Below are 72089 nucleotides of genomic sequence, written 5' to 3'. Positions count from 1 at the left end.
TTGGATTAAGGCAGGTTGTGCCCCAAGAGAGACAGATCATGTTTGGATCTATAGAGATGGTAGACCAGTCATGCCCAATTCCATGCTGTCGACAATGGCAAGAATGTATCATGGCCAGGGACATCTGGGGAGGGACGCAATGATTAGGTCATTCAAGCAAACCTGGTACAATGCAAAGTTCAGGTTAATTGCAGAGAGCATCTGTCAGAGATGTTTGATTTGTCAGCAGTTCAATACTGGAAAAAAGACAGTGGTGAGCCTGGGAACAATAGGCAGAGAAGGAGGTCCTTTTACCAGAATGCAAATAGATTTCATTGAAATGCCTCAGGTGAACAGATTGAGGTATGTTCTAGTGGTAGTCTGTTTGTTCTCAAGATGGGTGGAGGCCTATCCGACTAGGAGAAATGATGGAATAACAGTTGCAAAGTTACTGTTAAGAGAGTTGATTCCTAGGTACGGGTTTCCAGTGACAATTGAGTCTGATAGAGGTGGACACTTCTACAATGAGCTTATGGGTTTAATTTGTGAAGCATTGAGCATACAGCAGAAGCTACATTGTGCATACAGACCAGAGGCTTCTGGAGTTGTTGAACAGATGAATGGCACAATCAAAAACCGAATTGGTAAGATGTGTTTAGCCACTGGAATGAAATGGCCTGATGTCTTGCCTCTAGTGCTGATGACTATTAGGTCTACTCCAGATAGAACCACAGGTTTGAGTCCGCACGAAATATTAATGGGACGTGCGATGAGACATGCATTTGTGCCTGTCAACAAGTTGATGACAATTACTGATGACATGATTTTGGATTACTGTAAAGGCCTGGCTGAGGCAGTTCATTCTGTGTTTCACCAGGTTGGAGAAGACGCTACTACACTTGAGAAGAAGCAAGCCCATGATCTGAGGCCAGGGGACTGAGTGAGGATTAAAGTACACAGAAGAAGAAATTGCTTGGTTCCAAGGTGGGGAAGGCCAAGACAAGTCATTCTGACTACGACAACTGCAGTAAAGTGTGCCGGTGTGAAAAACTGGGTGCATGCGAGTCATACTCTGGGAGTTCCAAATCCGAAGGATGGGACTGGTAAAGAGTATTTTGAAGAGTCGGATTCCAGTGATGATGCAGAAACTGAACCAGTGAGAAAGAGAAAGAATCCTGAAAGGGCTGAAGGAGAAAGAGAGTCAGGTGATTCTTTTTTCTTTCCAAGAGAGGCTTCAAGAGAAACATTGAGTGTCTCAGAGGAGAGATCAGATTCTGTAAGGGTGCCTGAAGTTCCAACAAGCAGTGGAGAAGAAAGAAGAGAAAAGAGCAATTTCACAGAGACTACACCTGAATCAGATGAGGAGGTTGAAGATCCACTTGAGATTATACCTGAAGAAGCAGGGTCAGTAGAAGATAGAGAGGGACAGATTGCGGAAGACCCCCGAGGAGGTGTAGGGAACATTCCTGATAAGCTAGGTGAAGGGGCAAGTAGACAGCAAGAAGATTGCGTGTCGGAGACCCGAGGAGGGACAGAAATAGGGAAATCTCAATCAGTGGTGGAAAAGACTGTGGAGCGAAAGAAAACTGTTGAAGAACAAGAGGCAAATGAGACAGAATCAGATGGGAGTGAGAATGAGAAATCAGAGGGTCGAGTTCTGAGAAAGAGAACTTGGATTGGAGAAAGAAATATTAAAGAAGTGAGACCAAAGAGGGTTGTAAGAGGAGATATTTGGCCTAACAGGATAAAGAGACTGAGGTACAGACTGACACGAGCAAATTCATCGAAAGCTGAACAGGTGAACGAGGTGTCGAGTCAGAATCAAGCAAAGGGTGAGAAACAAAAGGTCTCAAAAGAACCAGAGGAAATCAAGAGAATCAGAAAACCTAACCAGAAGTATAGGTCACCGGAATGGACGTACAGGCGCCGTCTGAAGGTGAAGAGGCAGAAAGTCAAGGAAATCCAGAGGGGACCGTACGAGAAGTGGTTGAAGAGAAAACAGTTGGAATCCTGAAAGTTATCTTGACTGATATTGGAGAAGAGTCGGATGCTCAGGATGTTGTTGAAGATCTGATACAATTTGATGTTGCTGAAGAAGACGTGAAAAGTGATGAAAATCCAAATTGAGTGACCTGAAGGAGTCACTTGGAGAGGAGTGAAAAGAAGAAAATCTAAAATTAGCTGCTTGAAATAATCTAGATTTCTAGAAATTCCGTAGTAGAGTAGAAGAGGCTAAGCCAAAAGACACTGCCAAAGTAGTAAAATGGCTAACACAGAGAATAATCAAAGTGGATGTGCCTTCTTGAAAAGATGGTGTAGAATGTGCTGCTGCTGTACTGGATTATTAATGCTATTATGGGGTGTACTAGCTTTATTAGTTACTCTTAGAGTTACAATAGACACTTTTGGAATACATACTGAGAATGTGACTAATATAGAGAAGAGTTCACAGAAAGTAGTTCCAACTAGAAATAGTAATATTTATGTACATAAAGATAGGTCAATTAATGATTTTTCTAGCAATGTTTTTTCAAAGTTGTTGTACGAATATGTAAAGACAATGGAAGTTAGGGATTGCTACGTCTGCATGCAATTACCTGCATCCGTTTCTGAAGGTGTTACTTATCACCATTTACCAGCTACGTATGGAATTTCATGTAGTGTGTTAAGTAGTGTTTTTTATTTGTTAGGGAAGATAGATTATGAGATGTCTAACAAAGATAACATTTTTGGGCAATTGCCTATGAATAAAAGGCTGAATCCAGCTAAAGAAGCTAACATTTTTGGTGAGATTTTTATTGAGAAAGAAGAATTAACATTAGATTACATATTTAGAAACAATTTAACTTGTAGTTTGAAAGAAGAAGAGAAGGCTTTCCTAGACATGGTAGAGGAAAGGAGAGTGAGCATGCATGAAAAGGCAGGGAAATATAAAGTGAGTGAGACAATATGGGATATTGAGATGGGAAAGGAATTGAAGAATGGAGCTAGTCCAACTTTGGCTTTAGATGCACCACAGAAGGGTAAATTATGCATTACCAGAAAGAAATCCCAATATGATAGGTATTTTGTTGGGACTAGTGAGTGTCATGATACATACTTCATTGCAACAGGATGGGGTTTTAAAGGTGGAGAAGATCCAGTTTTCCCAGGAGTGTATTATGTTTGTGGGAACAAGGCTTATTACAAGTTGCCTGACCATTGGTATGGCACGTGTTATGTGGGCCTGGTCTTTCCAAAGATTTTCCATATAGATAGGATAGAAGATGTAGATCACATTAATTTACTAACACGTTTTAAGAGAGAAACTTGGTCAGAAATCGTGGGTGATATTTTTGGAGCTTTAATTCCAGCAGTGGGAATTTCTTTAAATGCATATGGGATTCGGAAACTGTCAACAGTGGTGGATCGCTTATCGACAAGTACCGCTGGAGGGTTTCTTTTGGTAAATACGGAGATGATTGCCGTACGTGCCATGTCTATGCAAAATCGACTTGCCCTTGATATTCTATTGGCCAAGGAGGGTGGAGTCTGTGGAATGCTGAAAGTCCAACATTGTTGCACTTACATTCCTGATGAAAGCAGAGACCTGAAGGTTTATATCAAAAATATTACTGATTTGCATGAAGAATTAGTACCACTGGAAGCTGAAAGTATCTGGACTAAAATAGCTAATAAGATAGTTGCTGTTAAGAGTTTTATTGCTAAGATAGGTAGTACCATTATTGGAAGAATATTATTTCCTTTGACATGTGTAATTGTTGCTTTATTGTTGCTTAGATTGGGGTGTTTGTGTTGTAAAAACAGGGGAGGGAAAAGAGAATAATTAGAGGAAATACTGAAAAGAAACAAAAGAGGTCAAGGAGAGACCCACAAGAAATAGAATTAGAAGAATTGAGGGAGTGTGTTTACTTGGAGTCAAAGAGGGATGATGTGAGAGAGTCTGGTGTTTAATGTTGTGTCATAAAAGACATTTTCAATTTCTCCTAAAATTGGGACTACATTTTTTTTTGGGTTGGTTTTTGTGGTGATAAGATATCACCAAAGGGGGGATTGCTGGAGCAGAGTTTTCTGTTGAAAATGTATTGAGTTTTAAGCTCCAGTTTTGTCTATATGTTATGATTAAAATTACTAATTTGAAATCATTAATTAATAGTTTGTCTTGTTAAAAGTCCAAATTAATCAACATTACTAATGAGAGAAACTACATGTGGGATGAATATATGTTGCTTAATAATAATTTGCGGTTTTATTAAATAAGTATCGCAAAAGTGTTATTTGTTTCGAGTTTGCGCTTTTAAAATAACGTGTGCTAATGCTTTATTGCGTTGCAGAAGGCTAGATAATTACATACACATAAGGGTATTAGTGGGGATTAACACTGTATAATCATTATGATGTGGTAACGTTGTTTTGTGTTTCTTTTAATTAAGATGGTCCGTTTTGGCCTAAACAAAGATGGCTGCTATTTACAGCCTGCGCTCGAGTGATTGAATTTTTTACGAGAGGCCTTGCTGAACATGGTTGAAAGTCACCTGACCACAGCCTCTGCCTGAATTAAAAGTTTCCATGAGGACAGCAGCTCTGGGCATGATTCCAATTGTCCTTGGAGAAGGATAAAGCCACAATGAACAATGATAGATCTGCGGTGGTTCTGCTATGGTACCAAGGAAGAGCATTCATGAAAGTAACACTTGCAAACTCGAGTTTCCTTCTTCCGTGTTTTTATTTTTGTGATTTTTTCTGAGCGGAGGTTTTCTAAATGTACAAAGTAAAAGTGACATCCTTTCCTGCTCGCTCTGCTCAGCGGCTCAACGGATATTCAACGTTTGTTTGTAACTTTTATTTTGTTATTTTTATTATAAATATGCTAGACTAGAGAGGGTCTGTGTTCATTGCGTTCATTGCATTCATCGTGTTCTTTGCGGTCATTGCGTTTGGACTTCTTCCTGAACCTATGCTGAGGACGGCAGCTCGAGAGACTTTACTGAGAGACCTGTCCTGACCCATTTAGCTAGAATAGGTAACTATGAGAATAATGATTTTGCTATTGATTGACTTTCATTTGAACTAATTTTAGATAAACAATCATTTGTTTGAATTCCAGTGTCGGGTGGTTATTTCTTTGTCATTTATTGAATTTCTAATGTTTACCTATGTTTAAAATCATGACTCAGGAAAATGTCTTTTTGGTCGCATTGACCTCGTTTAGATGTAGATCGGTTTAGGGTTTTCTCTCCTATAATCAGTGTGGATAGAGTAATAGTGTGAATTTAGTGTGATGGGCCCTAGCGTATGATGAGTGTATGTATGTGCGACTGTAGGTTTACTCTGTCCGTGGAAGTAGGGAGAATTTATATGCGCCGATCTGCAGCACCCCCACCACCAACAAAATTGCCACAGTGTTTCTGCCCCCCTTGGGAGCATATTGGGGCAACCCCACCACCCGATATCCCCCCCAGGGCGGCAGAAAGCTGACTAGGCACGGATTTGTTTTTAACAATATGCCTACCTGTCGATTTTGGGACCTAGCGCAGCCGGCACATAGGGAAACCTAGCCAACCTCTAAATTTTTACAAACTAGACACCCAGGGGAATCCAGGATGGGGTAACTTGACTGGTTCTGTTACCCAGAATCTTTCACTGAAAAAACCACAGGAGTCAGGGACGTTATAGTTAGTTGCACATTTCACTCGTAAAAAAAACAGAGAAATTCGTCCGTTATAGTTAGTTCAGCTAACTATAACTCGCACCCCCGCATTGCACTGCCAATGCAGCCTGAATTTAGTGTCCCAATGCCATGTTGCTTTGGCATTTAAAACCCCCTTTCCAAACCCTAAACTCCCTTTTTATTACATAGAAGTCATCCCTAAGTTAGGCCCTAGGTAGCCCAAAGGGCAGGGTGCTATATAATTAAAAGGCTGGGCATGTACTTTTAAGGTGTTCATGTCTGGTATTGATACACTCCCAAATTAATATTTCACTACTTTGAGGCCTACCCCTCTCATTGGATAACATTGGGGAATCCTTTTTACATTTAATAAACTATAATTCCTAATTGAGAGAAGGTGGATATGTCATGTTTGGTACCTATGGAATTGTAATGATGAACCCTATTTTATGGTAAAGTCGGATTTTTCATAGCAGTTTTGAAAATGTCACTTTTAGAAAGTTGCCATTTAGCCCTTTGTGCATTCAGCCTGTCTTGGGTCACATGATTGGGTGTAGCTGACAGTTAGACTTTGTGAATTCCTCTCATACAGTTACACACTAGTGGGATTAGCTGTGCCTGAATGGAGCATCACTGAAACAATGGGGGCAGAGCTGAGCACAGCCCCACTTGTGGCTGAATATGTTGTGCCCTATCTCCTCACAATAGACAGAACAACCCTGTATTGTCACTGCAGCCACCTTTGAGCCAGGTCAGGGGAGCCAGGGAATTCTAAGAACTTCAACAATCCTTTCCAGAAACCTCTTCCACCTTCCAGGAGAAGGGCACAAGGGTTATAAAAATCAAACTTACAGACTCACTCTTCATTTCATTACTGGACCTGTGGAAGGACTCTCGGAGGACTGCCTGCTGCTGTGACCTGCTGTGTACTCTGCCAGACTGCTGCTGTACCAGGAAGGCCTGCTTTGCTGCCTGAAGCCTGCCTTGAACCCTAAAAGGCGAGCCCTGTATCTTTACCTACATCCATGACTATCAGATGTGACTCCAAGGGCTAGTTTGCTGTCCTCCTGTTCAGAGTCACAGGCACATAATGCACCTGACTTGTATCGACACAACCCAGACTAAGGTACTTTTCTTCTGCGGGCCAAGCTGGGTCTCTGTAGCCGGCCTGCGATCCGTCGAGATTGGCCTGAATTTTGACTTTGTCCCGATACTCCACGAGTAGATGTCCCTTGTTGGGGAATTGTACTTTTTGTGCTATTTTTACTTAAAACTTTAAAAATAAATGTCTCCGGTTTTACTCATTGGATTTTTATTGTTTGGTGTCAAATAATGTATTAAAAGAAAAATTGCTTTGTCTAAATTGGTTTGGGATTTCTCTTGTGTTGTGGTTTCACTCTATTGCTGTTTGTGTGCTGCAAACATATTTTACACATTGCCTCAAAGTTAAACCTGACTGCTTGTGTGCCTAGCTACCCATGGTTAAGCAAAGGGTAATTTAGTGACTTTTTGTAGTTCACCTTGCCAGGGATTGTGGCTGTTGTTTGATAAGGGCTCACACCTCAGTCAACCAACAACCCAATTTCTCACATTGGTGTTCAGAGATGTGGGTCAGGACTTGTATTTGAGCAGTACTAAATAATGATTTGTGTTACACAAAAATCCAAGATATATAATCTGACATCAATGAGACCCCTTTTTACATTGTTCTTTAGTTTTATCAAATGGCTGTTCTTCCCCTTCTTCTAAAGTTGAGTGCCCTAACTTACTTTTCGTACCATGGGAATGGATGCCTGCAAATTTGACACGCTTAGCAAGCCTAAGCTTGTGAAACTCTGCAAACAAAAGGGACTAAAAGCAGACAATAAGACGACTAAACTGGATCTCCAGGTAGTCTTCAGGAAGTGCATAGGTGGCAGGCCACTTCAGAGAAGGATGAGGGGGAAGACAATGAGGAAGGGGAGGAACCACAATCAGAAGAAGAAGAGAGATAGGACCCCGACCACGGCCCTGAGCACCGAAGACATCCCAACTCAACTTGAGAGCAGATGACATGAATGCCCAGGATGGAGTAGGGAGTAGTGTGTCTGCCAGAGGCCCATCCCCGTAGGAGCTGGAGGACAGGAGGAAGAAGAGGAAACTCAAGCAGGAGCTAGAGCTGGCCAAGCTAAGAATGGAGGAGAAAAGGAAGGCACATGAACTCAAACTCAAAGAGCTGGACATCAAAACCAAACAGGTGAATTCTAGCAGTAATGAAGGCAGCATAACTACAGTGCCCAATGGAGCATGAAGGGTCCGGACACCCAAGGTTTTGGTGCCCAACAAAGTGATGGGAGATGATATTGGCAAGTAGTTCTCAACATATGAAGTGGCTCTAAGGGTGCACAAGGTTCCTGAGGCATACTTGAGGGGTAGCTTGTGGAAGTACATGCCCATGGTTGGGGGGGGCACACAGCTAACACTAGAGGTAGAGGACCAGACACAATATACTCTGATGAAGGCCATACTTGTCCCTAAATTTGGGTTGACACCTGAGCGATACAGGCAGAAGTTTAGGGGTAGCCACAAGCTTCCCAACCATTCCTGGGTGGACTTTCTAGATTATTACAGAAAGGCACTGAAGGGCTGGGTGAGGGGCAGTGAGGCAGAGGATTATACCAGGCTGAATAGCCTAATTTTGGGGATGCACATGCTTGATATTTGCTTTACAGAGCTGCACCAACACCTGGCTGATAGCAAGCTGACTGATCCCTGGTTGCTTGCTGAGGATGCAGACCTCTCAGTCAGCACTAGTGTGTCCGGGAAGTAATCTGGGAGGGAATCCCAAAAGGGTGGTCAGGGTTCCCACACCGAAGAAGGATGGAGAGATAGTTCAGTTCAATTTGCGTTTATTTAGACCATTGGTCCTCAAACCTTACATATATGATTAAAATGCATCTAAAATTGCATAACCTTAAATACACTAAACACATCTTAAAACACATACAATTAATACACCCTCCATTAAATAATTACGTCTGGGTGGCTTAAAAAACTCAATTAAATCCAATAAGAAGAAGTGCCTTCACTCTTTGCATGAACTTCCCAATAGCAACAGCAATGTCTAAGTGGCTCATTTCAGTCACCAAAATTACAGCCTGAGCCCTAGATTTTATCTCATATTTCCTAAAAATCGGTCTTAAAAACATAATTCGAATATCAAGAAACTTCTGGCAATCTATTAAGATATGTAACAAGTCACATGAAGTGTCCAAAGTGCAAATACATCTTCCCATCTTATCAATCGTTGAGCTTTTTACCACATTATTTACATAACACGGGTTTACCCCAATTCTTACCCTTAAAACGGCAATCGGGTAACCTGTCAATGTAGGAAAAGCATTGTGGTGGCTTGAGGGACACTGAAGCCAGTATAACTATGGCAAGTAGTCATCTGGCAGCCCCAGAGCAGATCATACAATACATTCCGCCAGGAAGTACTAGCAGACAACCAGGAGGGTCACTACCCTGTGGTTCTTGTTCCATTTAAGTGGGGTCTCAGGTCTTTTGAAAGTTGCTGCAAGCATTGCCATGCCTGTGGATTGTTTGCTAGGGAATGATCTTCAGCACAATACCTGGAAGGAAAGGGAGATCAGGTCATACCTGGAAATGTTAGGGTTGCCTGAGTGAATTTGTGCAGCCACCAGGTTCATGGCTGCCCAAGAAGGGAGGCAATAAAGTCTGGAGTCTAGAAAAATGCCCATACAGCTGCTAAAAGGGGAAAGAGCAAGGGCATAGGAACCCAGCTCCTGAATGTCTCCCAGATGAGGTGCATGGGGCACCGGAGGAGGTCATCCCGGAGACCACCGGAGAAGACATTTCCTCCCTTGCTGATCTACCTGAAGTTGCTGGATGGCAAGCAGAAGGAGGACCTACCAGGGAGAAGTTCTCTAAGGCACAAACAGAGTGCCCAACCCTAGAGGGAATGAGGGAACAGACTAAAGCCCAGGCAGCTGGTGATGCCTCTGGTAATCATTGTATCTATTCCGAGGGAAACCTCCAGGATAGTGTGCCTAAGGCACCTGTGAATGTAGCAGCAAGGGCACTGGTGGTTCCCTGGTGCTACAGGCACTTCTTACTGGAGCTGGCTCATGAAATCCCCCTGGCGGGACAAGACCTTTGCCAGGCTTGTCCCCCACTTTTACTGGCCCCAGATGAGGATTTCCTCGGATACTCTAAGTGGGACTTTCTTGACCTGCAAGACCAGAGGGAAGACAGGGCAGAAGCTGAAAGCTCCCCTGAATCCTTGCTTATCATTGGCACTCCCTTTAAAAGGGTGGGCATCAACATTATGGGGCCCATTGAACCCCAGACATCCTCTGGCAACAGGTTTATCCTGATCTTGGTGAACCATGCCACAAGATACCCAGAGGCCATACCTCTGAGCACGTAAACTGCACCTGCAGTGGCTAGGGTCCTGATGGGGATTTTTACATGAGTGGGTTTCCCCAAAGGAAGTGGCATCTGAGAGGACCACCAGCCTCTTGTCTGCATATGCTGTCAATGTGCAAGGAGTGTGGAGTTACTTACACATTTTTCACACCCTACTATCCGCAAATCAATGGGCTTGTTGAGAGATTCAACAAGACCCTAAATGGCATGATCAATAGTCTGCCTGAACTCATGAGGCATCAGTGGGATGTCCTCTTACCATGCCTAATCTTTGCTTCCCGAAGGTGCCACAGAAGGGGGTTGGAATTAGCCCCCTTGAGCTTCTGTATCTACACGATGTAAGGGGACATCTTAACGTGGTTATGGAGGGTTGGGAGCAAGCTCCCAAAAAGACTCCCTAGATGTGGTTAGGCACATACTAGCCTTCTGGAGCCAGATGGAAAAGGTTTCTGAAAACCTAGAGGTCAGTCAGGAGGTAACAAAGAAGTGGTATGACCAGACAGATACCCCTGTCGAATTCCATCCTGGACAAAACGTGTTGGTGGTGGAGCCCAGTGACCTCCAACACCGTTGGACTAGACCTTATGAAATTGTTGGGAGGAAGCGTGAGGTCACCTACTTGGTGGACCTCAAGACCTCCAAATACCCCTTAAGGGTTTTCCACATCAACTGTCTCAAACCACACGTTGAGAGGTCTCAGGTCACCATGTTGTTGGTGGCAGATGGTGGGGAGGAACCAGAGAGTGAACCTCTCCCTGACCTCCTAGCATTAAAAGAGAAGGATGGGTCAGTGGATAGTGTAAACATCTCCCTTATGCTGACTTCAGAGCAGCTGAAAGACTGTCACCACTTGGTGGTCCAGCTCTCCTTTCTGTTTTCCCTCACTACTGGTATTATACATTTGTGCACCCATGATGTTGACAGAGGAGTCAAAACAAAATATGCCAGCTGTCTGACAAAGTGAGGGAAAACATCAAGGAGAAAATCTCCAAGATGTTCAAGTTGGGGGTGATTAAGCCCTCCAGTAGCCCCAGGTCTAGCCCTATGGTTCTGGTACCAAAAGCTGCCCTGCAGGGCACCAACCAAGAACTTTGGTTCTGTGTTGATAATAGGGGGCTCAACTCAGTCACCAAGACTGATGCTCGCCTCTTTCCCCTGGCTGATAAGCTCATTGATATGTTAGGGGTTGTGCAGTTCCTGAGCACCTTTGATCTGACTCCAGGGTACTGGCAGATTGACCTAATTGCATTAGCCAAGGAGAGGTCAACATTTGCCTCTCCAGAGGGTCACTATCAATTAATAGTGATGCCCTTTGGATTAAATACTGCCACCTTCCATAGGCTGGTAAACCAGCTTTTGGCTGGTATGGAGGCCTTCAGTGCTTCTTACCTGGATGCAATAGCTGTCTTCAGTAGCAGCAGGAAGGACAACCTTTTTCACCAGCAGGGAGTGCTTCAGGCTCTGCAAAATGCAGACCTGACTATCAAGACCAGTAGGTGCAAGAAAGGGCAGGGTTCTTGTACGATAAATTAACCTGTGTTTTGACCCACCGCGCTAGCTTGCGGCGTAAGCACCGACAGAGGTGATTTTTATCACTATATTTATTAGTTAAGCACTTGTTAACAGTACCATCTATAGATCCATGAAATAGGTCACTTACGAATATATCTGTCACAAAGATTGCATAGCATACATACATCACGTCTGAAAACTGACAAGTACCCGAAACTGATCAACTATCGACTAACTACCAAGATAGTAATCACACTCCAGACGGAATCAGTGAGAACCTATTGATAGTCATACTCACAACTAATACGCTACAATACGTATTCCCTCACCTAGTCGCCCTGTTTTTTCGCCGTTTTTTCCATTTGTTCACTTTTAACCTCACTTTTCCTATTTAACGAAAGTAGCTCCTTTGACAAATCCATGAGACAGTATTTCATGATTACACATCACAAAACATTTTTTGAATATCACTGTTTTCTCTATCCAATTAGGTACAGATACTTTTGATCTGACCCCATTAACAGAAATAGTGGAGGAATTCTTCACATTAAGGAGCCTTAATGCGCCTCCTTTCAGAAACGGTCCTGATGAAAGCCTTTGGACTATTACACAAGGCTGAAACATGTTGACCCTTACATCTTGAAAAGTACGGTAGACCAGTAACTCGGTCTCACCCCGCACTTGAACTTTTTTATCACTCTCTGATCAAGATTCTCAGAATAAAGTCACAAATGAAACATTGATTAAGAGGCTTTTAACTCACCTGATACGAACCTTCTCACACCTTCCTCATCCTTCATGTCTGGACGCTACTGTCTAACCAGAAGGTCTTCCTCCGGGTGGAGGTCAGCATACATCCAAAAAAAGACCCAATGATGATGCTGCACTATTACACATGAGTGGTAACCCAGTTCATGCCGCCATCGTACCTGTGTATAGTTATGAGGGTTCTTTTAGGAAGGAACCAACTAATGAAAAGACCCTGGCTACACAGGACAAGTGGTCCACTCTCTCTTGATTCTTTTGCAGGGTTCTGTGGTGTACATAGGTTACCTGGTAGGTGGGGGTAAGGTGCAGCCCCCCAGGCCATGATAAAGACCATCATGGCCTGAGAGCCCATAAAAACTCAAACTGAGGTGAGAGCCTTCCTGAACCTCACATGTTACTACAGAAGGTTTGTCAAGGGACATGGCACCATTGTTGCTCCCTTGACTGAACTGACTTCCAAGAACCAGTCCAGAAAGGTGATATGGACAGAGGCTTGCCAGAAAGGCAGGCCATGTGCACAGCCCCTGTGCTCAAGACCCCTGACGTTTCCAGGAACTTTATTGTACAAACAGATGACTCAGAACATGGAACAGGGGCAGTTCTTTCACAGCTTAATGGTGAAGGACTAGACCAACCTGTAGCTTTCATCTCTAGGAGGTTACTACCCAGGGAACAGAGGTGGAGTGGTATTGAAAGGAAAGCCTTTGCTGTGGTCTGGGCACTGAAAAAGCTGAGACCTTACTTGTTTTGGACTCACATGAAGATTCGAGCAGACCGCAGGCCCCTCAGCTAGCTAATGCAAGTGAGGCTTGAGAATCCAAAATTGTTGAGGTGGTCCATCTCCCTACAGGTAATGGAACACAGACCTGGATCAGACTATGCAAATGCTTATGGTCTCTCCAGGCTTTTCCACCTTAGGGGGATGTACTCCCCACTTTCAACTAGAGGGACACACGTGTTAAACCTGTCAGCCTGATGGTGGTATTCCCCCAAACATTTTGCCTGCTTGCCTCCAATTTTGCTGAAGTCGTTTTTGTTGGCCATAGGACTCTGTGAACTTTATCACTGCAAACCACTGCAAACCAGTGCTAAAGTGCTTTTGCTCACTCCCCTAAACATGGTTTGATTGGCATATACTTAATTGGCATAATTAATTTACTTATAAGTCCAATGTAAAGTAGGCCTGGGCGGTAAATTCCGTTCCGTTCGCGGAATTTGCGGAATTTGGGTAATTTCGCGTTCTGCGGAGAACGCGAAATTGCCCAAAATTCCGCTTTCCGCGACTTCGCGAAATTTTTGCTTGTTCGCGTTCTCAAAATGCGTGTTCGCGAGATATTTCTCCCCGAGCACGCAAACAGCGATTGTGAACAGGAAAAAAGCATCGCGAACATGCAATTCCGCGTGTTCGCGAAATTTCCGCGTGTTCGCGGAGATTTTTTACCGTTTCGCGGAGATTTGCGTAACGCGATTACGCAGATTCCGCCCACCCCTAATGTAAAGTTGTATACCATATACCAAGGGCCTGTAAATGAAATGGTACTTTGGACCTGCAACTCCTATTGTGCCAGCCACCTAATTAGCAGTCTAAAACTTGTCCCAGGCCTGCAATTGCAGCCTGAAGGCAGTGTCTCACTGGCAAGTTGACTTGGCATGTGAGACCCCTTGCCAAACCATATAGTCTCCTTTTATTACATATAAGTCATCGCTAAGGTAGGCCCTTGGTAGCCCATAGGGCAGGATGCTGTGTAAGTAAGAGGCTGGACTTGTACTTATACGTTTTACATGTCCTGGTAGTGAAAAACTGCCAAATCTGTTTTTCGCTAATGAGAGGCCTACCCCTTTTATTGGATAACATTGGGGGTTCCTTATTAAATTCAATAAGCTGTAATTCCTAACTGAGAGGTGGTGGATCTATCATGTTTGGTACCTATGGAATTGCACTGATAAATCATCCTTAATGGCAAAGGAAGATTTTCCATTACAATTTTTAAAATTCCACTTTTAGAAAGTTGGCTTTTTTCTGCTCTTAGCCCTATATGCCTGCATTCTGTATCTGATACACATCTGGGGAGGTTGACAGTTGGGATTTTTGTATTCCCCAAGACAGCCAAACACAATGGGAGCTTAGGTGTGACCTGATGGGCCATCCTGACAGGAAGAAACATCTGAGCACAGCCTCACAGTTATACCTGAATAGGTGTGTCCTGTACCCACACAAGGGGCTGCTTACCCCCCTTTAGTGAGTGTGTGACCAGGGCGGGAAGAGAGGACCTCTGTGCACTTCATAAGCCCTTCTTTAATGTCTCCCCCACTTCAAAGGTACCACTGGATATAAGTACTGGATGTGTGACGCCCCCAACTCAGTACTCATCTAGACCTGTGGATTCTCTGCCAGGAAAAGGACTACTGTGCTGCTGAAGGTCTTCTACTCTGCTGGACTGCTACTGTTGAAGAACTGCTGCCTTGTTGTGATGACCTGCTGCATGCTGCCCTCCTTGTCTGGGTGTGAAGGACTGGACCTACAAAACATGAAACCAGAACCCAGAGTGACTCCAAAAGCAGGATGGTTAGCCTCTTGATATGAATTCTCAAGGACATAAAAGTCTTCCAACCATCTTGCTTCTGCACCTGGACTTTGCCAACTGTGAGTCTGCCCTGTCAAGTGGTGCCACCCTAGTCCAGGACCCTTGGAAGTGGGCCTAAGGTGCTCACTCCAGCAGAACCAACGCATAACCGCCACTGCAGAGATCAAAACTGGCACACCGTCATTGATGCGTGGGTCTGCACTGACGCTTCGCGCCGCTGCGGAAATCAGAACAGATGCATCACCACCACAGTGTGGGACAGCACCGATGCAATGCCTCCACTGGGCGGATCTGTACAAATGCGTTTCCCTGTTGGGTGGATCAGTACCGGCACTTTACTGATATTGCATGGCTCAGAGCAGTGCATCATCATGTGGATTGACACAGGCTCATTGTCCTATCTACACTCCGCATCCTTGCCATCAACAGAATCCTCAAAGTTGATGCAACCCAGACTAATGTACTTTTGCCCCTTGGGTCAAATCTGGTCCATGTAGCTGGCCCACTCTCCATCACAGTCTGCCACAATTTTTCCAGATATCCCTTGTTAGCAGTTTGTGCTTTTTGGCAATATTTTCACTTAAAACTTTAAAAATCAATATGTCCCGTTATACTCATCGGATTTTTGTAATTTTGGTGTCAACTAATTTATTAAAATAAAATCGTTGTTTTCTAAATTGGTTTGGGATTTTCCTTGTGTTGTGGTGTTACTTTATTACTATTTGTGTGCTGCATAAATACTTTAGACATTGACTCTAAGTTAAGCCTGACTGCTTGTGTGCAAAGTTCCATAGGGTTAAGCACAGATTAATTGTGTGACTTTTTGTGGTTTACCCTGCTAGACTTTGTGGCTGTTGCTTGTCCAGGGCTCACACCACAGTCAACCAACTACCCAACTTTCCACAAACATTGAGATGCATTATCCTGTGAGTTCATCTTAATCCTATCAAACACTGACCAGCAGCATGGTTGCCTACTTAGGTGTGGTAGAGACAACTTCAGTGTCTAATATTATGAAATAAATGCATATTACTACATTGAGAGAGAGAGAGAATCAATACAGTACGTAAGTCACTGCTTTCTGCAAATTCCCTTCATAATTTGAATCCACCCAAATTATTTGTATTGGGTTTTGGAATTGCCAGTCCTGGCATATAGAGAATTCCTTCTTTGCTGGGACAGAGCTGGGTGTGTGATCTGCACTAGGTGATTATTAAAGCAGTTCATATTAAGAAAAACACATGATTTTGTATTGATAGTGAAAGTTCTGCATCTATTCTGGGATGCAGCGGAAATCTCCAATCTGTGTGCCTCCGCTCGGCTCGAGTAGGAAGTGTGCCTGGGCACTCCGCTCGAGGAGGGGGTGTGGGCTTATTGCTGCGCACAATCCAAGGATCTGTCACCCAATTACCGACTATGGTTAATTCACTTTAAATTTCTGCATCAGTTATATAGAACCCCGGTTTGGCTGCACAGGGCGGGTTTGGGTGCGGATGCACGGTGTGTGAGGTGGGAATGTCTCGTCATTCTACTCTTCATCCCTCCCTCTGTGCCCACTCTTCCCCCTCTCATCTTCTTCCCTTCTCTTTTCTAGCTGAATGACGGCTGCTGCCCTCTGGGCCGACACCCCAGGCAACTAGGAACAAGGACTTTTATGGACTTCCTAATCCTTGGTTGAATTCCCGGGTTTGCAGTCTGCCGCTGCTGTCATTGCCCGTTGTTGATTGGGGCTTTGTCCCTACAGTGATTCTTTGATGTCCCCCCCACGGGGCAGTATGTCACAGTTTTGTATGTACCCAAAATCACAAATAAAGTTGAAAAAAAAAAAACGTTTCTAACGCTTTATCTATTTGCCATTGAAAAAGCTCCCCAAGCCTTTTGACTGGTATGGTAACATTGGAAGAGCTGCACAAGATGGAAGTACTTGGCACTCAGGTGCCTGCTACTATGAGATGCATAAAGGCCCCAACTTTCTTATGACTGCAATATTTTGCTTAGCCTTCTTCAGCCATTCTGTGCCATTTATTTCCATGTTGCTGCAATCAGCTCTACTGTCAGGTCAGTATTGGCCATTTATTCCATCAGGCATTTCCACAGGGTGCTGGAGCTAGAGGAGGACAGTTTTTGAAAACAGGGGGCTGCGGCCTGTGTCTTCAGCTCCCCAACTTAATGACATTTGGCAAAAAAGAGAGAGATAGAGATAGAGCAAGATTGGAAAGATAGAGAGGAAAAGAGCAGTGGCTGGTTTCAGTTTTTTTGCCAGGGCTGTTTTGGGGTCTCAGTCCACCCACACCTGCAGGATCAGCAGGTCACATTTTTAACTTTAAGGCTGAATGACTAAGCCAGCTTCTCTTCTTATGCTCAAAGCATGCACTTCAGGGATCACCTGAACCTCCAAGGGATGGAGCACAGATCACTCGTAGGATTCACATGAGTCTACTGTGCTGGCACCTGAGAGGTCACACACTGGATGGTCATGTCACCCGAGCTGTGCATCCAGCCTCCTTCCCACATATCAGAACTTAGTTGGTGACGTATAGGCAGGAAATACTGCTGTTAAAACGTTTTGAGTCTGCACGCAATGTCTTCTGCCCCCCGATGTACATTGAAATGGGGCCTAGGGTTTTCATGGAAGGAACAATGTCATGCAGATAGAGAATTGTGGATCAAACCTTGCGGATTTCCTACACCCAGAAGTAGACTTTGCTCTTTTCTTAGGAAAAGACAACAGAAAGCTGACTTTAACCCCTCCCTCTGCATTATACACAGACCAAGCAAGGGTGCTAGGATTCAGAGGAACCAGTCATGAGTGATGTCGAAACCTGTCACATGTCCTCCACTACATCAAAGTAGAACTGTGATGCATGGTTAGAAATATGAAAATGTTCACTCCTTCAATCATTACATGTCAAAGACCCACTAAAGGCACTTATGTCCATCATTCATTCGATTGTATATTAGCTGCATAATATTACACAGTTATTTTTGGAGACAATGGCTGAGTTTTGCTTCATTGCAATCATGCATATTTTAAACAATACCTACTTGCAGATCATCATTATTATTGTGCACTTTGGCATCACAAGCCAACAAGCAATGGCAAAGCCAATATCTCTGTTTTAAGTGAAAGTGCTTCTTCGTGAGATGCTCAAGCTTCTTTGGGTAACTATGAGAATGAATCAGTTATAGAACGGACCTATGATTGAGTAATAAGTATGTGTACAGCTGAATGTATCGATGGATGAATAGGTTAGCAAGTGCCTAAGCAGATGGTTACATAGATAAACAAAGGTGAGCCAAAACATTCCTTCACTAACCCATTCTCTCAAGCACAAATGCTTGTTTCAATATATTTGGATTCAATGTTCCTTGCAGTCTAGGCTAGTGGCACTTCTAGAGACTGTGATACTATTACTCTCCAAAATTGCTCATTCTGACTGTGTGTCTATTTCAAAATGTGCCAGTGAGGAGAACTATTGTTTCAGAAAATGTGGAGAAAACACCAAAGGGCTGATTTATCAACACCTTTTGCTGGTGAAAAGCCACACAACATAACACAACACTTCAAAGTCTTGACACACTATTTACTTTCCAAAAGTACCCCTAAAGGTAACAAAAAAAAGTGATTTGCGCCAGCATGCACTACTGTGTGTCCCATGGATGGTACAAGGCCATTCCCAGGTTACCACCCAGGATTTTTGACCCAGAGCCCTATATTCTAAAATTGGTAATTAAGGCTTTGCACCAAAGAACAATACCTTCTTAAAGCAGTTGTTAAATAGGAGAAATGATTTTATTTCAAGCTGCATGTGCAAGTGCGCTGCACTGTATAGAACACATGGAATGCGTGAAAAAGTTGTCCAAGCATAGGATTTTATACAGGCAGATTATTGTTGTAGTGCAACATTTATGCAACACAGGCATGATTGTGCGGTAAGCACTGCACCCCTTTATTACTGTTTGAAAGTTTTGCAAAACAAAAAACCTGGGGAAAATATATATTGTTTGGTAAATAATGGGACATTTCATGCCTTATTTTACCGGCAAAATGTGTTGTTTAGTGTTATTTATTGCAACTGATAATCTCTGATCCCTGCAGTGTCAGAATATATTCGGTGCGAGATCACTCCCTTTTCCATGTCAAGTGTAATGGTGGTGTAAGTAAAATGTCACTGCTGAGTTCATTAGAGTCCAAATGTCAGCATGAGTCAATTCTAAGTCTAGGGGGGTTCTCCTAACATTTTGAGCCCAAGCGTAATCAACATACCCATCTTCAAAATGTTCAAGACAAGGGGAATCACAGGGACATTTTATGTAGTCCTGGCTGAAATGTTAATTGCTATATAATTCAAGTAGTTTCAGCATTTCACATTACACTTGTTAGTTGAAGTTCACAAAATTATGCCAATATGCCTAATTATGCGCCATTTGCGAACAATATTTACTACAAATGCAAGCGAACAACCCAACAAGAGTGGTTGTTGTTAGCAATGCTTTTGTTTTTTGCAATATTCTTTAGATCAAAGTGCATCCTCACTTCAAATATTGATGTGAGGACTCGTTTTCAATTAACATATTAGGCTGAATGATGGATTTGAATTCTACATCGTTCAGCATAATTTCAAACAATTTTGCTAACATTTCAAGTAGTTACGCAATAACATGTTAAGCAAATTTTGCGCACACCTAATCACCTAGGGGCAGATTTATGAGGTTTTGCCGTAGGGAAGCGCAGCAGGCCTTCCTGCTGCGCTTCCCTACGGCAAAAGAAAAGGGCAGGGATGCGCCATATCTATAAAATGCGGCGCATTCCTGTCCTTGTCCCCTGCGCCGGCGCACAATGGGCTGCCTGCGCCAACGCAGGCACCTCTGCACCATGGTGCAAGGGTGCCTGCGTTGCGGGGATGAATATTTTTGTATAGGAAGGGAAACCTTTCTGTACAAAAATAATCATAAGAGGTTTTTCCTCTTTGTATGGGTGTTGTAGAATGCAGCACACATAGAAAAAGGAAAAACGAGGAGAAATAAAGATATTTCTCCCCGTTGCGCCTCCCTTACGCCTCGTAAATCTGGGGCAGTGTCAAAAGGCCATGGATGTTGCTGGGCACGCCCCCAGCAACACCCATTGCACGCCCCTTTAACGCAGAACACTGCGTTAAAGGGACTGATATTTATGAGGCAGCATTAAGCCACAAAAAGTGGCTCAGTGCTGCCTGATAAATATCACGCAGGCTTCTGCGCCACGGAACGTCACAAAAAGTGACGTTCCGATGGCGCAACGGGCCTCATAAATCTGCCCCCTAAATTCTATGCCATGCAAACAAAACAGAGGGCTGTATAAAACTGGCTGAGGAAGTTATGCACTCAGAAACACAGCATATGGCTTAAGGGCTTACAGATGTTGCTCACATTTTCTGAGCCTACTCTTCAGATGACTGCCCAAAGACAACCAGCAACCATGACAAACTTAAATCCTTTAATCATCCCTGGACTGAGTCCAGGGTCAAACATCACTGAGATCACGTAGACTCTACTTCTAAACGCGCACACGTGGTATTTACATCCGTTTTTTTCACTAAAGCCATTTGAGAGCAAAACAAAAATAGTCTAGACAACAAGTAAGGTTTGCCACGTCTGCTTTAGGCTCAGCAAGTCATTACTTTAATCATTTTGTAAATATATATCCCCTGAGGTTTAGCAGTTGCTTCTTTGAGGAGAAGACAGTTCACCTTCCTAAACCACATCTTTTTTTAAACCATTTCTTTTTTCCATTTCTGCGCTTGGATTGTTGGCAGTATTCAGTTTATTTTTTTATTTTGCATATCATCTTGAAATGCGTTCTTTTATGAGAGTTGTAGTGTAACGTTCTAGTGGTTAGCGCCTCAGGGCATGACGGGAAAGGGGCGTGGCTTAGTGGCACGGAGCGCGAGGACAGAAAGAGCGCGAAGGAGTCGGAGACGGGAGTGTTCCCGGCGCTCGGTTCCAAACCACTTAAAATAAATAAGCACGTACAAAGGCAACAAAGGTGTCCTGGTTATTTGGTATAATACCATCATTACAAGAGTTACTTTCCTCTATTGGAACCTAGCATTCGTGAGTACCAGAAGCTGTCGCTGCTGATGCTATTATATTTGGAATCACATTTAATGAAAAAAGGGCATGAGAAAAATGAACAAGCATTTGCATAGCCAATAGGGCTCACCTTTGGGACCTTATAAGTGTTTAGCCATGCAACAGTTGATGTTGTTGCACCAATGATATTGTGCTGCAAAACTAAATACTTATAAGGTCCCAAAAGCGAGACCTATTGACTATGCTAATGCTTTTTGTTTGTGCGACTTGAAGTTGTTGCATGGGAGTGCTGTTCAACTGCTCGGAAATATTTCCGCAGTTTTTTTTTGGTTCTGGCATGCTGCGGCATGTCCATGTAAGAAAGATAAAGGGAGAGGCAGAGACTGGCGCTTGAGAGAAAGGCAGGTACGGTCAGTGGAAGAGAGAGAGAGGAAAAGCAGAAAAGAGGCAGAGACAGGCACAGTGTGAAAGTCAGAGAAACTGGGGCACAGAGAGAGAGGCCGAGGCAAGTTGTGGAAAAGCTAGAGATGCAGAGTCAGTGGAAAAGATAGAGACAGACAGCAGAAAAGACAAACAGGTAAAGAGAGAAAGACGCCCTGGAAAACAGAGAGAGGCAGAGACTAAGCCCTGTGGAGAGATGGACCGACCTTTGAAAAAGGCAGCGACAGACACAGTTCCCATGTTTTTCCACGTGTCCACTTAGGGTGCTCCGTGTGTGTAAGAACGCCTTCTTCCTGTTTCAATGACATGGCGTCAGACTGGAATGTTAGCAGGAAGGCCTCTTCATGTTGATAAAACACAGGACACTTGCATTGGCATTCCGCACCATCCAAAGTAATTGCCCTTCTGTGACGGGGAAAAGCGCCAGACATTTCTAATCTTTCTAAAAAACCAAGGAATGTTCTAGAAGTCTGTGCTTTACATTAATGACGCATTTTAGCAAGACCAAGTTCACAAGGGCACACTCTACAAAGAGCCATATATTTCATCCTGGCCGGAGTTGTGTGTGCTTAAGTGTTTGCACATGTCCCCTTTGGTGGCCCTTTTACAACTTGTTATGCCTGAGAAGTTATGCATAAAATGTGCAGAGAAGCCCCCTCGCCATACTGAAGACATTACAGCGCCATGTTGCATAAACACAAACAGAATTTGCACGTTTGAAGTTCCCGTGCCTCACAATATATATCCGGCTAACGTCTCACTTCCTTCTAGTGGATCTGCCTCCCAAGTGCGTGTGGTATTTAGTATATTGTACTGGTGTACAAATGTGACTTGGAAAATATTCTATTACGACAGGGGACACATTGGGGCATATCAACAACAACCGGCGATAATTATCTCTAAGCGCACTTAGCGCTAGGATAATTATCGCCGGCTAGCGTGAATTTTTATCGCTGAGATTGCGTGCTATTAGCAACGCTTATCTCAATAGCGATAAAAATACTCACGCTAACAGGCTAACGTGAAATTATCGCTGGAAACCCAGCGATAATCTCACGTTAGCTTGTTGATAGGGACAGGCAAACTTAGCCATGATATCCTCCTTCCATAGGATATCATGGCTAAGTCAGAAAAATACCAGATGTAAAAAAGCAGTGTTAACCGCGGTTAGCGCTGCTTTTTTTGTCTCTAACAGGGTTAGCGACATTCTTGATAATAGGAGAAATGTCGCTTAGCGACATTTTTCCTATTATTTTACTCCGGAACGCCCCCTTTGCATCTCATTAGAGATGCAAGGGGAAGCGTAGAGTAAAAGGGTGCTAACATGCACATTTGCATGTTAGCACCCTGTTGTTGATAGGGCGCTAGTTTTATCTCTCCTTTTTTGGCTTTTAAAGCCAAAAAAGCAGAGATAAAGCCCTTGTTGATATGCCCCTTAGTTCTTTTTACGTGGTTCACACAAAACAATGCCAGATTTTGTTGCTTTCACATGAAGTTTTGCTCCAGACCTCCTGTAAACATCACTTGAATCTCGCTTTCCTGCGGTGGCTGCTTTTTACTAAAGGGGCCGCTTCATCTGACAGCATTAAACATAAACTGAAATGCAAACTTTTTCACAGACATCCGGGCCTAAAGTGATTAAGAGTTGCACTGTCTCTTAAAGTTAGAACTTTGCCCACGAAAAACCTTTGTACCGACCAGCCTCAAACCCCAAAACACGAGGTGACAGAATCCAGACCAAACATAGGTTTGGGGGCCATGTGAATCCCAAAGGACAGGGTCCCATGGCAAATAAAGAAAACTTTCACCAGACAATATTCAAAGTCAAAACTATAAAGGTTTATTCAAAATTGAATAGATATTTTAGAAAGCAAAAATATTGATAAGTTAAGCAGTTTAAATCAGCATCAATGTATATCATAGGTCAAGCGAAATTTTCTAAGTATACGTTGTGCGAGAGGACAGAAGTGAAGTCTGCTTAAGGACAATAATCACAATGTTCTGTAAGTTTAATTTAAATATATAGACTGTGAAGGAGACTGTTTTTGAAGAAATAAGTTCAAGGTCTGTCATGCATCCGAAATAGGGCATCTTTATAGGTTTCAAATAGTGAAAGACACGCTTGCAACATTTTGTCAAATGAGATAATAAAGACAACAACAAATACATTTTCAATAATACATAATGCATTAATTGCCAAATTTTTAGAAATGTCTTCAGAATGCACCACTTATGCTAAACCTTAACCTCAAACAGGTGAACTAAACTGTGTCTTTGCACATATTAAACAGAGTCATTCACAAGAACAGGAAAATCCATGATTTGTTGCAGGAGTGAATATAGTTAGGGTTCATCTTCCTCCAAGGCGCTACAAGTGAAACAAAAGAAATGACATTTGAGTTCAGCACAAAAGCACAAAATGAATCCTATTTTGACTATTTGTTGTTACCGAGAAAGAATTTAAGCAGGCCTTTTAAATGTGAAGAATAAAAAGTATTTTTTTGTGTTTGCAAAACAAGTGCCAGTATTAGGAGTTTAAGGCACACTTACATTAACTGGAGGTCTGATTATGCTAACTTAACAAATATAAATAAGCATTAAATCTTAATTAATACATTTTCTCTTCCGATAAAAGAAGTGAATTAGTAGAGAAATGAGAAAAATCTACACACTAGTGGTCTCTTAATACAATTATCTCTGCCATAACAAACAAAATCGTTTTTGAAATCTAATTTGCAGCAAAATGCTATCTTACAAAACATGCATGGACCCAAATTATGATGCCTCCTACACATCAGGAAAACGTTTGTTTGAACTAACAAAAAGCTTATTGCTGCAGATGTAATATATCTAGGACTTAAAGTGTCATGCCTCTAAAATATTGAAAAGTTTGATTAAGTGACACATAGCAAGTAAACACAATTATTCAAGTGTATCAATACAAGCTACAGTTAGGACTGGAAGACAGTATATTGCTTTGTTTCACACATCTCACTAAACAGATATGACAGTTTGATATTAGCTTTTTATAATGGAAGATATTCAGCAAGGTACACATAGACCCACATAGAACCTCCTTGGTGTGCACTCATAGTTATGATTCTGTTGGAAGTGTGTGCACATGCCAGCTGCTCCATGCACCATGTGTTTTTAAGGAACAGACTTTCATCTTCAGCGTGGGCGGTAATAGCTCATGACATACTTAGGTGCAGCCTCGCATTCAAGATTGTGTTTGTGGTGTGTGCATGTGTCAACTGCTCTATATGCACACTGTACCTGCATCGCAGGTGAAATGTGGCACAGGAAATTTCTTCCACTGCCCAAACTGTGGTTCTACATAGTATTGCAAGGAGAAATTAAATAATAATGAACCCATCTTTATTAGAACTCGCGTGCTCTCACTTTTGACTTTGTGTGAAACAGTCACAATACCTGAAGTACACACATTGGTTTTTAAACTCCTCCTGGTCACGGGACTACCCCAATTGAAACTAGTCTGCAAACAACTCATTGCATACAGCCTCTGGAACCTGCAGAGTGTCTTGATGCAATAGTCTACATATGACTTCCTTAAAATAGAGTCTAGACCACGAACAACCCTTTGTATAACTCTAGTAATCACAAGTACTGCAACTAAAACTGCTGAGAAACAACTACTTGACTTACAAGACACACAGGAAGTAAATACTGTTATATTCTTCACCAGATTTATTGGGTGGATGAGCTACTGTTTAACTGTTTTTTTTTTTACTAAATCTTCTAGATTTAGTGTCAGAAGAGGGATAAGACAAGGATGTGTTTTAGTCCCCAATCTTTTCTCCCTCTATGTGAACGGAGTTGATAAAGAGCTTCAGAAGCTAGAAGCTGATGCATCAAAAATCAGACCCCGTTTCACTCCGGTGCTCCTTTATGCCGACGATCCGGCCCTGATGTCTAGAACCGCTAACAGTCTGCAAAAACTGATCGCTGGTTTTGTAGGATATATGGAGTACAAAGATCTCAAACTAAATTTGGCAAAAACTGTTATCATGGTATACGGAGGAGGTAGACCCAAAAAGAAATCATTCCATGTCAGGGAACAAAATTTAATAAAAGTAAAGTACTTTTCCTATTTGGGATACTTTGGGTGTACTTTTCTCAAGCTCCGGTTTTTGGAACCCCCATCTGGAACTAGCAAAGTTACAACTTGCTAGATCAACTGAGGCTTTGTTCAGGTTTGCTAGAAAAGTTGGCAACAAACCAATTTGTGAAATGTTGCAACTCTATAGGAGTAAATTTATACCTTCAGCTACCTACGGTGCAGTCCTCTGGGGGGCAAGGTGGCAAAATGTCCTGCAAACTCAGGAAAATCTATTTTTGGCCAGGTTACTTTCTGTACCACGTGCTACATCCGCTTTAATTACTCACAGAGAACTAAGTGTTACTTATGTGGAAGATATCATTGATTTGAGTGGGATTACCGGCTGGCACAACATCTGGAATAAACCAGCTATGAAATTCTCAAGGGAAGTGATCAATGACTTGAGCACTGTAATATAATTCCCTGGCTGACACATGTCAATAGGTTAATAATTGAAATCGATCTAGATTTCCAAGTTTAGATTCCAGCAAATATACTACAGTTTAGCAAAAAAGAACTAAAAGCTATGCTTACCTCAAACGAAGAGGAGAGCAGGAGTTTAAAGAAAGCCGAAAACCTTGGTAATCAATTACCTGGAACAACCCTTACAACCTGGACTGCAGGGCTACCTTGTGATGGTCATAGATGTTCAGAAAAGATTCTACCTGCTAGACTTCGATTAGGCATTGCAGCCATTCCAAAAAGAGACATGTGGTCCAATAGAATCCCTAGATACCAGAGTGATGGAGTGTCAATACAATCTTCAATGCACTTTATACTTGTCTGTGGTTTTTACAGTGAAATTAGGAAACGTATACTGTGCCCTGTCAAAGAATTTCACAATGCACCAGGATGATTATAAGCTTTTATGTAGCCTTCAGTCTGAATATACCTGCTATGCTTTCTCCCTTTATATTAGTGGTGCTACAAGAGTACGGAACACTCACTCCATATGTAAACATTCTTGCTTTTATGTGTTTTTTTAAAAGTGGTTCTTATTCTCTACAAAATAAAATCCTGGCAGATGTATTTAACTTTGTATTCTTTCCATCCTTGTATGATTACCAATCGAATAAAGCTGAATTCGACTTGACTTGACAAAGTAGGACAAGAGCTATGGTTAAAGGATGATCCCACATTGAACAAGGTTATTTCCATTGAATAATGTGAGGAACATTCTTTGGCTTGGGTACAGAAAAACAGGAAGATTGATGTCTACAAAATGGGGTTGATAGAAGAGGATGTGAAGAGCAAAACTACCCAGCTTGCACTAAAGAAAGTTAGGGGTGCATGTTACAGATGCTGTAATACTGGACAGATTGCCTCTTTAAAAAAATGTCCGAGTCAAAATGTTGCCTGTAAACTATATTCTGAAAAAGGGCATTTTGCCAAATGTTGACATTCACAAAGGGGGTCTTGGAAAATGTATGGAATATATTCAGAACTAAATTAAGTTATGGAGGATTGTTTCTTATCTGTGTCTACTGAAGGAGAGAAGATAAAGCACCTGAAATACTTTATTCCAATTAATGGTTTGTTTGTAGAAGCTCTAGTAGACTCAGGAACATCGCGCACTTTGATATCTAATGAAGTGTTTGACAATGAGTTGTGTGATAGGTACCTCTTAAAGATCCTGATGTCGTGCTTGGAGGTTATGGTAGACAAACCATAGAATTTAGTTTTTTTAAGCAGAAGTAAAATTTCATAGCAGCAAAATTAGCAGCAATGTGTATGTTCCTGTCAAAAGGGACAGCATCTTGAGTCAGCCTCACCAAAAGGATCTGGGAATCTTATTAGATCTGCACACTGAGAATGACAGAATGCACTCCAGGTTGGTGAACCAACATTTATAATGCTCAACGACGTTGAAGGCGTGCAACCTTGGTGCATGCTCCGTCCGTGCGCATTAACTGTGTGTATCCCAAATTGAAGCCTCATCAGTTCCCCTCACAAGATGCACATCCATATATAAGAAAGAATTCTGAATATTCAATCTGTTTATCATATTTTTATTCTAAACTTTCTCCATCTTTGATCCAGAAATTTCCATGTTTACTAAATGTTTTAATTTTACTCTAGCATCCCATAAAAAAGTCCTAAACAACGATATCCCTTGGGAGAATACCATAAAATACAACACTAAATGAGGTTCTCTTAGATCTTAAATATTGTTGCATTTGCGATTATCTCCCATAATTATGGCACCTGAGGCACGTTGGTATTTCTATAGAATTGCCGATTATTTTCTCACTCTTTGCTTCGTTGCCTTTATTTATGGCTCATGTTCCCCCTGTGGTCACTACTGATCATACTTATTTTAGCTAGCAGTACTATTTAATCCATTTCCCTGATTACTATACCCTTTCCCACTCCATAGGTATCTTGTTTTCATGAACTCTAAGCCTCTAGATCAGTGCTCTTCCATCTTAGATATGGTTAGACTTATTATAACTGGCAGGTTCCCTTGTGTTTTCCATCAGTTATTGTAGCTATCGTTATTCGATGTATCATGGCCCGGGTCTCTTCCTGCATGAAATATGACCAGTTAGCAGACTAGTTTTTTTTTTTCTTTTTTGTTTGCTCCGGTCTACGTTCCTGGTACGCTGTACCACGTGACCAGGATATCCGCATCCAGTCCGCCATGGTGCGCGTTGGAGCACCAATATATAGACGCTGTATTCGCCTGCTCTTTACCACTCATTCTTGGAGGCAGCACAGGAGTCGTTTTCATCTCACGACGCGTGAGTACTGGATTACTAACTACCCAAAATCATCACAGATCTAATCTAGTTAGCGCACCACTATGGTACCATCCGCGTTATCTTAGTCGGGTCGCTTTTCTGCTTGCTGTGTATATTAGCTATTTATTAAATACGCGGTTTTCGATCCCGCATTAGACATGCATCACGCAGCTCGTTGAGCATAAATTCCCATTTGCTGTGGTCAAAGTTTAGATTATTTTTGCTTTGCATTTATCAATGGCCTGTTTCTTTCACTTGATTTGCCTCCACAAATGACATGCTGTAATCTTTATCCATTTCTTCATTGAATATATACTAGAGTTAGTTATTGACATAGGAGTCTATCAAGCCACTAGTTATGATTTTTGGCTACATTCAACAGGTATCGTGTCGAGCAGCAGTTTACACCATTCTACGGGCATGTCTGCATCTTTAAGCATCCATTGTCCTTGATGTACCATCTTTATACATGATACACCCCGATATAACAGGTACTTTCACATCTACATATGACTTTGATAATCTCTTTAGTACACATGAGAAGTTAACTCTAATAGCCATATTGCCCATGTCTCTTTCAGGTTTAGAATGTATTGCTGCCTACCTACTGGTTTGATTGTATCTACTGTTGGCTTCAGCATTCCACATACGATTCTTGTTTTTCAGACGTCTTGGGCTGAAGCGTCTCCGTGTTTGGCATTATGATATCCATTTCGTAGAATTGATTTTATCCAGGTATATGAGTAATTACATCCAACCAAGTCCTTACCCCTGGTATTCGTATTTGTCGCTCCAACTAGCTTAATCACATTTTATCATATATCATTCTTTCTAGAGATATATATATAAGGGACACTGCTGTATACCCTTTGTCGGACCTTTCAAACATCCTTGTTTGGGCCATACAAAATTGAGGAAATGTATCACTACTTCATATCTCAACCATAAAATGTCGTTAGGTTGTGACAATATCTTGAACATATAGTTTAGACATTCTCTTTATTCTCATATTCCCCTCCAGTGTCTTGGTTCACTTCTATCGCTGTGAACCAGATTTATCAAGGTCTGCACTATTTGTTGTTTCTAGGTAAGCGCCTAGTTCCTAGTTTTTATACCCTTCACTTTTGTCTTGGCTAAATCTTAACACTTTGGGTCACCTATCTTTTCGGTTTAATTATTCACTTCACATTTGAGTTATATATTTTCAATTTCCTTTTAGTCACTTTATCATCTTTCTTCGTTTCTCTTTCTTTTCTTTATCCCTTTGGTCCGTGGACTATTTTTCTAGATCAAATGAAACTGTTTAGCATCTTCAATTATTTTGATGTACTTTGCGTATTGTTTTATATCTTTGGACTCGGTGTACTTGAATACAATTCAGGCTCTGTTTTGTCATGTTATGTGTGTAGTCCAGTTATGTTATATGGTTTTCTATGATTCTCATGCAGAAAATCAAGTGGCTTCTCCTGAAGAAGGCGTTTTTTGTTACGCCGAAACGCGCGTAGAGACTTACATCTCCATCTACTTAGATTTATCCACCATGTATTGTTTGTGAGACTTACATCTCCATCTACTTAGATTTAGCCACCATGTATTGTTTGTTTATGTAATGCTTATAGGTCTTTCTTACAACAAAAGATTTTGTAATATAATATACGCATAACCTTATTAATAATCATGTCATTGTTTTGTCATTTGTTTTCTGATTGAGTGTTTATAAACAAATTAAAAAATACATCTTTTTTAAGTTATGATAAAGAATAAAATGCATTGTTTTTAAACATATTCTGGTAGTACACCGAGTCTTTGTTCCGATGTTTATCACCTGATTTTCGCCAGGTGTTGTGTTGCCTAGGAGCTATTTCTTTCAGAACTAAATGTTTTTATCTCCATGTTTTACGTATGCCCATCCAGGCTTTTCAAAGCAGCACAAAGGGGGTTCAATATTCCTAATACCACAGTGTCATGTATCCATTGCATTTCGGGTTAACTCCCTTCCTCTGGGGTAACTAAAATACAACCTAACTTTAACTCACGTACCCGCAATGGACTGCTGAAGACTTCACATATTGCATCACTCATGACATGGTCAGTGACATCACTCATGACATCTCAAATGACATCATTGTTGATATCATCCTCAGAATCTCTGACGCACCCACTCACACCCCAATACAATCTTTCATACACCCGCTCCAACTTTCACACTACCCTTCTCAAAACCATTGACACACCCATACCAGTACTTACATACCCACTCCCTTATGTATAGGTCTACACACACATCTACTCACTCAACCATACAGACACCCACTCACTCACTAATACAGCCACTGACATATCCACTCATTCACCCAAACAGCCACTCACACACTGTTAGACACTCAGAACTACTCACACACCTACTCACTCACGCATAAATGCAATCACACTGCCACTTACTCACCTATACTGTTATACACTCACCATCTCACTTATTCACACAGCTACTCCCTCCCACCTCCCCTTCTTATGGCGGTCGCTGTGCGGCCACGCCGAAGGCACGTCTAAGGCAAGCCCGTCTGCGCCCATCCGCACCTGGACCGCGCCCAGCACCAGAACCCCTGGATCCTGAAGCCACCACAACACCAGACTGCACTATGACTCCATCAGCCTCCACGCACTCAACCCTGGATGACATCACGCCTGCTACCATGCCACCCCGAAGCACACCCAAGGATCCTTCACCTGCCGGAACTGCAACTACACCAGCATCCGGCCCGACAAACCACCAACCAAAGAACCCAACCACCTCCGATGCATCCTCCTCAACACCCACTCCGCCTGCCGGCACGCTGGCGAACTCCGGGACATTCTGGACTCAACCATCCCCGACGGAGACCTGGCTGGACACCACCTCGGCACCAGACATCACCAGACATCACCACTGCCATCCCAGAGGGCTACAAAATCTCCTGCAGAGACCGCATCAACAGAGTAGGAGGGGGAATCGCCATCATCGCCATCATCCACAAGGACACCCTCCGAGTATCAACCAACACAGACGACACCCTCACCACCGCCGAGCACATGCACTTCCAGATCCACACCGACCCCAACACCACCCTCAGAGGAACACTCATCTACAGACCACCCGGACCCTGACCACAGTTCTGCGACACCATCGCCGACTTCATCAGCACCCACGCCATCACCTCCACGGACTACATCTTCCTCGGGGACCTGAACTTCCACCTCGAGAACAACAACGACGTCAACTCCGCTGCCCTGATCGCCAACCTCGCCAACCTCGGACTCAAACAGCTCGTGACAACACCCACCCACGCCGCTGGTCACACACTGGATCCCATTTTCACCGCAAGCCCCCACGTCTCCTTCGACCACACCACCGAACCCCACTGGACAGATCACAGCTGCATCCACTTCACCTTCAGGAAACCCACCACACACCACCGCACCCAACAGATGCCACGCCACCGCTGGGGCAAGGTCACCGAGGACCAACTGACCGCCACCCTCACCCTGGGATCTCCCGCAGATCCCACCGACCCCGACACCGCCGCCACCAACCTCAGACAATGGATCATCGACTGCGCCAACACCCTCGCCCCACTCAAGCCCTCCACCACTAACCAATCCAGCAAGAAGGCCACTTGGTTCACCGAAGACCTCCGGACCTCCAAGCGCAACTGCCGGAAACTGGAGAAGAACTGGCTCCACGACCAAACACCAGACAGCCACTAAGCCCACAAGAACGCCATCCGCAGACACCACCAACTCATCAGAACCTCCAAGTAGACCACCTTCAAGGACCGCCTAGACAGCAACACACACAACAGCAAAGAGCTCTTCAACATCGTGAAAGAACTCTCCAACCCCAGCTCCAACACCAACGACGTTCCACCCTCACAAGACTTGTGCGACTCCCTGGCCACCTTCTTTCACCGCAAGATCACCGACATCCACAACAGCTTCAACACTGCCACCCCCGCACCCGTCGTCGAGACCGCCACCGCTGAGAACACCACCCGCACCAGCCGGCTGACCACCTGGTCCAACGTCAGTGACGAAGACACCATCAAGACCATGAACTCCATCCATTCCGGATCCCCATCTGACCCATGCCCCCACCACGTCTTCAGCAAAGCCTGCACAGCCATCGCACCCCACCTCCGGAAGACCATCAACATCTCCCTCGAGACAGCAACCTTCCCGGAGAACTGGAAGCATGCCGAGATCAACGCCCTACTGAAGAAACCCAAGGCGGACCCCAAGGACCTCAAGAAATTCCGACCCATCTCCCTGCTCCCCTTCCCAGCGAAAGTTATCAAGAAGATCGTCAACAAACAGCTCACCTGCTACCTTGAAGACAATGACATCCTGGACCCAACCCATTCCGGCTTCCGCAGCAACCACAGCACAGAGACGGCCCTCATCGCCGCCACCGACAACATCCGAATCCTCATGGACAACGGAGAAACTGCCACCCTCATCCTCTTGGACCTGTCAACAGCCTTCGACATGGTCTGCCACCGCACCCTAACAGCACGCCTCCATGACGCCGGTATCCGAGAGAAGGCCCTGGCATGGACCACATCTTTCCTCTCCGGCAGAACCCAGAGCGTCCGCCTCCCACCCTTCCACTCCAAGGCCACAAGATCATCTGTGTCGTCCCTCAGGGATCTTCCCTCAGCCCGACGCTGTTAAATATCTACATGGCACCACTCGCCCACGTCGCACGACAACACTGCCTCAACATCATCCCCTATGCCGACGACACCCACCTGATCATATCCCTCACCGAAGACCCCCACACCACCAAAGCCAACCTACACAAAGGAATGAAGGCTGTCGCAGAATGGATGAAGCACAGCAGACTGAAGCTGAACTCTGACAAGGCGGAAGTCCTCATCCTCGGCCACACCCCCTCAGCCTAGGACGAATCCTGGTGGCCAACATCGCTGGGAACAGCCCCAGAACCCAGCGACCACGCACGCAATCTGGGGGTCATCCTTGACTCCTCCCTCTCCATGGCCAAGCAAGTCAACGCGGTCTCCACATCCTGCTTCAACACCCTCCGAATGCTCCACAGGATCTACAAATGGATCCCCTCGGACACGAGAAGAACTGTCACCCAGGCCCTCATCACCAGCAGACTGGACTACGGGAACGCCCTCTACGCAGGAACAACAACCAAGCTTGTGAGACGGCTGCAACGCATCCAGAACGCCTCAGCACGACTGATCCTCGACCTCCCCCGACACAGCCACATCACACCCCACCTGAGAGACCTGCACTGGCTCCCCATCAATAAGAGGATCACCTTCAAACTCCTCATCCACGCGCACAAAGCCCTACACAAAGCCGGACCAGAATACCTCAACGACCGACTCAGCTTCTACACTCCCACCCACAGCCTCCGCTCTGCCAACCTCACCCTCGCCACAGTCCCGCGCATCCAGAAATCCACCGCTGGCAGCAGATCTTTCTCCCACCTCACCGCCAAGACCTGGAACACTCTCCCCACTGACCTACGACAGACGCAGGACCTGATTGCCTTCAGATGACTTCTCAAGACCTGGTTCTTCGAACAGTAGCAGCCCCACCCTTTCCCCAGCGCCTTGAGACCCTCACGGGTATGTAGCGCGCTTTACAAATGTTATGATTTATTGATTTATTGACAAACACACACATACTCACCTATACAGTCCCTGAAACAGGCATACACTCCCCAATACAGCCACTCTCACAATACCTCACTCACATATACAGTCCTTTATATTCTTGAATACTCACATATACTGCTTTTCACATATGTATTCACTCACCCATATACCACTGAGACATCCGGTCACTCATTGACATAGCTATACACAAATTCACTCAACCATACAGCCCTTCTCAGATGCACTCATGAACCCATACAGGTAGTGAATTACCCACTCACTCATCCATGCAGGGAGTCACACACCCCTCACCCACCCACACAGAGTCATGCACCCATACAGGAACTTAGACAACCAATCAATAACCCATATAGACACTCATATACTTACTCACCAACCCATGCAGCCACGTATACACCAACTGACAAACTGATACACACAGATTAGTCACTCATCATACATTCACTGAGAGATGTACAATCACTCACTTATACAGTCAGTCACGCACCCACTAAATTATCCATACTGGCAAGCATACACCCACTCATTCTTCAATACACCTTGGCGTATATATATTTAACCCTAATAAACTTTTTAGAAACACTCAGGGGTCGATTCACAAAGGTAATCTGAGACACATGTCTAACTTTACGACATTTCGTATTCACAGAAGTCATGAACGACTTTTTGTATTCACAGAAGTCATTTAAGAGTTGTATCTTTACGTCCGCACTCAGGCGGGGATCTCCGCACCCAGGCCATAGTCTCCGGCTCGGGCCGTACTCTCTGGCTCGAGCCGTACTCGCTGGCTCGGGCCAGATGAAGTATAATCAATGGGCTGGAATGCAATTTATACAAAAAGGTTTATTAGGAACGTGTGATAAATGGTAGAAGAGGTCATGAAATCCAGTTTGGGCAGGGAAAAGGGTGTGGCCAGATACTACATCATAACCCAGAAAGGTTTGCGCCTTTGCATCATGGTACAATTTGCGCTCCCCTAAGTGTTTACTGTAGTGTTCACACTACAGTCAACACTTAGAGAGCTCCCCTTAGTATTGACTATAGTGTTGACACTACAGTCAACACTAAGGGGAGCATAAATTAGGCACTGTATGTACCATGATGCAAAAGAGCATACTTTTCTGGGATATAAGGTAGTGTCCAATGTTAGAAATGGGGGTATCTAGTTGGCTAGGGCTTGCACCTTTGTCCAGATATGGACCATTCTTTCTAGTCAGGATAAGGGAGTTACACTCCTAAAATAACCCCTTATCATCCCATTGGTAGCTTGGTATGAGCAGTCAGGCTTATCTTAGAGGCAGTGTGTAAAGCATTTGCACTTAGCCAACAGTAATACAGTGTAAGCACTACAAAAGGACACCACACCAGTTTAGAAAAATAGCCAATATTTTTATATACGTTAAGACAAGACCAAATCCGACAAAAATCCACAATACTCTATTTAAAATTCTGAAGTTATCAAAATAAGTTTCACACAAACTTCCCCGATATCGATAGCTCCGTCCGGGGCAATCACAGCATTGTGAACAACAAACCCAACAGCTCTGGCTGGTCGTGGGCCAGCTACGGTGTCGGAAAGACCCGCAAACATTACTGGTGAGAGTGTAGGGCGATGGGGCCCTTGAGGTCACTCGAGTTGCAGATCGAGCTCTTCTCTGATGGAGTCAGGAGCACTGGCGTTGGCAGGCATCAGGTGCTGCAGTGCGAAGTGCAGCGGTGTGGTGTGCAGTGCTCCCAGGTCGCAGTGCGAGCAGTGGCTCGGTGGCGGCGTCAGATGGCGTCGTCGATGAGACCAGAGTCACGGTGCGAGATGAAGGTGGTGCCCGTCACGATGCTAGCAGGTCACGGTGCAAGCAGCGGCATCATCGTAGCTGAAGCGCTGTCGTCCGTTGACGAGCAGGAGTCGATGGTGCCGGCATCAGCAGGCCAAGGCTGCGGGATGGGGGCAGTGCTTCGTGTGACTTACGAGCAGTGCCCTCGAACCACGGTGCAAGCGGTGGTGTTGATTTTGGTGTGGAGCGGCTGCATCAGGGAGGCCAAGGCATCCTGGTGAAGCAGGGCGATACAGAGTGCGGTGCCCACAGGACGGGGTGCAAGCAACGGCTCGGAGACGGCATCAACAGGCATCGTCGGTGAGACCAAGTCGCGGTGCGGCAGTGCTCTCTGCAGTGCCAAAGGTTCAGCGTGAAGCAAGGTGGTGCAGAGTGTGATGCCCGCAGGTCACGGTGCAAGTAGCAGCTCGGTGGCGGCATCCACAGGTGTCGTTGGTGAGACCAAGTTTGCGGTGCGGCGCCCTCGATGGTGTCTTCAGGACACAGAGTCGACAGCTGCATCGTAGGCTTCGTTGGTTGGGTCTTCCTCTGTTACAGCACAAAACACACAGTCTCCCATGCTGCGGGCAGAAGAGTTTTGAGTTTTTGTGGTTCCTTAGACTTCATGAACAGGGGGCCAGCTCTACCTCAAGCCCTTGGAGAGACTCACAAATTAGGTTGCAGAAAGTCCAGTTTATGCCTTTCACTGCCCAAGACAGAAGCAGCCACTGCAGGTCAGACCAGCAAAGCACCCAGCAAAGCAGTTGTTCATTTTCGCAGCATCTCCGGCTCTTCCTCTTGGCAGTCTTCTTGTTTCAGATGAGTTCTAAAGTTCGGGGGTTTTGGTCCCAGAATTTGTTCTCCAAAAATCCTTTGATCCTCTAGGCAGAGGGTGTCTGTGCCCAGCCAAACCAGTTCTGGCTCTTCGGGTGTGATTTCCTGATGGGAGGTGGAGACGACATTGTCAGAGGCCGACCAGGCCCTTTGAGGTGCAAGGAAATCTCCTCCCTCTTCCCCCATCACAGCCCAGGTCTATTCGGCCCTTTCCTGACCTACCTAGACTATCGAGAGCCACCCCGGCTTCCTAGCCATCTGTCGTCCAAAACCCAGACAAGCAATCCACATTTCAGGAGAGGCAAACGGGATGACTGAGCAAGAAAATACCTACTTTGAAAAAGTGGTATTTTCAAACACAGAATATAAAAATCACCTTTACTAAAAGATGCATCTTTAGATTCTGAGTTCAGGCATACTAAACTTTATTTCTCAACTTGATTCGCCGGGCGAGTTACGTGTATAAGGTGTTATAAACAAAATTCCCATTTTGTCTGATGCTGAAGGACGAGTTGGGTTGTCGTTCACTACCGGGACATGCCATACACACCCAGGCATGTCCCATCTTTCGCGTACACTTCACCCTGCCCACAGGGGTGCCTTGGGCCTACCGTAGGGGAGACTGACGGGTATGAAAAGAGAAGGATAGGGACCGGCAAGTGTGTGCACTCGCCAGGTCGACAGGGCAGATACCAACTGCGCGCAGACTCTGCAATGGCAGCTCTGAGTTACCGTTTTTTTAGGGCTTCTCTCTGGGGTGGCACAACCAGTGCTGCAGGCCCCTGAGTAACATTTGATTCACCAGCCCTGGCACAAGCAGTGCACTTTACTAGGGGCTAACAGGTAAACCAAATGTCCAAACATGGAAACACGAATCAATACCATAATTTACCATGGGAGCACCTGCACTTTCCCACTGATCAGCAGTGCGGAAAGTGTGCAGAAACGCTACGCCAACAAAAACAGAGCAAAAACTGGGAGGTCAGAAAGCAAAAACTCAGGGAAAACACGCCAAAAGATGCCAAGTCTAACATTCGACCACACCCTTTTCCCTGCCCAAACTAATTTTCATGACCTCCTTTACCATTTATCACATGTTCCTAATGTTCCCTTTTGTAAAAATTACAATCTGGCCCATTGATTACACTTCATCCGTCCCGAGCTACAGAGTATGGCCTGAGCCGGAGAGTATGGCCCAAGTGCGGAGAGTACGGCCCGAGTGCGGAGAGTATGGCCCGGGTGTGGAGAGTATGGCCCAGGTGCGGAGAATCCAGCCGACAGCAGACATAAAGATACGACTGGTAAATGATCTTTGTGAATACCAAAAGTCGTAAAGTTAGACTTTTGTCTCAGATTGCCTTTGAGAATCGGGCCATCAGTCACTGGATTATGTCAACAGTGATGTCATCAGTGATGTCATTTGAGATGTCATCAGTTATGTCATTAGTGATGTCACTGATCATGCCATGAGTGATGTAATATGTGATGTCATAAGCAGTGCATTGCTGGGGCGTGAGCTATAGTTAGCTCATCTAACTGGAACGGCTGATTTTTTGGGTTTTGTGCAAGTGAAATGGTAACCTAACTATAACTTTGCTGTAACCATTGATTTTTCAGTGAACATATATGTATATGTATATGTGTGTGTGTGTATAGAGCTCAAAATTCCCTTGTATTGCAGGAAAAGTAAGCACTCACGGGTGGTGTTGTCACGGATCTTTTATTTTCAGAACAAACGCGTTTCGGCGGTCTGCCTTCTTCGGTGTTACCGGCACACCACAGGCAGCCGTCTTTTAATCATGTATGCACAAGGGTAAACATCGACAATGGACGAAACAGAAAGCATAAGAATGGACGCCATCTTGTAATGTATGATATATACATTTCATTACTATCTTACAAACGCTAATGCGTGCAAATAAACCGATGTCACAATATAATTCATAATCAATTTGCCTTGGTAAATACCACAATTCATTGTATATAAATAATAAATGTCGGTCCATCGCTGTATTTACATATGTATGCCAATGCTTAAAGATGCCTCATACCATCTGCATACACTGTTGTCATGTGTCTGCCAAATCTTGATGTGACACCCTGTTCATTAAAATCTAGCCGTGGATTGGCAAATGTCCATTGCAACTAATATACCCACATTGCGCAAATTATCAAAACATGTTCCAGGTAGCCATCAACTGGGGACAATACTGTTGCTTGTATTATACAATGTCAAGCTTTCCACTTCTCCAATGCATATTGCATAACCCAATATTATAGTATACTATACTAGATAGCCTATTGATATGGATCTAGCCGTGAATCGGCAAATCCCCAGCATGACGATATGCCTGCGCGAAGGGAACGGGACATTATTAACTGTATGTCCTTAATTGATTTAGACACCCAGATGTGAGGCTAATTCTTCACTACTGTTCAGACCTCTGGGAAATTTCGTCTGTAAATCAATTATGTAGTGTGACTCTAACCTACGCAGTCTGTCACCATCCCTTATATTATCTGCAACATAGTCCAGGCCATAATATTGTAGCACATTCCTATTGCTAGAGTGTTTTTCAGCATAATGCCTTGCTACTGGGTATGCTGTGTCGTTTTTTGCAATTGCACCCAAATGTTCAAATGTTCTAGTATGCTGATTTTCAAAGGGTGGATGGTGCTGCCGATGTAGCATAAGCCACAAGGACCCACAAAAAAATGGACAGCATATGAGGTGCTGCAGGTCAAAAATGTAGTTATAGATCTTTTCAAGTTTATGTCCGGAACTGTGTATGTCAGAACCCTTTTGCTGTTCAGAAAAGCTTTACACTTTCTGCACAGAAAGAAACCTTTACGTACTAGCCTGTCTCTTAGTGATCTCGACTTTTTAAAGGTCACTAACGGATATGTTGGAATATCTTTACTTTATCCGTTTTTAAAATACGCCAATTCTTTTTAAGCATGGGTTTCAGGAAATTAGTTTCCACTGAATAGGTGGTAATCATTCTGAACTTGCCTTCATGCCTGTCATTGGACCCTCTCTTCTGTCTTTTACTGTCTTTCAATAAGTGTTTTCTGGGGATCCCTCTCACTTTATGGAGTGTACCCTCTAAGAGGGCCGATTCATAACCTCTCACCTCAAATCTAGCTACACATTCCTTAGCAGCTGCTTCAAAGTCACATGTTCTCGAGCTGCTCCTTTTTAGTCCTAAAAGGTCTCCATAGGGGATGCTTTGTTTCAATTTAGGTGGATGATTACTAGTTGCAAACAAAGTTGAATTTCCCGCAGTTGTTTTGCGATAGAGAGCTGTATGTAATTCACCATCCAACACAAAATCCTTCAAGTCAAGGTAGTCCACTGCCACTGGACTAACCGTGCCCGAAAAGTGCATATATAAATTGTTCTCATTCAAATTTTCAATGTAACCTCTTGCGGACTCAGACGTGCCCTCCCACACAATAAAAAGATCATTGATGTATCGGCGCCAGACTACGGCCCTGCCTTTGCTAGTGCCCCTTACATGGGTTCTGGGCACCTGCTCCTCCCACCAGCCAACAAACAAGTTCACATAGCTGGGAGAAAAGCAGGTGCCCATCGCTGTGCCAGAGATCTGTTTAAAATACTTGTCTTCAAAAACAAAGATGTTGTTGGTAAGGCAAAATCTTGTAAATTCAATCAGCATCAAATTGTGTTCCGCAAAACGTAATTGTCTTTTGTTTAAATAAAACTGTACAGCTTTCAATCCATCCTCATGGTTTATGCAAGTATACAAACTAATAATGTCCAACACTACTAGTTGATATGAGGGGTCCCAGATTATACTCCCAATTTTGTTCAAAAAATCTTTGGTGTCCTTCTCATACGATTTCAGTTCCATCACAAAAGGAGATAAAAAATGGTCAATGAACATGGACAAGTGTTCAGCCAAACTGCCCTGTGATGACACAATTGGCCTACCTGGTGGACGTAGGTTGTCTTTGTGTAGCTTTGAAATATGGTAAAATGTTGCAAAAACTGGACTCGTATTCCGTAGGAATAAATGTTCTTCCGTTCCTAGCATTGATTTGTTGTACCATTTCCTGATCAGAGTCTTGTAACCATACACCTTTCTTGGTAGTTTTCCCGTGTGGTCTTCAAATAGCACTTGCTGTCAGACAATTGCCGCAGAGCTTCTTCGCAGTATTGCGTCCTAGTTTCCACCTTTATCTGAAGGCTTAATGATAATGGAAGTATCCTGAAGTAGACAATTGAGTGCCTGCTTCTCTTCATTAGTTAGGTTGTCATGTCTGGGACTCTTGTGGTTCTTGCATCTACATTTTAATAGATCACTCACCATTGTGTCCTTGATATTAGTAGTAACTGACGAAGCTAAACCCGCTTATTCCGCTACTACCCTGACTCTCTTTCATGACACAAGAGAAACAGGTGCTGCTCCAGCAGAATCTTCAGTGAAGTGCGCAGTAGAATGTTGGAGCACACCTCACCAACTGTCATTCACTGAAAGACTAGACTGCTAAACAGCGATATGCTGTTGCAATGTCAGGATGTTGGCGGCCATGTTGGAGTTTCTACGGTACCAACTAGCACTCCAACTAAAGGGATTAGCTACTCTTTGAGTTTGTAATGAGAGAATAGTAGCTACGGAGGAAGTAGAATTAGGAAAACTCCCGTGATTCCTGACAGTACCCCCTCCCAACGGGGTTTCCTCCAATCTGGGTTTGGTAGGGAAATTGGCATGGAAAGCATTAATTAATCGAGGGGCATGGACATCAGTACTTTTTTCCCAGGAACGTTCATCAGGTCCATAACCCTTCCAATCAATGAGGTAAAAGAGGTCATTACGGATGAGTCTTGAATCTAAAATCCGTTTAACTTCATACTCAGCCTCACCATTCAAGATTAAAGGATCAGGAGGGGAAGACCTACGCAACCCAGGGTGAATTGGTTTCAGGAGAGAAACATGAAAGACCGGATGAATTTTGGTGGAACCAGGGAGAGATAATCGATAAGTAACTGGATTAATGACCTTCTCAATTGGATAAGGACACATAAAAAGAGGCTGGAATTTACGGGGACCCTTGAGTCTAAGATTTTTTGTACACAACCAGACTAAATCACCTACATGAAGTTCAGGTGCCTTTTTACGTTTTCGATCAGCGAAATGTTTGTAACGAGCCTTCGCTGTTGACAAATTCTGGGTTACTGTGTGATGGATCCTAGTTAACTGGTGAGCAATATCTTGAACAGCAGGAATATTAGCAGTGTCAAAATTAGCATGGGAATTAGGATGTCTGCCTGAGTTTATGAAGAAACGTGAGCAACCTGTGGAGACATTAAAGGCGTTATTATAGGCATACTCAGCAGTGCATAAGTGGTCAGGCCAGTCACCCTCCTCATCTAACAAATATAGTCTAAGGTGTTGTTCTAGATCTTGATTAATGCGTTCGGTCTGACCATCCGTTTCAGGGTGAAAGCTAGTAGAATAACGATGGTCAATGTTAAGGCCTTTGATGAAAGCCTTCCAAAATCATGATAGGAACTGGGAGCCCCTGTCTGAAATGAGTACCTTAGGTATCCCATGAAGGCGAATTATGTGTTGATTGAAAAGTTGTGCTAGTTGTTTGGAAGTGGGTGCACCCTTGAAGGGTACAAAGTGAGCCATTTTACTAAAGGTGTCAACAACGACAAGGATAGTGTCACAACCATGGGAAGAAGATAGGTCAACAATAAAGTCTAGAGAGACCGTGTGCCAAGGATATGGGGGGTGGTCCCTTTGGGGCCTGCCTATCCGATTTCCCATGTGCACATAGGTCGCAACTTAAAAAATATTGACGAACATCATGGCACATATATGGCCAACAAATGTTTTGTCTAAGTAAATCTTCGGTTTTCAGGATGCCCTTATGACCCGCCAGTGTAATGTCATGACTTTCCTGCATTGCTTGTAACTGGAGTTCCTTGGTGGGTAGATACAGAGCAGAATCATGATAGGGAAGGCCGTTGTGAATGGAACGTAGCGGATCTTCAGTGGCCCATGTCTGCATATCCAGATCCGACATCAAATTGCGGACATGATGTTCAAAGGGTTGCAAGGAAATTACTACAATAAATTTATCATCAGGTATGATTGGTTGATTTACAATTACTGGAGTTTGATTTTCTGTATCTAATCTTGAAAGGACATCAGCCTTTCCGTTCTTAGATCCGGGACGGAAGGTGATAACAAAATCAAAGTCCGTGAAGTACAGAGACCACCGCAATTGACGTGGTGTAAGTGTACGAGCAGAGCGCAAAAAGTGTATGTTACGGTGGTCTGTAAACACCGTTACAGTGTGTTTAGCCCCCATTAAGTAATGCCTCCAGTCCTTGAAGGCATCCTTAATGGCCAGAAGTTCTTTTTCTGTGATAGTATAATTACATTCCGCAGGGTTGAGTTTGCGTGAACGATACGCTACCGGATGCAGCTGCCCGGTGTCCTTGTGTCTCTGAGAAAGAATTCCTCCGATGGCTAGGTCTGAAGCGTCTGTCTCTAGATAGAAGGGTTCAGAGGGATCTTCATGAAGTAGAACTGGTGCTGTAGTGAAGCTGGTTTTCATCAATCGGAAGGCCTCTTCAGCTTTATCAGACCAGTGTAACGAGATGCCTTTCTTCAGAAGACGAGTCAAATGGAGTATCTTAGAGGAGAATCCATGAATGAATCGTCTGTAAAAATTGGAGAATCCAATTGAAGTTCTTTGATACTAGTAGGAGATTTCCAGTCCGTTATTGCTTTCACCTTCTGTTCATCCATTTGAACTCCATTAGGCGACAGTACAAAGCCTAGGAACTCCACTGTGTCGGTGTTGAAGAGGCATTTCTCCAATTTTACATATAGAGAGTTTTCCCGTAGACATTGTAGAACCGCTCTAACCTGGTCATAATGTTCTTCAGTCGTGTTTGAATAAATCAGGATGTCATCGATGTAAACTATAACGCATCGATCAATGAAATCACTTAAAACATCATTGATAAAGTATTGGAAGGCCGCAGGCGCGTTACACAGACCATACGGCATTACTAGGTACTCATGGAGCCCGAATTTGGTTCTAAACGCGGTCTTCCATTCGTCGCCTTCTCGGAGTCTGATTAGTTGATATGCTCCTCGTAAATTTAAGCGAGTGTAAATCCTTGCTTCCTTCACCTGATCAATCAATACTGAGATGAGGGGTAACGGGTATCGGCTCTTGATAGGGACTCTATTGATTGCCCTAAAGTCTATGCAAGTCCTGAGATCCCCCCCCCCTTCCTCGGCACAAAAAAAAGGGGGAAGAGACAGGTGACTGGGACGGTCGAATAAAACCATTTGCCAAGTTCTTGGTTAAATATTATTTCAAGTGGAGATTTTCCTTTTCCGTTAGGGCATAACATCTACTGCAAGGTAGGTTGGCTCCAGGTTCCGGGTCGATCTTGCAGTCATAAGACCTGTGTGGAGGTAATGTTTCGGCTTTGATTTCATCAAAGATATCTGCAAATTCCTGTTAAGGTTCTGGTATTTCAGGTGTTTGAATGACACATATTGAACCTCCGTTTGTGCATAACTGAGTGACCGCACTGGTTACGGTAGGATTAGTCAAACTTTCAAAACAATGTCTTGTACAATATTCTGAATTTAATTGAATAGTCCGGGCTCCCCAATCTATCAACGGATTGTGTTTAGAAAGCCATGGTAGACCTAGGATTAATTGAAATTGGGGGGAGTCAATTAAATTAAACTGTAAGGTCTCTTGGTGTCCCTCGATGGTGATCATGTGTACCAATTCCGTATAACTGGTTATTGGTCCTGAAGTTAATTCTGTACCATCCACTGCTCGGACCTTCTCGCTTTTCTCCTTTTTAATTGCTTGTAATCCAATCTGAGCAGCAATGGTCGCAAAAATTACCCGTTGCTCCAGAATGAATCATGACAATGACTCCGGTCAAATTTGTACCTCTAAATCTTAATGTTACTGTCATTACCAAATGGGGTGAAGAGACTTGTAGTGTGTTTGCTACTTGATGACCTATTGGAGTTGTTGCTCCTTTTGCAACCACGGTCCAACTCCACTCAACCGTGGTGCCTCTAGTTTTCCTTCTCCTTTGCTGGTAATTTTGGTCTTTTTAAACAATTCTTGACAAAATTATCCACTTCCTCCACAATACAAACACAACTTGTTTAATCTTCGTTTTTCTTTTTCCTCCTTAGAGAGCGGACCTCTGATCACTCCAATTTGCATGGGTTTTGCTCCTGTAGAACTTTCCACCGTTCGTGTTGGCTCTGTTTTAACTCGGTCAAAACGTGGAACACTAGGTCGAAACTCCCGTCTACGTTCTCCTCTTCGCTCATTTTGCCGATAATCAATCTCTAGAGTTAAATCCACTAGGGCAGAGATGTCAGTAGGTCGATTCGGAATTTGGGAAAGGGCATCTTTCAATTCTTCTTGCAATCCCCTGTAAAATACTGCCGCTCTTTTATTCTCAGGCCAATTGGTCTCTACTATTAATTTATTAAATTGGGCTAGGTAGGTCACGAGTTCTCGGTTACCCTGTTTAAATTCTAACAGTTCATTGTCAGAAGCCCGTGATGCTGTTCTGTGATCAAAAATGCGGAGGAATTCTTTCATGAAATCTTCTAGACTGTATAAAATTGGGTCATCTTTGGACACTAGTGGCATGGACCAGCAAGCGGCGTCCCCACTAAGGTAGGACAGGATGAATGCCACACAGGATTGGGCATCAGGGAAAATTGTTGGACGGCACATAAAGTGCAATGAACACTGGGTCAAAAAAAATTGTGACTTTTGCGGATCTCCATTGAACCTCTCTGGTGGAGCAAGAGGAATTACTGGGGATAATGAGTGGATGACTTGAGTGGGGGCAAAAGATTGAATGCTAGTGTTTGGGTTCTGTGTTGTAAAAGATGTGGAGGTTTGACTGGCACCCTGAACTGGTGTTCCCGTTTTAAAGGTTATAATCTCTTTTCTTAATATCTTATTTTCCTCCCTCACTGCCTCTAAGTCCCTTTGTATATTACTTAAAATCTCGTCTACATTTTTTAAATCCAGACCTTCCGTCATTCTGCTCAGGTGCTTGTACCAACGTGGGCACTTCACTCTGTCAGGGTCGTGCCAGAACTAGTTTAATCACACAGGAGCAGAATGACGCTAAATCCCAATGCCCTTCTCAGAACCCCCCTGCTAGGTTTGTATTAATCCATCACAGGTAAGTACTGAGGGGGTAAAGGGGTTGGGACAGAGAAGAGACAGCTCCAAAACTCAGTTGGTCCTGCTTGGTCTTCTTCTTCTGGTTGTTCAAGCTAAAAACATTACATAAACAGATATAATTGATTTACCTTAAACGGACTGCTTTCCTTTATATAAAATACCTGATCTCACCAGTGGGTAGTTTTGGGCTTGCCGCTCTTCTTACTTCTCTCGAGCGTAGTGTGCGTTTACCCAGAGAAGCCTTCACTCTAATCACTTGCTCTTTTCTTCACAGGTCGTTCTACTCTAAGCTGCTCTGTCTTAATAGAAGAAAACCAGGTAAGTAAATATTCTTTTCTGTATGTGCTTAATGTTTATTCTCTCTTTTTTCCCAACTGAATACTCACTGGCAAGTGATAGAGATGTTTTATAAATGTTGTCTGAAGTTGTTTAACGGCATCTAAAATTGTGACGTCTATTGCTTGTATGCACCAGCCTTGTAGCTTCTTTGTGGAAAAGATGATTAGCTATTTATGTATCCCAGCCAATTGAAGAAGGTGCTTCAGAATAGTTTTTGCCTCTGACTAAATACTGCTATAATTTTTAAGGCTGCTAACCAGAGACATCTGCAATTAATTTATTTACTCTTCCAGTATAATGGTATGCGAGACAAACAGTAATGATCTTGTGTTCGCACTCGCCCGGTTTTAGAACTAACGCGACTGAATGAAAGAGTGGCGTTAGAATATTGCCGGTAAGTCTTTTCCGCTCTCAAGACTATCGCGCGCATGAAGAGAAACGTGCGCGCAAATTTCTTTCTTTCAATCTTTCAGGACTACGTGGCATTGGAAGAACGGTGCCGGCGTTGTCTTTTAAATCGAAATGCGTGATATCTCCTTCAGGAAATGCAGCACGGAAGGACAGTGCTCGCGTTTATCCTTTCAATGAAAATTGAGATAATCACCTTCAAAGAAACATTTCCCAAAACTCTGCGAGTTGGGAGGACTCGCCAGCGTTCACCTCACACAGTCTTCCTCACAGAAATAAACGGTTAAGAGTTACTCTTGAAATTATGTTAATCTTGATTTTCCTCACCAAATATACTGCTATTGCTAATGTGAGCATAACCTAAGCCTGATTTATTTTTATGTATTTTCAAACAGATTTTTACCCTAGGCTCTAGGTGAAAACAGAAGTAATTTCTTAGATTTTGCCACTAACCTTAGTCCTTGATATTAGTAGTAGCCGACGAAGCTAAACCCGCTTATTGAGCTACTACCCTGACTATCTTTCACCACGCAAGAGAAACAGGTGCTGCTCCAGAAGAATCTTCAGTGAAGTGCGCAGTAGAATGTTGGAGCACACCTCACCGACTGTCATTCACTGAAAGACTAGACTGCTAAACAGCGATATGCTGTTGCAATGTCAGGATGTTGGCGGCCATGTTGGAGTTTCTACGGTGCCAACTAGCACTCCAACTAAAGGGATTAGCTACTCTTTGAGTTTGTAATGAGAGAATAGTAGCTATGGAGGAAGTAGAAGGAGGAAACCTCCCGTGATTCCTGACACATACACGGCGTGTTTTCACTTATTTTTTGGAAAGGCAGCATTCCAAAATAGCTTAGCCGGCACAGTTCAATCTGCCATCATACCCATACGCGTTTCGGGCGTCCTCTCGCCCTTGATCTCAGGAAATGGCTCACGAGGAGTTGCAGCGGCCATAGGTAATCACAGCTTTATGTTCTTTTTAATCCTGCCTAATGGGCGTGGATTTCCAGTGCATTATGGTTGTTCGAGTCTTTCATAAATTTATAAATTCTCTAGTGGGTGCTGTTGCTTAATCTCCTTCTAATAAATCAAATGTCCACATTGTATTAATGCATTACTGGCAAGGTTAATTGTCCTGCTGTATTTTTACATTGCCAATATACAAGCCTTTCCTTGCGCTCCATACTAGTGATAGCGCCCGACCTGCTATTCCGCAGTGGGACATCTTCGCGACCAAGGAGGGCCGCTACTCATTCCAATCTTAAAGCTCCTAAAAATTGAATATGCGACACGCGGCGTGTTTTCACTTATTTATTGTCAAGGCAGTATTCCAAAATAGCTTCGCCGGCACATTTCAATCCGTCATCATATCCATAAGCGTTTTGGGCGTCCTCTCTCCCTTGATCTCAGGAAATGGCTCACGAGGAGTTGCAGCTGCCAAAGGTAATCACAGCTTCATGTTCTTTTTATTCCCGCCTAATGGGCGTGGCTTTCCAGTGCATTATGGTTGTTCGAGTCTTTCATAAATTTATAAATCCTCTAGTGGATGCCGTTGCTTATTTTGGAATGCTGCCTTTTCAATAAATAAGTGAAAACTCACCACGTGCGGCATCTTCAATATTTGGGAGCATTACAGTTGGGATATATATACGTGTGTGTGTGTGTGTGTGTATATATATATTCACAGAAAAAAACATAGGTTTCAGGGGTGTAATAGTTAGCTGGCCATTTCACTCGAACAAAACCAAAGAAATTCCTCCGTTATAGTTAGTTCTGATAACTATAACTTGCGGGCCCGCAATGCACTGCTGATGATGTCACATATTGCATCATTCATGACATGGTCAGTGACACCACTGATGACATCACTGATGACATCTCAAATTACATCACTGATGACATCGCTGTTGACATCATCCAGTGAAGTTAGTTTAGTTTGAAATTTAAATATATAAATTATATATGTGTATATATATATATATATATCCATGCCACAAGTTTGCCTGGAAAGAGAGAGCCCAACCACGAAGATTTTATTTGCCGCTTTATTAGTGGAAATTGCCGTGACCAAACAGCAAACCGCATTGCAGAATATGTCCAGCCCGACGCGTTTCGTGCGGTTGCACTTCCTCATGGGCTCAGGGCTTTTTGACAAATGTGCAGAGCAGCAGTTAAACCGGACACTTTAAACTTCTCTAAACCCCGCCCTTGTGGGCGTGGCCACCCCTGTGGCACGCTGGTATTTGTAGTGTCCTTCTTTTTACTCATGTGAGTCGCTGTTCAACATTCCTCAATATTATTAAAATAAACACCTCAGTGGGTAGCAAAACCAGTTCTGCTGCTGGGAAGCCTCCGTTAATGAATCCACTGGCTCTTCCTGCTCTTTACAGCCTCGTCGATTGGCGATTCAGCATAGACTGCAAACTGCAGCTGGGCTTCTCTCGCGGCTCAGGCAGCGCCGCAAACATCCATGCCACAAGTTTGCCTGGAAAGAGAGAGCCCAACCACGAAGATTTCATTTGCCGCTTTATTAGTGGAAATTGCCGTGACCAAACAGCAAACCGCAATGCAGAATAAGTCCAGCCCGACGTGTTTCGTGCAGTTGCACTTCCTCATGGGCTCAGGGCATATATATATATATATATATACCAATCTGTATTGAAGGTTGAGTGGATATATAACTGGATGGAGGATTTAGTAGCTTTCTGACTGTCTGTTTAAGTGAATAATTAAAAGTGTCTCACTTAATACATGGATTAGTAACTCTGTTGTTGTATAGCATGCTGCATCAGTTGGTCACTAACTACATGAGTGTGTATATTAGTTATTTATTAGTTAGGTGAGTATTTGTATGGTACACTGAGTTTGTATGTGGTTGAATGGGGTGTGTGTAACTCTATGCATAGATGCGTGAATGGTTGATTGACTAGGTGTATAGGTTTAAGAGTGCATGTGGAAACAGTTGTTCGTGTGACTGAGTGTATTTATTTGTGTGTTGGTGAGCTAATATATGTTTTAGTTGTACATCTTCAACAAAGTAAAAAAATAAAAGGCATTGTATGTGAGAGTTGGTGTATATAAATAAGTATGTGTAAGAGTCAGTGATTGTGAGAGTAACTATATGAATGAGTTTATAATTGTAATGGTGATTTTTTAACATATTAATTATGAGTTACTATGTTTTTGAATAAATGAGGTGTTGTTGGATAATTGTGTACGTGAGTAAATGTAAGTGTGATTAATTTTTTTCACGAGTGAGTAGGATGAGCGCATAACTGATTAAGATGACTGCTGATGTGTCAATGTCTATATATGTGTATAAGTAAATTTGATAGTGTTCTATTAACTAGTGACTGCATGTATAAATGATTCTGTTGTTGAATGGGTAGTTGTGGGTGTGGACTTAGGAATCAGTGAGTGGGTATGTAGTAACTGGTATTGGTGTGTCAATGGTTTCAAATATGGTAAACGGTATTTTACAGTGAGTGATGAAAGGTTATACTAGTGTATGATGAGGTGTATCAGATTGTCACGTGAATGATGTCATCAGTGATGTCATTTGAGATGTCATCAGTGATGACATTAGTGATGTCACTGACCATGTCATGAATGATGCAATATGTAACATCATCAGCAGTGCATTGCGGGCTCGCGAGTTATAGTTAGCAGAACTAAGCATAACAGAGAAATTTCTATGGTTTTGTACGAGTGAAATGGCCAGCTAACTATAACACCCCCTGAAACATGATTTTTTCTGTGAATTTCTAAAGTTTTTAAATGCTAATTTCTAACTATAACGTCTCTGAAACCTATGTTTTTTTTAGTGAATTTCAAAGCTTTCTTAAATGCTCATTTCTATCTGTACCGTCTCTGAAACCTATGTTTTTTTTCTGTGAATTTCAAAGGTTTTTCAAATGCTAATATTTAAGTGTGATAGTAGTTATGCCTATTTTTTTGTACTGATTTTCTACAGTTTTTTAACTGTTCATTTTATTCATTAAATAACATTATATGTTCTTCTAAAAATTGCAAAAAAAGAATGAAAAAAATGATTTTAATATATGTATAATATTTTCTTTAAAACAAATGTTTTTTCCAATTTTTTTTCGGAGTCGCGCACTCAAAGTGTACACATCAAGGTGGGTGCGCTGATTCTAGCCGCTATTTTAGAAAAGTCGTGAAGGATCCGCGTACGGTGTGCGACGGCTACGTGTTTTTCAGTTACATCATATACATTTAATATTAAGTGATATGCGTGATTGGTATGCGACCAGTCCGCGACTCCTGCTCCCATGCATTCATGATACATGCACATTATGGTATGAGATGCTTGCGTGGTGGCGGGTCCCGCGGGATGTTATATACTTGCTGGGGTGCGCAGCTCCCGCAAAAGAACTGTTATTTTCCAAAATGATATATATGTGTTTTAATATATATATTAGGGCAAGAGATTATCTAAGATAGTTTATAAAAATAGCATATTTGTACTTATAATAAATGTATAATATTTTTAAATATATTTTTGCGAAGTCGGGTGCGTGCATCGTGAGTGCAGAGAACCAGGTCAGCAGAGGTGCTGTAGAGCCATAGAAACCAGGTCAGCAGAGCTGCTCTAGAGTCTAAGAAGCAGGTCAGCAGAGCTGCTCTAGAACTAGAGACCCAGGTCAGCAGAGCTGCTCAAGAGGCCGAGAACCAGGTCAGCAGAGCTGCTGTAGAGCCAGAGAAACCAGGTCAGCAGAGATGCTTTAGTGCCATAGAACCAGGTCAGCAGAGCTGCTCTAGAGGCAGAGAAACAGGTCAGCAGAACTGCTTTAGAGCCAGAGAACCAGGTCAGCAGAGCTCTTTAGAGGGAGAGAACCAGGTCAGCAGAGCTGCTTTAGAGCCAGAGAACCAGGTCAGCAGAGCCGTTGTAGAGCCAGAGAACAAGGTCAGCAGAACTGCTTTAGAGCCAGAGAACCAGGTCAGCAGAACTGCTTTAGAGCCAGAGAAGCAGGTCAGCAGAGCAGCTCTAGAGCCAGAGAACCAGGTGAGCAGAGCTGCTTTAGAGCCATAGAACAAGGTCAGCAGAGCTGCTCTAAAGGCAGAGAACCAGGTCAGCAGAACTGCTTTAGAGCCAGAGAACCAGGTCAGCAGAGCTCTTTAGAGGGAGAGAACCAGATCAGCAGTGCTCTTTAGAGCCAGACAACCAGGTAAGCAGAGCTGCTCTAGAGCCAGAGAACCAGGAAGCAGAGCTGCTTTAGAGCCTTAGAATAAGGCCTGCAGAGCTGCTTTAGAGCCAGATAACCAGGTCAGCAGAGCTATTTAGAGGGAGAGAACCAGGTCAGCAGAGCTGCTTTAGAGTCAGAGAACCAGGTCAGCAGAGCTCTTTAGAGGGAGAGAACCAGATCAGCAGAGCTCTTTAGAGCCAGACAACCAGGTAAGCAGAGCTGCTCTAGAGCCAGAGAACCAGGAAGCAGAGCTGCTTTAGAGCCTTAGAATAAGGCCTGCAGAGCTGCTTTAGAGCCAGATAACCAGGTCATCAGAGCTATTTAGAGGGAGAGAACCAGGTCAGCAGAGCTGCTTTAGAGTCAGAGAACCAGGTCAGTAGAGCTGCTCTAGAGCCAGAGAACCAGGAATCAGAGCTGCTTTAGAGCCAAGGAACCAGGTCAGAAGAGCTGCTTTAGAGCCAGAGAACCGGGTCAGCAGAGCTGCTCTAGCAGCAGATAACCAGGTCAGCAGAGCTGCTCTAGAGCCTGAGAACCAGGTCAGCAGAGCTGCTCTAGAGGCAGAGAACCAGGTCAGTAGATCTGCTTCAGAGCGAGAGAACCATGTCAGCAGAGCTGCTATAGAGGGAGAGAAACAGGTCAGCAGGTCTGCTTTAGAGCAAAGGGACCAGGTCAGCAGAGCTGCTCTAGAGCCAGAGAACCAGGTCAGCAGAACTGCTTTAGAGCCATAGAACCGAGTCAGCAGATCTGCTTTAGAGCCAGAGAACCAGGTCAGCAGAGCGGCTGTAGAGCCAGAGAACCAAGTCAGCAGAGCTCCTCTAGAGTCTAAGAACCAGGTCAGCAGAGCTGCTCTAGATCCAGAGAACCAGGTCAGCAGAGCCGCTGTAGAGCCAGAGAAACCAGGTCAGTAGAGCTGCTTTGAAAGGAGAGAACCAGTTCAGCAGAGCTGCTCTAGAGCCAGAGACCCATGTCAGCAGAACTGCTTTAGAGCCATAGAACCGGGTCAGCAGAGCTGCTCTAGAGCCAGAGAACCAGGTCAGCAGAGTTGTTGTAGAGCCAGAGAACCAGATCAGCAGAGCTGCTCTGTAGCCTATGAACTAGGTCAGCAGAGCTGCTCTAGAGCCAGAGAACCAGGTCAGCAGACCTTCTGTAGAGCCAGAGAAACCAGGTCAGCAGAGCTGTTTTAGATGGAGAAAACAAGGTCAGCAGAGCTGCTTTACAGCCAGAGAACCAGGTCAGCAGAGACACTGACTGACTGACACTGACTGACACTGACAGACACTGATTGACTGACACTGACAGACACTGACTGACACTGACACTGATTGACTGACTGACACCGACTGACTGACACTGACTGACACTGACTGACTGACACTGACTGACTACTCTCTACTCTCTACTACTCACTCTCTACTACTCTCTCTCTACTACTAACTACTACTCTCTACTACTCACTCTACTACTAACTCTACTACTCTCTACTACTCTCTACCCCTCACTCTCTACTACTCTACTACTCACTGTCTACTACCCCTCTACTACTCTCTCTCTACTACTCACTTTCTACTACTCACTCTCTAATACTCACTCTCTACTACTCACTCTCTACTACTCGCTCTCTACTACTCTCTACTTCTTACTGTCCACTACTCACTCTCAACTACTATCTACTACTCACTCTATTACTAACTCTCTACTACTCTACTACTCTCTTCTACTTTCTGCTTCTCACTCTCTACTACTCTCTCTACTACTCACACTCTACTACCCTCTACTACTCACTATCTACTACACACTCTCTACTACTTGCTCTCTACTACTCGCTCTCTACTACTCACTCAACTACTCTCTAATACTCACTTTACTACTCACTCTCTACTACTCACTCTACTACTCTCTAATACTCACTTCACTACTCACTCTCTACTACTCACTCTCTACTACACGCTCTCTACTACTTGCTCTCTACTACTCTCTACTACTCACTCTACTACTCTCTAATACTCACTTTACTATTCACTCTCTACTACTCCACTACTCTCTTCTACTCACTCTCTACTACTCGCTCTTTACTACTCTCTACTACTCACTCTACTACTCTCTAATATTCACTTTACTACTCACTCTCTACTACTCACTCTCTACTACTCACTCTCTACTACTCACTCTACTACTCTCTACTAATCTGTACTACTCCCTGCTTCTCACTCTCGTACTCCCTCTCTACTACTCCCTCTCTACTTCTCCCTCTCTACTACTCTCTCTCTCTACTACTCTCTCTCTACTACTCTCTCTCTACTACTCTATAATACTCTCCTCCTGTCCACCTCTACAGCTCTACACCTCTACCTCTCCACCTCTTCCTCTCCACCTCTCCACCTCTACCTCTATACCTCTACCTCTATACCTCTACCTCTACACCTCTACACCTCTACCTCTACCTCTATACCTCTCTACATCTACACCTCTTTCTACCTCTACACCTCTACACCTCTCCCTACCTCTCTCTACACGCACACATATGCACATTTATTTATCCATACATGTGCATATGCATTTATATATATGTAAGTGTACATGTATATATACATACATATATAAACATATATATAATTTGTATATCTGCATAAATAAAAATATAAATGCATGCATACATATACATATATGCATACATATGCATGTTATATACATGAAAGTTTGAAAAACACTAATACAAGCAAAGCTAAAAAGCCGTTTAATTACAAACAAAATTGCTTTAACTTAAATGAGGGAGAGACCTATTGCATTTTCAATGCTTGTTTACTTGGTTCCATCAAGAAGGCATTCAGATGTGTCACACATGTGCCATAAATTCTAAATGTGAGCATTCTAGTTGCTCATTAGATCACTGTAGTAAATCTACTGCTCACCAGGGAAGAATGCTGCTGGTATTCAAAGTGCATGTTTCAGTCTGCATGTCAGAATTTTTTAATGAAATAGAATAGGATTTGAGAAGTCAAAAGGTGCCCTAAGTTTTCTTTCTGCAGCATTAATCACAAATTCTATGGCAAAATGAACCCCCTCATTTTGTTCCTTTGCAAATCAAATGTTTTAAATGTTACCACTTGATTCCAATCAAGATAGCTTCAGGTGTGCCATACTTTTGTCATAAGTAAGACTGCTAGCGCTCTAGTTGTTATTTAGAACACTCTGGGACATTTTGTCATTGGGATATACTTCGGATTCATCTGTGTGATATTTGTGCTACATTTGTGCTCTTTTGTCTCTGGTGGCCATCTTGGGAATCTTATTTGTTATGAAGTTTCCTAATTTCCTCATTTACTGCAGTCTCCTCAGTAGGAAATACTTTCAGTTTTTTACTTTGATTCCATCAAGAAGGCATTCAGATGTGTCACTAATTCAGAATGATAGCACTCTAGTTGCTCATTAGATCACTGTAGTAAAGCTATTGGTCACCAGGGAAGTCTCCTGCTGGTATTCAAAGTGCATGTTTCAGTCTGCATGTCAGAATGTTTTAATGAAATAGAAGAGGATTTGAGAAGTCACTCAAAATGTGCCCTAATTTTTCTTTCTGCAGCACTAATCATACTTTCTATGGCAAAATGACCCCCTTCATGTTGTTCCTTTTTAAATGAAATGTTTTAAGAGTTACCAATTTATTCCAATCAAGATGGCTTCAGGTGTGCCATACGTTTGTCATAAGTAGGAGAGAGTGCTCTAGTTTTTCTTTGGAACACTCTGGGAAGCTGCAGTAGAACACAAAGGAATCAACTGACAGTCTCTGCCCTTGTTGGATGTGCATGTTTGACTGAGAATGGCAGACTTCATTCTCACATGACCGAGAAAAATAGTGTGAATTTACAGAAAATATTCTCTCAGGTTAGCTTATAGATCACCTTCCAAACCTCCGTGGGAAAATCTTGAGGAAATATTTTTCTCTCCAACATGATTCATGATATCCCAGCAGAAGGCTTTTTCACATGGTAAAATCACCTTAGAACACACCACAATTCCTAAAATGAGTATGGTACCATCAACAAATGATTTATAATGTAACTAAAGTCTTAAAACCTTCTATTAACTGCAATGCTTTTTAATGAGGTGCTATCATGTATATTGGTCCCAAGATGGCTGCCAACACTTCTTGGATCAAGTGCTGACAGCCAATCAGATCTCACGATCAGATGTGTGGTTAGACTCCGCCCAAATATATATTTGATTTTTATTTTCTCAGGAAGTACTGAACGGAGTTACACCACTTAAGCAAAAGGCACGACTCTGAACCAAGGTCTACCTTTCTGCCTAATTTGGTGTAATTCCTTTCAGCAGTTCGGGCTGTAGCTGTGACTAAAGGTCCCTATGGTAAAATGCATAGGGAAAACACGTTTTGGGACCCTCTTTTTTCTCGGCCCCCACTTGACGAATCACCCCAAAACTTTTCAGGATCGGAGCGGACCGGAGCGGACCACGAGTTTTGAAAATTTTGCAAAGATTCGTCAACCAGCACCAAAGATATTCCACATAGAATGTTGCGGATTTCCTATGGATAATAGGTCCTAACTATAACTACCTACTGGCGACAGCTAACTATAACTCTGCGCCCGCAATACACTACTGATGATGTCACATATTACATCATTCATGACATGGTCAGTGACATCACTGATGACATCTCAAATGACATGACTGATGACATCATTCAGTGAATGTGGTTTTGTTTGTAATTTAAATATGTGTTATATATATATACCAATCAGATCTCACGATGAGATGTGTGGTTAGGCTCCGCCCAGATATATATGTGATTTTGATTTTGATTTTCTCAGGAACTACGGAACAGATTGACACCATTTAAGCAAAAGGCAGGAGCCTGAACTGAGGACTACCTCTTTGCCAAATTTGGTGTAGTTCCGTTCAACAGTTCGGGCTGTAGCTGCGACTAAAGGTCCTATGGGACATTGCATGGGGAAAACATGTTTTGGAACCCCCCTTTTTTCTCGTCCCCCACTGCACGAATCATCCCGAGACTTTTAGGATAGGAGCGGACCGGAGATGGCCAAAAGTTTTGAAAATTTCGCAAAGATTCGTCAACCAGTGCCAAAGTTATCGGGAATAGAATGTTGCGGATTTCCTATGGAAAATAGGTCCTAACTATAACTACCTACTGGCGACCGCCAGTAGGTTATATATATATATATATATATATATATATATATACATATATATATATATATATATATATATATTTTCACTGAAAAAAACATAGGTTTTAGGGAAAGTTATAGTTAGTTGGACATTTCACTCGTACAAAACCATAGAAATTCCCCCTTTATAGTTAGTTCAGCTAATTATAAACTCTTGCCCCCGCAATGCACTGCTGACGACGTCACATATTATATCACTCATGAAATAGTCAGTGACATCACTGATGACATCATCAATATGATAAATTGATGCATCTTCTATCAACCTAATATAACCTTTGCTACACCCACTCAAAATTACAGACGGCCATTCTCAAAACCATTGACACTCCAACACTAATAACTACATACCCACTCGCTGATTCTTCGGTCTACACACACATCCACTCATTCATCCGTACAGTCACTCATACTTATATTCATTTAGTACAGGACTATCATATGCACTCATACACCTATATAGACACTCACACATCGCCACTCATCCATAGAGGTACTCACACATCTAGTCAGTGATGCAAATAAATAATCACATGCCCATTTTCTCACCTATACAGTTATACACACACACCAGCTCACTTACACATACAAATACTAGCACATTCTTACACTCTTTTACAATCACTGCTACGAGCACACACTCATCCATACAGCCACTCTCACAATCACACACTCTCACTTATAGCCATTTGAATACTCTAACACACATATATTCTGCCTTTTACATATGTAGTTACTCGCACATGTACCACTGAGATATACATTCACTCTCTAACACACCCATACACACACTCAACCACCCATGCAGTCCATCACAGATGCTCTCTTGGAACCATGCACCCAGTAAATCACCCACTCACACATCTATGCACAGAGTCACACACACCCCACCCACACAAACTCTCAGGCACCCATACAGATACTCAGACAACCAGTCAATAACTCATATAGACACTAATGTAGCTAATCACTAATCACAATCCCATGCAGCTGCTTACACACCAACAGACGGATGGATACAGACATTCACATAGTTTACTCACCAACCCATGCATTCAGTAAGATACGTTTAATCACTCATTTATAGACTCAGTCACACACCTACTAAATCATCCATTCAGACACTTATACACCCACCCCTTCTTCAATACACCTTTCCCAATATATATTAAATATATTTAAACTTTAAGCAGAAACACACACAGTCACTGGATGATGTCATCAGTGATGTCAACAGTGATGTCATTTGAGATGTCATCAGTGATGTTACTGACCACGTCATGAGTGATGTAATATGTGACGTCATCAGCAGTGCATTGCGGGGGCGCAAGTTATAGTTAGCTGAACTAACTATACCGGGGGAATTTCTATGGTTTTGTATGAGTGAAATGTCCAACTAACTATAACTTTCCCTAAAACCTATGGTTTTTCAGTGACTTTCTAAGGTTTTTTTAAATGCTAATTTTTATCTATAACGTGCCTAAAACCTTTGGCTTTTTAAGTGAATTTCTAAGTTTTTTTAACTATGCCTATAGAGGTTGGACATCTGAAGAAAGAAGAAAAAAAGCACAGAAAGAAGCAAAAGAAATGCAGATAGAGGCAACAGAAGTCCACAAAGACAAAGAAAATTGCAGGAGAAGCTAAACATGTCCAGAAAGAACCAACAGAGGAGCAGAAAGAGGCCTTGTTGCAAAATCATCCTGTACCCACAGCTTTTCAGATGGATACTGGTGGTAACTGACTGACTAACTAGGCCTAGAGCCAGTGCTATGCTAAAAGACACTTAGAATACAGTGAAAACACTTACATACACTAGGGAACACTAAGCGTTGGGGTACCCCTGTGATTAGCATGCCTCCTCTGTAAGTCACTAGGACATAAAAGGGCAAAGGGATTAAAACTACCAGGGGGTGCTTTTGCACAGTGTTGGAGGGGGGATCCTGAGATAACATGTGTGCAAACACGCCCTGTGGCGCGTTTAAAGTAGAGAAATTAAGTCCCCTTGAATCCTGCGGGTCCCTGGGGTCCAACTAGCCCACTAGGTACCTCCCGTAAGTGCTACAGAGCTGCGTTGCACAGAGGTGTAAAAAGGGGCATGGCCTGGACCACCTCTCTGCAACACAGGCCTGTGGTGCTTACTGCAGGTACCTGGTGGCCTAGCTGGCCCCCAGGGGCCCTCAGGATTGAAGGGGACTTTAATTCCCCATCTTTAAACGCACCACAGGGCGTGTTTGCACACGTCACCTCTGGCCCGGCCCCTCCCTTTACTACTGTGCAGAGGCGCCCTGTGGCACATTTTAAGTTGATTAAGTCCCATTGAATCCTGAGAGTCCCTGGGTCCAACTAGCCCACCATGTACCTCCAGTAAGCACCACAGAGCTGCGTTGCAGAGAGGTGGCCCAGGCCATGCCCCTTTTTGCACCACTCAGCAACACAGCTCTATGGCGCTTACTGAAGGTAAGTGGTGTGCTAGTTGGCGACCAGGGACCCTCAGGACTCAAGGGGACTTAATCTCCCAATTTACAACGCACCAGTGGTGCAGGGAGGGGGCGTGGCCTGATGTCACCAGTCTGCAAACCTGCCCTGTGGCACGTTTTAAGTTGGGGGATTAAGTCCCCTTGAATACTGAGAGTCCCTGGGTCCAACTAGCCCACCAGGTTCCTCCAGTAAGTACAACAGAGATGCGTTGCAGAGAGGTGGCCCAAGGCCATGCCCCATTTTACACCTCTCTGCAATGCAACTCTGTGGCACTTACTGGATGTACCTGGTGGGTTAGTTGGCCGCCAGGCACCCTCAGGATTTGCCCCGGGGGTGGTGGTCCCCGGGGCTGCAGGGGGCTACGTGCCTCACCGCAAATCATTAACCAAGTCCCCGAGGAAGTGTGGGGGGATTGGGGCACCCCACACTTTTTTTTCTCTGCCCCTGGGACCTGGCCCACTTGGGGGCTAAATATTAACGAAGCGCTGAAGCCCGCGCTTCATTTTAAAAAACATGTTGGCCGAAATTTGCGCTCGCTGCGTGAATCGCGCCGATTTTAAAAAAAAGAAAATGCCTTTTTGGGCCCTGGGTGTCCTTGTGGGACCCCCAAGCAGGCCAAGGGGTCAGGGTGTTTCGACCCGGCCCCCTTTTCTTGCTTTTCACGTTTCTTTTTCTGTTTTCTTGTGCCTCGGTTCTACCGAGGCACAAGATGGCTGCCAACACTTCCTGGTTTGGAGTGTTGACAGCCAATTAGCATGAAGCTCATGATCGGGAGGGTGCACGGATCCTCCGTGGCCATAGATATCACTATCTTTATCTCTTAATTTCCCAAAAACTACTGACCGGATTTACACCGTGTTTTAAAAGGTCGCTTTTTGAGCTAAGCTGTACCCTTTTGCCAAATTTGGTGTAATTCCGTTCAGCAGTTTTTGCTATAACCGTGTCTAAAGTTTGACCTCTTTTTTTTTATTTCTCAGGAACTACTGAATGGATTTACACCATTTAAAAGAAAAGGTCTCTTTCTGAACCAAGGGCAACCTTTTTGCAAAATTTGATGTCATTCCGTTCAGCAGTTCGGGCTGTAGCCTGTTCCAAAATTTCCTATGGGAAATAACATGGAAAAAATGCGTTTTGGGACCCCCCCTTTTTTCTCGGCCCGCTTGACGAATCACCCCGACACTTTCAGGATAGGAGCTGACCAGAGCGCCCCAACAGTTTTAAAATATTCATGAAGATTCGTCACCTGGTGCGAAAGTTATTGGGAAAAGAATGTTACAATTTTCCGATGGTAACTAGGTCCTAACTATAACTACCTACTGGCGACCGCCAGTAGGTAAAATATATATATATATATATATATATATATATATATATATATATATATACCACTCAACTTAAGAGATAACACACTGTAACCCTGCAGGCCCAATACAAATGTCGTAAACAAAACAACTGTCATGGGAGCCTGATGAAGAAGTCCAAGTATATGGAAGAAGTGTTGCAACATCTAAATGATCGACAATGCTACAGACGCAGTGACTGGCAAACTGTTAAATCACTCAAAACAAGGGAGCCTAGGGGGTTAAAGGGTAGGTGGCCCCCCTCTCAAAGTCATGAAATACAACAAGACCTACCCCGTACACAAATTTATTTAAAAATTCTTAAGTAGTGCGCAGGTACTCAATGTCTGTAGTGCCTGCCTCGCTCTCACTCAATGGTGTTCTTACCACATATATATAAAAAGAGTTGTTGACCGCTATAACCGGGTGCAGTCACTTGGCGGTGGCAAAAACAACGTGATACTTAGTGTTAAAAAGTTTCCCCATCCTGTAGTGCTGTAAAAACCTGCTAGTGATCAGATCAAAACCAAGGAAGGTTAAAGAGATAAAGAAGGTGTGATAGGACGTCAGCGCCTCACGGAAGCAGCCCCAACGAGGTATATGTAGACAGGTACTCGCCTACTACCTCCTGTTGTCATCATCGGTCGCTGCCGCCCAAACAGAAGCAGTAAAGGTGGAAAGGAAATTTATAATGTGCGTCACTCAAACCCTCGTGATAGTCCTAATGACTAGTGTCTACAGGGCAACCTATGTATTGAAATGGTGTATACTAATCTACAAAAAGCAGGAAGTGTCGACCCAAATTTGGTGATTTGAGCCTGATCAGGACTCAAATCACTCGAAAATAAAACCGAGCAGCACTACACTGGCTATACGGTACTTTATTCTCAGCTGTGTCGCTGCTCATTTAAAAACCGACATGTTTCGTTGCCTTATTTACTTTACCGGCAACTTCATCAGGGCTGGGGTCGACTGGTCTCTCTGCAACGCTGGTGTAAACCAGCAATAACTTTTGGTCAGCACCTGGGGGAAACATAATTAAAAACACATATACTCAGTATCTCACCCACCCGGTCACAACTGGTCTTACCGAGCAAATGCTCATCATCCATATCAATGGGTTCACGCTTAACAGGGATATTTACCCTCAAGATGCTGTTTGGCAGCATACCTGCACCTTCATTGTGTAAGTGTCTGAGGTATTTTGCACCAACCCTTTGGCTGTTTCATTCAGAGCTGCGGAACTTCGTTTCTGAAAAGTGCACACGTAAAACATACATATATCACACACAGTAGGCTTTAAAAGTTGGTATAAGAACTGTTGAGACACCTCAATTTAAGTGTCATGTCTCAGCTCTTTAGCTGTATCCAAGTGTTGGCCGAGCCCTACCGTAATGTCTCAATTAAGAGTTCTGAATTCACCATTGAATGCTTTGGTGCTATAATTGGTTTCCTAAGCGGTTACACATAGATACCAACTAGCGCTGTCTAGCATATTCAACATGGTTGCCTGCTATTTGAAAGTCCATGTTAACTTGCTACTACGCGGCTGAGTCAGCGTGTGCTTATTAAGCCTTACCGAACACCCTGCCGTCCCCCCTCCTCGTGGAGAATGCGTCCTGCCCTCGTTATCTAACGTGAAGAAGAGAGCACCCCCTGCTTGGCCCGGAGTCCCGGGTCTTACCTCATCAGTCTGAGCGTCGGTACTGGACTCACCCTCGATCACTGGGAGGTGGCCCGCTTCCTATTTAAATGTGTAATTCGCGCGGTGGCCGCGCATGCGCATTCAGTTGTTAAGGGTGCCGCGCATGCGCAAAGAGTTCTTGAAGGGGTGGGCTGCCATCTTAGATAAACCGCTACTATCAACTGCACTGTGGTAGTTATCTACCTGATTATTTGGAATGTTAGTGTCAGCTCCTGACTCAAAGGAAGGGAGGTGGCCCGCTTCCTATTTAAATGTGTAATTCGTGCGGTGGCCGCGCATGCGCATTCAGTTGTTAAGGGTGCCGCGCATGCGCAAAGAGTTCTTGAAGGGGTGGGCTGCCATCTTAGATAAACCGCTACTTTCAAATGCACTGTGGTAGTTATCTACCTGATTATTTGGAATGTTAGTGTCAGCTCCTGACTCAAAGGAAGGGAAAAAAAAGGCAAAGTATGATGTGACAACCTCCTCCCTGCTTAAATAATGTGCAATGCGAGCAATAGGTGTATTTATGCGTCTAGCCCGGTGTGTTCATATCTACTCTTCAAAAGGCTATTTATAAGGGCGGTAATGGTTGTGGTGGAATCCTACATCTCAACCACGCCCCCGTCAGAGGGTTTGGGAGTGTATGCCTGACTCCGCTTGGTTCTGTGGAGGTAGTACTAGGTCGATGACCGCACATAGGAATGTGTAACCATGACGTAATGTTGTTTTTATATTTATGGTGGTAGACAGATGTTATAATACCACCTTACTCCATTCAATGAGGTCATTGAGTCCCTGTTGGTCTACCTTCTCCTGGTAAATCCAGCGGGCCTCTTTTGTCAAAAGCCTTGCTTCCATATTGTAGGAATCGCCCATAACACGTTCAAGGACTACCCATTTGACATCTCTGGGGTTATGTCCAATTGTCAAGAAGTGTTGTACCAACTTGGTGGTCAATTTGCCTGCCCTGACGGTGCTGAGGTGTTCTTGTATTCTAATTTTCACCTTGCGGGTGGTAAGACCAATATAGTGCATGCCACAAGGGCACGTTAGCCTGTAGATGACGTTCTGAGTGTTGCAGTTGCTGAATGAATTCAGATGCCAGATCTTCCCATTACTCAAAGAGACATTCTTAGTAACGGTGGTGAGCTCACACACTGAGCATCCCCCACATTGGTAATGCCCTGGTGGAATGCTAGTGTCCGTGGACTTGGTCTGGGGTCGTGAGTGCACTAAACGGTCACGCAGATTAGTGGACCGCTTAAACGCAAATCGCGGGTGTGGCATCGTCATAGTTGGAGTATTAAGTAAAGGCCAATGTTTTCTGATGACTTGTCTGATTTTGGTAGACAAGGGGCCAAAGGTAGTGACAACCGGGATACAATCGCTCTTCGTTTTAGGTGTTCTTTCTAATAGAGCAGCTCTCGGGGTGTTCATGGCTCGTTTACGTGCTTGTTTGATGATCTTGGTGGGATATGATCTCTCCTCCAGCTTGTTGGATAGGACTTGGGCTTGTGTAATGAATTCCTCTGTAGACGAACAGTTCCTGCGGTATCGCAAGAACTGTCCCACAGGTAAGTTGTCTCTCAGTGCTCTGGGGTGATACGACCTGTAATGCAACAGGGAATTCTTGTCGGTTGGTTTTTGATGAACATTGGTGACAATCTTGCAATTTTCTGCCCTGATGTCTAAGTCCAAGTATGTGGCTGTGACGTCACTGATGGACCAGGTGAATTTCAGACAATCATCCAAGTTGTTCAACCACACGAGGAACTCTTCCAAGTCAGTCCTCGATCCCGTCCATATGCATAGAACGTCATCTATGTATCGCTTCCAGAGGACAATATTCCTCTGGAAGGGGTTGTCATGGTGTAGGACGTATCCAGCTTCAAATTGCCCCACATAGATGCACGCTAAACTGGGAGCAAATGTAGCTCCCATGGAAGTCCCGGACACTTGCAGATATAGCTGGTTTTTATAGGCAAAGAAGTTCCTTGTGAGGGCCAGTTCGACACACTGGAGCACGAATGATTGTGGGACATCATAGAACCATTCACACGATTCCAGGGCCCGTGCTGCTGCCACCAGCGTGGCTGCCTGGGGAATGCTCGTGTATAATGATTCGATGTCAATTGTCACCAGAAATTGATGCTGTGGGTCATACTCGATGTCTTGGAGGATCCTCAATACGTCGGTAGTGTCCTGGACGTAGGAGGGCTGCGTAATCACACACTCCCTGAGGAAAAAGTCGGCAAATTGGGACAATGGTTCCAGTGTAGATTGAATGCCCGAGACTATCGGCCGCCCGGGAGGGGGCCTTTGTGCTTTATGAATCTTCGGGACAATGTAGAAAGCCGGGACCCGTGGTTTATCGTTGATAAGGAAATCAGCCTCCTTGGCCGTCAGCCATTTCTTTTCTTTGGCCTCTGCGACCATAGTGTGGATAGTCGCCTGGAGGATCTTGGTGGGGTCCCTCATCAACGGTTGATAATTTTGGCGAGCACCCAAAAGCCTGGACACCTCGGCTTCGTAATCAACTGTGTTGAGCACAACCACTGCCCCGCCCTTATCTGCAGGTTTGATGGTAATAGTGTCGTTCTGCTGCAGAGATTGTACAGCTAGCCAGTCAGCATGAGTCATATTGCTGCGGTTGTAGCTGTGTTGCTGTTCCTCGAGGACAGTGATGTCCTGTATCACTTTTTGTTCGAAAACCAAAACCTCAGGGCCAATAGAATGCATGGGGGGACAGAATCGGGAGGGGCGTCTGAGATTAGTAGAGAAGACCGATGGGGCTTCTGCTTCCTTTCCCTCAAAAAATTTTGTGAGTTTTATTTTCCTCATTAAGCCATGCAATTCACTCCTCAATTTGAAGCTGTCATGCTTTGGTGTCGGAACATATCCCAAGCCCTTGTTTAGAACCCTCTGTTCATCAATTGTTAATACATGTGATGATAGATTGACCACAATGTTGTTTTCCTTCTTTGTTATTAGAGCGGTGTTCTGCCCCTGCTGCGTGTGATCCTGGGTGAGGAATTCTGCCACTGTACGTTGTTGTTGTGGCGTCCTCTGCCTCTGCCTCTGCCCCTGTGGCTGGTCCCTCTCTGGTCCGGGGGGCGCTGTTCTAAAAAATTCCTCAGTAGGACCCCTAGATCTTCATTGGACCTATCCGTGGTGTTGAACCTTACTCTTTGATTGGGATATGTTCCGACACCAAAGCATGACAGCTTCAAATTGAGGAGTGAATTGCATGGCTTAATGAGGAAAATAAAACTCACAAAATTTTTTGAGGGAAAGGAAGCAGAAGCCCCATCGGTCTTCTCTACTAATCTCAGACGCCCCTCCCGATTCTGTCCCCCCATGCATTCTATTGGCCCTGAGGTTTTGGTTTTCGAACAAAAAGTGATACAGGACATCACTGTCCTCGAGGAACAGCAACACAGCTACAACCGCAGCAATATGACTCATGCTGACTGGCTAGCTGTACAATCTCTGCAGCAGAACGACACTATTACCATCAAACCTGCAGATAAGGGCGGGGCAGTGGTTGTGCTCAACACAGTTGATTACGAAGCCGAGGTGTCCAGGCTTTTGGGTGCTCGCCAAAATTATCAACCGTTGATGAGGGACCCCACCAAGATCCTCCAGGCGACTATCCACACTATGGTCGCAGAGGCCAAAGAAAAGAAATGGCTGACGGCCAAGGAGGCTGATTTCCTTATCAACGATAAACCACGGGTCCCGGCTTTCTACATTGTCCCGAAGATTCATAAAGCACAAAGGCCCCCTCCCGGGCGGCCGATAGTCTCGGGCATTCAATCTACACTGGAACCATTGTCCCAATTTGCCGACTTTTTCCTCAGGGAGTGTGTGATTACGCAGCCCTCCTACGTCCAGGACACTACCGACGTATTGAGGATCCTCCAAGACATCGAGTATGACCCACAGCATCAATTTCTGGTGACAATTGACATCGAATCATTATACACGAGCATTCCCCAGGCAGCCACGCTGGTGGCAGCAGCACGGGCCCTGGAATCGTGTGAATGGTTCTATGATGTCCCACAATCATTCGTGCTCCAGTGTGTCGAACTGGCCCTCACAAGGAACTTCTTTGCCTATAAAAACCAGCTATATCTGCAAGTGTCCGGGACTTCCATGGGAGCTACATTTGCTCCCAGTTTAGCGTGCATCTATGTGGGGCAATTTGAAGCTGGATACGTCCTACACCATGACAACCCCTTCCAGAGGAATATTGTCCTCTGGAAGCGATACATAGATGACGTTCTATGCATATGGACGGGATCGAGGACTGACTTGGAAGAGTTCCTCGTGTGGTTGAACAACTTGGATGATTGTCTGAAATTCACCTGGTCCATCAGTGACGTCACAGCCACATACTTGGACTTAGACATCAGGGCAGAAAATTGCAAGATTGTCACCAATGTTCATCAAAAACCAACCGACAAGAATTCCCTGTTGCATTACAGGTCGTATCACCCCAGAGCACTGAGAGACAACTTACCTGTGGGACAGTTCTTGCGATACCGCAGGAACTGTTCGTCTACAGAGGAATTCATTACACAAGCCCAAGTCCTATCCAACAAGCTGGAGGAGAGATCATATCCCACCAAGATCATCAAACAAGCACGTAAACGAGCCATGAACACCCCGAGAGCTGCTCTATTAGAAAGAACACCTAAAACGAAGAGCGATTGTATCCCGGTTGTCACTACCTTTGGCCCCTTGTCTACCAAAATCAGACAAGTCATCAGAAAACATTGGCCTTTACTTAATACTCCAACTATGACGATGCCACACCCGCGATTTGCGTTTAAGCGGTCCACTAATCTGCGTGACCGTTTAGTGCACTCACGACCCCAGACCAAGTCCACGGACACTAGCATTCCACCAGGGCATTACCAATGTGGGGGATGCTCAGTGTGTGAGCTCACCACCGTTACTAAGAATGTCTCTTTGAGTAATGGGAAGATCTGGCATCTGAATTCATTCAGCAACTGCAACACTCAGAACGTCATCTACAGGCTAACGTGCCCTTGTGGCATGCACTATATTGGTCTTACCACCCGCAAGGTGAAAATTAGAATACAGGAACACCTCAGCACCATCAGGGCAGGCAAATTGACCACCAAGTTGGTACAACACTTCTTGACAATTGGACATAACCCCAGAGATGTCAAATGGGTAGTCCTTGAACGTGTTATGGGCGATTCCTACAATATGGAAGCAAGGCTTTTGACAAAAGAGGCCCGCTGGATTTACCAGGAGAAGGTAGACCAACAGGGACTCAATGACCTCATTGAATGGAGTAAGGTGGTATTATAACATCTGTCTACCACCATAAATATAAAAACAACATTACGTCATGGTTACACATTCCTATGTGCGGTCATCGACCTAGTACTACCTCCACAGAACCAAGCGGAGTCAGGCATACACTCCCAAACCCTCTGACGGGGGCGTGGTTGAGATGTAGGATTCCACCACAACCATTACCGCCCTTATAAATAGCCTTTTGAAGAGTAGATATGAACACACCGGGCTAGACGCATAAATACACCTATTGCTCGCATTGCACATTATTTAAGCAGGGAGGAGGTTGTCACATCATACTTTGCCTTTTTTTTCCCTTCCTTTGAGTCAGGAGCTGACACTAACATTCCAAATAATCAGGTAGATAACTACCACAGTGCATTTGAAAGTAGCGGTTTATCTAAGATGGCAGCCCACCCCTTCAAGAACTCTTTGCGCATGCGCGGCACCCTTAACAACTGAATGCGCATGCGCGGCCACCGCACGAATTACACATTTAAATAGGAAGCGGGCCACCTCCCTTCCTTTGAGTCAGGAGCTGACACTAACATTCCAAATAATCAGGTAGATAACTACCACAGTGCAGTTGATAGTAGCGGTTTATCTAAGATGGCAGCCCACCCCTTCAAGAACTCTTTGCGCATGCGCGGCACCCTTAACAACTGAATGCGCATGCGCGGCCACCGCGCGAATTACACATTTAAATAGGAAGCGGGCCACCTCCCAGTGATCGAGGGTGAGTCCAGTACCGACGCTCAGACTGATGAGGTAAGACCCGGGACTCCGGGCCAAGCAGGGGGTGCTCTCTTCTTCACGTTAGATAACGAGGGCAGGACGCATTCTCCACGAGGAGGGGGGACGGCAGGGTGTTCGGTAAGGCTTAATAAGCACACGCTGACTCAGCCGCGTAGTAGCAAGTTAACATGGACTTTCAAATAGCAGGCAACCATGTTGAATATGCTAGACAGCGCTAGTTGGTATCTATGTGTAACCGCTTAGGAAACCAATTATAGCACCAAAGCATTCAATGGTGAATTCAGAACTCTTAATTGAGACATTACGGTAGGGCTCGGCCAACACTTGGATACAGCTAAAGAGCTGAGACATGACACTTAAATTGAGGTGTCTCAACAGTTCTTATACCAACTTTTAAAGCCTACTGTGTGTGATATATGTATGTTTTACGTGTGCACTTTTCAGAAACGAAGTTCCGCAGCTCTGAATGAAACAGCCAAAGGGTTGGTGCAAAATACCTCAGACACTTACACAATGAAGGTGCAGGTATGCTGCCAAACAGCATCTTGAGGGTAAATATCCCTGTTAAGCGTGAACCCATTGATATGGATGATGAGCATTTGCTCGGTAAGACCAGTTGTGACCGGGTGGGTGAGATACTGAGTATATGTGTTTTTAATTATGTTTCCCCCAGGTGCTGACCAAAAGTTATTGCTGGTTTACACCAGCGTTGCAGAGAGACCAGTCGACCCCAGCCCTGATGAAGTTGCCGGTAAAGTAAATAAGGCAACGAAACATGTCGGTTTTTAAATGAGCAGCGACACAGCTGAGAATAAAGTACCGTATAGCCAGTGTAGTGCTGCTCGGTTTTATTTTCGAGTGATTTGAGTCCTGATCAGGCTCAAATCACCAAATTTGGGTCGACACTTCCTGCTTTTTGTAGATTAGTATACACCATTTCAATACATAGGTTGCCCTGTAGACACTAGTCATTAGGACTATCACGAGGGTTTGAGTGACGCACATTATAAATTTCCTTTCCACCTTTACTGCTTCTGTTTGGGCGGCAGCGACCGATGATGACAACAGGAGGTAGTAGGCGAGTACCTGTCTACATATACCTCGTTGGGGCTGCTTCCGTGAGGCGCTGACGTCCTATCACACCTTCTTTATCTCTTTAACCTTCCTTGGTTTTGATCTGATCACTAGCAGGTTTTTACAGCACTACAGGATGGGGAAACTTTTTAACACTAAGTATCACGTTGTTTTTGCCACCGCCAAGTGACTGCACCCGGTTATAGCGGTCAACAACTCTTTTTATATATATGTGGTAAGAACACCATTGAGTGAGAGCGAGGCAGGCACTACAGACATTGAGTACCTGCGCACTACTTAAGAATTTTTAAATAAACTGTTAAATCAGCCTGGAATATTTTAACATCAAAATATTGTCCTGGAATAGTGCAGGATTATTAAGTAGTGATGAATTTAAGTTCTTAAAAACCAATCATCCAGTTAATCCTGTTTTCTACTTGATCCCAAAGGTGCATAAAAATCCAAAAAACCTCCGGGAAGACCGATTATTTCTGCAAAGAACAGTGTTATGGAGAATACTTCGCGTTACATCGATTTTTTTCTCCAGGAGCATGTCAAAAAGTTACCATCCTATTTACAGGACACAGGTGATTTCTTAAGGAAGATTGAATCAGTATCTTGGTAGGATGACTATTTACTTGTTACCTTGGATGTCACTGCTCTGTACACCAGCATACATCATCTAGACAGTGTCAGAGCAGTGGAATACTTCTTACGAACTAGACCTGTAAACATGCTGCAACATAACAGAATGATTGTAGATATGATTCAAACCTGTCTCCATCATAATTACTTTCTGTTTCAGAGTCAGGTGTTTCAGCAGATGCGAGGTGTGGCTATGGGGGCTTGCTTCTCCCCTAGCTATGCTTGCATGCATATGGGTTTATGGGAGGAGAAAGTCCTCAAAGTCCAGTTTGGTCACATCCTCAGAAATCACACTGTAGCATGGCATCGCTACACTGACGATTTATTTTTCATTTGGCATGGGTCAGAGTCATCAGCCAACTTGTTTATCGAGGACATCAATGAAAACAATCTCAAACTCGAATTTACAGGTCATGTGAGCAGAACATCTGTAAATGTTCTAGACGTAGAAGTGTACATCAGCAACAACAGTCTGGAGTCCCGGTTACATCGCAAAACAACAGTGGGTAATATGGTTCTACATGCTACCAGTTACCGTCCTGACTATCTGATACGCAGTATCCCTTATGGGGAGATGCTGCGCATCAGACGCATTTGCAGCATAGAGTCGGAATGTACGGAGGCACAGTTGTCAAGTAAAGAAAGGTTCCTCGCTTGGTTCCTCGCTTGGTAACACTAGGTTATGCTAATGATCAAGCTAGCCCTTCGGTGGTGCCTACAATAACCACAGAACCGCCCAGATTGATAACCACCTATAGTCGCCAACACAAACAACTGCGCATGATCTTTAATAAAAACTGTACGGTTGTTCAGAATGAGTCTATCATTGGTCATCTCTTAACGAAAAATCCCGAGATAACGTTTCGTAGGGCATGGTCTATATTACAAATATTTTTTTTTCATAAAGACACATATGTCATCAGCAGAGGATTGCGGTCGCGTGAGTTATAGTTGCCTGCACTAACTATAACGGGGGAATTTCATTGGTTTTTTATCAGTAAAATGTCCAGCTAACTATAACATGTGTGAAACCTATGGTTTTTTCACTGAATTTGCAAGGTTTTTTAAATGCTAATTCCTAACTATAACGTGTGTGAAACCTATGGTTTTTTCAGTGAATTTGTACGGTTTTTTAAATGCTAAGTTACTTTACGCCATTCGTGGCGTGCGCACCCACTTAACGCAGTTCGTTCCGTGCATGCACGGTGCGCTTTGCGCACCGTGCGCGCACAGTGAGCACGCGGTGCGCGGGCCATGTACGCACGGTGCGCTTCGCGCACCGTGCGCACATGGAGGACATATTATGCGCTTCGTTGTGAAAGGTAAGCTTTTAAATTTTCTTAACAGGTTATATGCCATGCACAAATGGTGCAGTTCGGGCACCATTTGCACACGGGGTGGGGAGAGTGTGGATAATTGTTTTGTTTTTTTTTTATTTTAACCGTACGCGTACGGTAAGCGTAATCGGCGATTTTTCTAAAAAAATTAAAAATGAATTTTTGGCCTTGGGGGTTCTTTGGGGAAACATTCACCAAGGCTAGGTGGTTAGGAGCTGTTTAAACAGTCCCTTTACATGTTTTTCCTCCCCCCCTCAGAGTGCGAGAGCGAAAATGGCGGCCGCCGCTTCCTGGTTTCGAACGATTCGAAGGTTTACTAAGATCTAACAGCCAATCAGAATCGCGCTCGCGCACGGCACCGTACGCGAACGGTAAGCTTACCGTAAGCGCACCG

The sequence above is a fragment of the Triturus cristatus genome, chromosome 8, assembly GCF_964204655.1.
Source record: "Triturus cristatus chromosome 8, aTriCri1.1, whole genome shotgun sequence".
NCBI lineage: Eukaryota > Metazoa > Chordata > Amphibia > Caudata > Salamandridae > Triturus > Triturus cristatus.
Note: the sequence above shows the minus strand (reverse complement) of the source record.